General features: G+C 43.3%; 1 protein-coding gene across 1 annotated transcript; it reads left to right on the top strand.

Annotated features, from left to right (window-relative positions):
* Positions 1–26,538: 26,538 nt before the first annotated feature.
* KATNAL1 (katanin catalytic subunit A1 like 1) lies at positions 26,539–61,680 on the top strand. Its single transcript, XM_077341812.1, has 11 exons — positions 26,539–26,791; positions 32,922–33,097; positions 37,619–37,776; positions 39,243–39,408; positions 44,264–44,391; positions 45,758–45,863; positions 51,873–52,031; positions 52,960–53,086; positions 53,389–53,523; positions 56,085–56,211; positions 59,979–61,680. The coding sequence occupies exons 2-11, from the start codon at positions 32,936–32,938 to the stop codon at positions 60,175–60,177; spliced, it is 1,467 nt and encodes a 488-aa protein (XP_077197927.1). The 5' UTR covers positions 26,539–26,791; positions 32,922–32,935; the 3' UTR covers positions 60,178–61,680.
* The last annotated feature ends 10,243 nt before the right edge of the window (positions 61,681–71,923 follow it).

Raw genomic sequence — 71,923 nt, 5'->3', positions numbered from 1 at the left:
GTTTCCTTCTCCACGTTTCAGTGGTGACCATGCAGAAGAGAAGCTATCTGTAACTCACTTGGGCATGTTTGTTAAACACTCTGCAAACAGAATGACTGAAGTTAAGATGCCACAGTTGGAACAGATTCTAGGCCAGGAGGGTCCTGGGCTGCATCTTATTACAGTTGCTTGGATCACTTTCAGCCTATTCTCTCTTGGATACCAGGAAAAATGTTTGCAACAGTGTTCTAACTGGATCCATCCCCTCTCTGTGTGGTTCAGATCTTTGTTGGGAGACTCGGTAGATTGGAGGGGGAGAATTGTTTTGTTGTTGTTTTTTGTTTTGAAGTATACAGTTCTGTAGTCTGAGGTGCAGCATATTTTAAGAAACATTGTTCTGATATGAGGTCATCCATCTGTTATGATCAACAAGTAGGGCCCTGCTGAGACTTCCCTTTTTCATTACATGACATAATGGAAGAGGGGGAACACTGCCACCCCCTTTCAGCTCTTACTGTATGGCATGTGTCTTAGAATCATGCTGTCGATTCTGGAGAACTTCCATATGTTTAAAACTGGTGGTATAAATCTAATTCTAAGGACCATATCATTTATACTTCAGCATTCATATGTAGCAGCTGACTGCCAAGGATGCTTTTTAGATTTTGAGTTGTGTAACCAATTAATAAGTATTTTTAGATTTCTTATGTAGGACAACGCTTGTGCCCATTCTATTTATGCTTGCTTTTTCTAATGGAGAGCCAGCTTGGCATAGTGATTAAGAGCGGAGGACTCTGATCTGGAGAGCTGGGTTTGATTCCCCGCTCCTCCACATGCAGCCAGTTGGGTGACCTTGGGCCAGTCACAGTTCTCTCAGAGCTCTCTCAGTCTCCCTTACCTCACAGGGTGTTCTGTTGTGAGGAGAGGGAAAGCAGGTAATTGTAAGCTGCTTTGAGATTCCTTAAGATAGTAAAAAAGCAGGGTACAGAGAAACTCCAGTTCTTCTATCAACTGCCTAAATAATTGTAAGTTGCTAGGAGGCATACTAGGAAGCAGTAATTAATGTCCTTTGAAATCTTACCACCAGATACTCAGTTCTACCCATTTCAATGCAACTGGGATAGCATATCCAGTTGGCTGTACCTGACTTGCTCCCTAGGACCAGTTGTGAACCTGGGATTTCTGGAAGGTGCTAAGTTGTTGAACGCAGAGCCTGGGAACCAGGTTGTTGTTGTTGTTGTTGTTGTTAGGTGCAAAGTCGTGTCCGACCCATCGCAACCCCATGGACAATGATCCTCCAGGCCTTCCTGTCCTCTACCATTCCCCGGAGTCCATTTAAGTTTGCACCTACTGCTTCAGTGACTCCATCCAGCCACCTCATTCTCTGTCGTCCCCTTCTTCTTTTGCCCTCAATTGCTCCCAGCATTAGGCTCTTCTCCAGGGAGTCCTTCCTTCTCATGAGGTGACCAAAGTATTTGAGTTATATCTTCAGGATCTGGCCTTCTAAGGAGCAATCCGGGCTGATCTCCTCTAGGACTGACCAGTTTGTTCGCCTTGCATTCCAAGGGACTCTCAAGAGTCTTCTCCAGCACCAGAATTCAAAAGCCTCAATTCTTTGACGCTTGGCCTTCTTATGGTCCAACTTTCACAGCCATACATTGCAACTGGGAAGACCATAGTCTTGACTAAATGTACTTTTGTTGGCAGGGTGATGTCTCTGCTTTTTAGGATGCTGTCTAGATTTGCCATAGCTTTCCTCCCCAGGAGCAAGCGTCTTTTACCAGGTACCTGTGGAAACCAGGTACCAGGTACCTATGGAAATGGGAAACAGGTACCTGTGCCTTATTTCATGTGCTTCCATAGCTACAACTAAGGTCCAAAAGAGCAATTTTTGATAATCAAGTTTATGGTCCCCTGACCCAACCCCTTTGGGAATTAATTGCCCAAGTGTTTGGGGCTCCAATGTGAACCAGAACAGTGGTGCAGGGGAAAGAATGGGTTTCAAACTTTCCCCTGTGCCAATTACCTACCCTAAAACAGCTTTGGGTGGTGTGCTATTTGTCCATTTGGGAGCTGTATGTGTAGCCATCAGCACATGTGGAGAATAGCAGCCCATTTACATGGAAAATGAATTCCATCAATGGGAGACCCTGGTATCTTCTGCTAGCTCTTCCTCATTATGCCAAGTGCTTGGAAGCAGCACGGCAGAGAAGGATGAGGAGGTGGAGGTGGGGAAGACCCCTCAGAGCCCTGGCTGGCCCTCAGTGTGTGTGGGGGAGTGCCATTACCCTATTGGTGACATGTCCCTCAGTGAGGACCAATCAGAGGCTCAGAATGTCATGGGAAGGACTGTACGTTTTTTATAGGTTATGATGTCTTGAGCTATTGTATTTTACAATCTGTGTATGCCTGATGAAGCCTATTGCACCAAAACATGTTTGGTCTAGGTTATTTGGTCCTTGTTGGGTATTTTATGAACTGATTTTGTATGTGAGGCTATTGTTGAGGCCTTGCAGTATTTTAAACTTTCTTTGTAATAAATATATGTATTTTCATATATTAAAACATTTATAACTATTTAGGCATTGCATTCATAACATTAGTCTGCATGTTTATATTTCTTTAACCTTCTTAGGTTCCTGATTCTGTACAAGGCAGCTTCATATGCATTTATGTATAATTTCAATCTTCATTGACTATGAACAGATCTTCCCAACATCTTTCAAATGGATAAAGTTGTTGCATAGGGCCTTGTTTCTGACTGGGGTCACAAAGCAAAGGGAGAGAGAGATTTAACTCTTCACCCTTGCCTAAAAGGTAAAGGTATCCCCTGTGCAAGCACCAAGTCACGTCTGACCCTTGGGGTGACGCCCTCCAGCGTTTTCATGGCAGACTCAATACGGGGTGGTTTGCCAGTGCCTTCCCCAGTCATTACCGTTTACCCCCCAGCAAGCTGGGTACTCATTTTACCGACCTCAGAAGGATGGAAGGCTGAGTCAACCTTGAGCCGGCTGCTGGGATTGAACTCCCAGCCTCATGGGCAAAGCTTTCAGACTGCTGCCTTACCACTCTGCGCCACAAGAGGCTCTCCATAAACATTTACCAGTGGGCAATAAAAAAAAACGGTGGTATTTTTCAGGAGGATAAAGCATACTGGAAAAGGGTTTAAGGACCCTCATCTGGGCCTGTTTCCTCTATCAAAAACATTTCCTTGGAAAAAGAGAGTGGCGTATATTTTAACATTATTGTGGAGCTAACTAGGCCTCTGCTTACCACTCATGGGCCACAGGTTTCCAATTTCATGTAACTTTTAGCTGCTGTCAGTACTTGATTTAAAAAAATCCAGCTGTAAAGATACTATCTGCTTCTACTTGGTATTTTAAAGTGTGCCTTGCCCAAAAGAATTAGATTAATTTAATCCTTTATTTGTTAGTCAAAACTTTGGTGAAAGGGAAGGGGCCACAGTTTTATTTTCCACTTGTCTTCCTTCTAAATTCCTTTTGGTGATCAATCCTCCAAACACTTGGATTAAAAGGCACACAAGGTAGTGCCAAAATTCTGTGAAATCTATATCTCTGGCTTTTAAAAAACAATTTCCTAGGCCATATGTCCAATAAGAGTGGTGCACAATTAGAACAGAACCTATCTAGTACCAAGTAGAGCTGTGCTAGATGAAGAATTGCCACCCTTGCATTTTCCCCAGAAACTACATTCCCACCAGTATGGGAGACAAAAAAGCATCTGCAACACTATGTGTTTGGGGAGGGGGGGGGGTTCACCAATTACCTACTTTTCCTTGATCAAAATAATTTTCTCCATTGAGAGGAAAAGACAGTCATCTTTGAAGGAGGGGCTGTGTTTTTCTTCTTCCTGAGATTACAGCGGGGTGAGTTTCAGTTTGTGAAAATGTGCATGGGATGGGAAGAGTTAAACTCCCTGGCCCCTAATTCAAACTTGGACCCTCTCACAAGTGCCATTTCCAGCGAAAGACCACTGGAAGTAACAGTGTCGTGCCTGACTTGGCCCTGAGTTTCATTGAGTTTCTGTTGCAGTGAGGCTTGCTGCCTTGAAGAATCATTCACAAGAATACAAGCACAAAGCATTCTGATACCCTCCCTCAAAACAACCACCACCACCCTAGGCCACATCTCTGGCCAGTTCGTGCCTTGATTCTCTTGCGGACTAAAATAGTTGATACAAAATCGTATTTAATCCCCTTCAGTCTCATGAGCCTCAAATATAAAAGGGCTTTTTCAAATAAAACCCCAAAGCCAACCATAAATATTTAACGACCTCATTTGAAAAGGTAGTCGGAAGCAGTAACGACCAGGCACTTGAAGCACGGTTACCTATGAAACGGGTCTCTGAAGGATGCAGCTTGGAAATCATAAACTTGGCTGCCATAAGGATGTCAAGACAGACCCTTCAGGATAATCTAGGAAGCAGAAGCTTCTTGCGGGCCATTAGCACTAATGTTTCTGAGATGCTACCGTTATCTCTACATGCTGCTTATATAACAACAGAAGGATATAAAGGAGGGAGATGATTGCAGATGCCAAGTTTATTAGGTAGTTAAAGTGAAGCTGTACTATAGTGTCTTAAATGGCTGGTCAGTTGGCGTTTTAATGGGGCAAGTACATTGGCATATATTACTCTGTTTAGTTACTCAACACCAAAGTACAGTTTACATACAACATGGCTACAGGTGCCCACCTAAGTTCTCAATCACGCATTCATGTGGGAACTAGCCTTCAAGCATTTCTCCATTGCTCTGAAGAGCTGCAAAAGCTGTGAGAGGGCAGGAGGGGATTCAGGCTTTCTTCCCATGCTGTTTTCAATGGTGGGAATGGCTGCGGGAGGGGCGGGGTGGGGCAGGGGAGGGAGCTGTACCTTCTTTAGACTCCATATATCTATCCCAGGGCACGTGGAGGCAGAGGCAAACATTTGTTTTCCTCCCTGGTGGCTGTTTCGGTGGGCAAAAATGGTGCAGAAAGGAAGTCTAAAGCCCCTTCATCCCTTGTCACAGTGTTTGGACACAAACAGAGTGACGGTGTTTGAGAGGTTAGTCTCCGCATGAATATGTGACTCAAGTTAGGCTGGAAACCTGTGATCTGGCTTGTGTCACATGTAATGTGAATTCTGGCCCTCAGTCAGAATTCAGAAGTAAGCAGTGCCTGACCTGGGGGACAAGGGGCTGGAGTGCTCACAACTCTCACCACTTGCTCTACTGCCTGCCTGGGCTCTTGGGGCTGAGGGCGGGGTAGTGGCAAGTTCAGGGCCAGGCCCATGTCTGAACAAAATGTTTTTTCAAATGTCTAATTCAGGTGCAGGCTATAAGGACCATCATGCAATTCTGCAGAAGCTAGGTATTTTGCATGTGTCTCTACTCCACCAGTGGTGCATGACCCTGAATTCTAGGGGCCTTTTCGCACGGGGATCTTTGTTGCAAATTGTTTGCGGAATGAAAAATCGCCATTTAAAATAGTGGAATTCGTCGTTATGCATACCTGCCTTTGTAGTGGAATCAGTTGCGTTTTTTAGCATTTCCCACAGGCTTCCGGTCTCGGCAGAAATCGCTAGAAAGGAAGTGCTATTGCCAAGCTCGTCCCGCCCCTGGCCGTCAAGCAGCCAATGGGCAGCCGTTAGCATGCTCCCAAACAGCCCCTTTCCCTTTAAGAAAGGTTTAAAAAAAAAAAAACAGACCCATAGCAACGAATCTAGGTAGATTCGTTGCAACGGAGAGACCCATCCAGCTGCCTAATGTGAGCTGTCGTTTGATTGTATGATCGTTGGCATGCTGCCTTGAGTGATAAACCCCCCCCCCCTCTCACGGGCCCGATTTTCGGCTGAATTTATGTGTAAAAAATAAAGGGACTTTATTTCAGCAAACGGGCTTTTATGTGGTTTGTGCTTAGTGACTAAAGGTGAAGGACTGAAGCCAGGGAAGCCTCTAAACAGAAAGAGGCTCGCTGGTGCGTTTATCCCCGCTCGCTCGGAGAAAAAAAAATGGCGATCGCTTCGCCGGAAGTTTGGAGGACAGGCTCAGGAGGAGGGACTTTGAAGAACCAGCAACAATGGTAACGCACAGGTCTTTAGCGCTACTGTTGCAGATTGGTTGCAGGAGTGTATTGCTATCCGGAGGGTGAATCCACTTTTCTGGATTCCCCTGAAAGCGCTACAACGAAGCGCTTTTTGCGGGTCGGTTTCAGGATTGTTGCAGATTGTCTACGACGTCGTGGGTTATGGCAAATTAGTAGCGTTTCCAATTAGTAACCATTGTGCTATTTTGAAGCCGTGCGAAATGGCCCTAGGAATATACTCTCACCAGGATCTTTAGGTCTTGCAGTGCCCAGCTACAGAATTGCTTGAACACCTGAACACATGAAGCTGCCTTACGCTAAATCAGATCATTAGCCCATTGTAGTAAGTCAGAATTGTCTACTCAGACTGGCAGTAGCTCCCCAGGGTCTCAAGCATAGGTCCTTCCCACCACCTACTGCCTGTTCTTTTTTAAACAGGAGATGTCAGGATTGAACTTGAGACCTTCTGCATGCCATGAAGATGGTCCAATACACCCCCCCCCCCCACTCTATGTGAAAAGATCTGTTCTTGGTTTTCCACCAGTCTCCTTGCATTTTTAAAGCATGCTACTGGTTGAAATGTTCTTTATAAATTTCAGAAATAGTACAATCTGGGTCTTCTCATTAGTCTAATTAATCTCAGTAAGACAGGGAGGTCTTTGATAACCCTTTAAAAGCCTTTAAAATTAAAATAGTTTAAATTAGGGAAATCATCTGAACTTTAGACAGGAGGAGGCTTCAATATTGTGGGGAGAATTCCGTCGTCATCTGCTTCCACAAAAGCCAAAGGGATGGCAATATTGCTTCATAGAAATGTAGAAGAGTACACACAAAACTGTAACTGATCTAGAAGCTAGATTTTTTCACAGCATAGCTTACAAGTAGAGGAAGAGTGCTTGTAGAGGGAGAGTGCTTAGTGCTTGCCAACATATATGGTCCCAGTACCAACATATCCTGATACAGGGTGGATTGTTCTGCAGTTCATACAAGATAAGTTAATGCTTGGAGATTGGAAGGAAATACTAGTAGCCATTCATGGATAGAAGGACATCTATAATCAAACTGAAATCTAAGGTTAGGGAATGTATCCCGGCACAGATGTACAAGGCTTCTCTCTGCAATGTATGGTGGCTATTGTTTCCCAGAGTAAGAGAATATTCCTTTCTTTCCACTGTGCAGAACAACTGCTTCTGCTTAGGCTATTTCCTAGCAGCCAATACTTCAGTACGGGCAAACTGAGGAATGCAAGATTGCCCCCATAGATATATCTGACCACGTACCGGTAAATTGGTGCTGACTTTGTGTGTGTGTGTGGGAACCTTCACATTATCCAACTTGGAAACTGAATGTGTCTGTTCTAAAAGACAAGGTTTTAAAACACGAATGGTAAAGGAAATCAAAGGGTTCTTTGAGATTAACTCGCCCAGAAGCCCTTCAGAAGCAATGTTCTGGGATTCTTTTAAAGTATACATCAGAGGGAGTGTAATTGCATATGAGTCTTATAAAAAGAAAAGTAGAATCCAAAATTTAATTAAATTGAAAGAGAAGAAAACTGAAACCATAAAAGCCTACGTTGCTTTGTCTTTCCCCCAAGCTTCATAGACAATCACCAAGGCAAAAGTTCAACATAAATACAATTTATACAGATAAAGCCAAATTTGCACTAAGGCTAGACACAAAAGTACATAATTTTAGCACTGGGTTCACTCACTGGATTCTGGGCTCTGATTTGCTTTAGGGAAAACCTCTTTGTAGAAAAAGGGGTTGTGCACAATACTGACTGGCTGGCTTCTGTGCCAATCTTTAAGATACCTCCCCTCCCTTCTCAGAGCAGTTTTTAATTTCGAAAGATCTTCTTGTTTTGGTTTTGAAGCAAAACACCAAACAAACATTGTATCAGACAAACATACAAGGCACAGGGGATTGGGAAGCCTGCTTGAAGTATTAGGGTTGGGAAGGAAAAGAAAAGGCATTTGATTCACAGGTTACAAATATGTGAAGAATGAAGACAAATATCACAGTTCCCAATACAGAAGAAATACTTGCCTCCATTCCTGTTTGCCCTGACCTGGATGGTTCAGGCTAGCCTAATCTCATCAGATCTCAGAAGCTAAGCAGGGTCAGCCCTGGTTAGTCCATGGATGGAAGATCTCCAAGAAAGTCTAGCTTTGCTAAACACAGGCAGGGAATGGCAAACTACCTCTCTTCTCATTTGCTTTGAAAACCCTCGGGGTTTGCCATAAGTCAACTGAGACTTGATGGGATTTTCCACCACCACTCCTGTTTACGTATGTCTGCTTTCTGCCCAGATTGCAAAGAAACCACTGTCCCAGGAAGAACCAAATGACGTTTCCTTGCATAAAGTGCAGTTTTGAAGGCTAGTGGAAGCACAAGTGTAGGATTCTCAGCAACCATTGTGAACAGAGGAAGTAGAAAACAGTGGCAAAACTGCCAAAGCCAAGCAATATAAAAACATTTAAAGTACCATTTAAGCAGAGGTACACCCTTCTAAGCCCACTAACTCTGATTGGTTCAGAAGAGTGTAACTCTGCTTACATTGGAGGGGGGGGGGGGATATAAGAAAGAAATTTCTGTGGGTGGTCTTAGTAGCCACCTGCAAGTCATTTCAGGATCATGAACTTTTTTTGGGGGGGAGATCCAGTTTAAGTCACCACAGTGATCCATAAGCCTGTGTATAATGGATTTTATTTGGTATGTGTGTGTAAGAGAGTGAAGTTACCCTAGATGCAGTAGGTGCTAAGAGGAGGGGGAATTCTCTTGGGGCATATAAATTGTCGTCCTCCTTCCCCCAGCTCTCCACTGCTTTTACCCTTAGTGAGATCCCCTGTCTCTTTCTGCTGGTGATGGAGCTGTTGTGGAAAAGTACTTTCCAACAAATAAACACTGTCAAAGAAGACAAATGGGCCCAACTGCAAACTCAGTCATCTGTTACCCTTTAAACTCAACACTGCCTGGAGATAGTGAGAAGAAACTAGAGCTTGGCTCTCCCCTGCCCCTCCAATCCCATTGCTACTAATGCGATCCCTCTATGTCTTTACCTTCACCATACTGTGCAGCCAGCAGGTGAAGGAGGACGAGGGAGAAGATGAAGTACAAGAGAGGAAGTGGGACAATGAAAGGGGAAGGAAGGAATATGAAAGGGAAGAGCAGAAAAGCAGAAAACAGAAGACAAAGAGCAGAATGAGGCTAGGAAATGAAGAAGCATGGAAGGAGTTAGCAGGCCAGAACAGAAGCAAGGGAGTGCCAGGAAACCCATCGCTGAGTATCACACTGAGAATCACTGTTCAGAAATATAAGAACTTTGTTTTAGGACTGCCAGCTTCTAACTTGGAGAAAAACACTGCAGGCTGGGGAGACTTTGTAAAATTTAGCACATTTTATCCAGTCTCTTGGAGGAAAGGCCATTTGGAGGGAAGGCCTGATCTCATGAGATCATAGAAGCTAACCTCGGTTAGTACTTGGATGGGAAACCACCAAGGAAAACTCTGTAGGGAAAGACAATGGCAAACAACCTTTGCTCCTCACTTGCCTTAAAAGCCCTTGTTGGGGACACTATCACTTAAAGCCTTTTGTGACTTTGCACCATATACAGAGGCATCCCACCCTTATTCCAAGAGTTCAAAGTAGCACACAAAAGGTCATCCTAGTTTAACCTCAGAGGACCCTTGTGATACCGAGAACTGGAACGAAGCTGTATTCCAAATCCAATGCTATATTTACAACATAATGGAAATAGATAACCTTCCTTAGGCAGATTAACAAATTCCTGAGCCACTGCATGTAAAATGTTTGGACTCCATGAGGTTGCTTGCATTTCAAGTAACATAACATCAATTATATTGCTAATGGCAAAATAGCCCGTTGTAATTTAAAATACAATGGGCGCTAGCCTTCTCTTCCCCTGCCTCGGGCAGGCCTGCCATGGCCTGGAGAGGCTGTGGCGGGCCTTCTTGGGCTAAGGGGAGCGCTGGTGGGGACTTGCCTTTTCCCTCTCCCCCAGACAGGCCTACTGAGGCCTGGAGAGGCCACAGTGGGCCTTTTTGGGGCAGAGGAGAGTGCTGGCAGGGATCACAGCCTTCCCCACCCCTCCACACACTGGCAAGGTCAGGGCTCAGCTTCTTTCCCTCACAGGCCACGGTACTGGCTGCAGCTTCAGGACTCCCCTTTCCTCCCAGCTCGTGCTTGCTGGCTGCCTCACCTTTAGCAGGCAGTCAAGTGGAGCGGACTAGCAGTGGAAGGGATGTAGCCAGGGGTGAGACAGCTTACCTGATTGACCGTTTGTTGGATGGATGGCCAATCAGGGGTGGGACAGCCTACCAGATTGGCTGTTTATTAGATGGATGGCCAATCAGGTATGTAGTGAGTCCCACCATCCCTGTCCGGCTTTATTTATGGTACAGATATATACAAGTGATCAGAAATATAACCAATTTATAAAATGGCTACGGAGATTTTCTGTGGTAAGATTTTTTAAAAATCTAATAATTCACACTTCCCAGAACATTTAATCTAACATGGTGCACTTGGGAAGAGATCTGGAAGTAACCATGCTGATACCCACTCCAGTCAGGGAAAAGGCATGGCGTGTAGAAAATGTTGATTTTTAATTCTTAAGAACACACCAGTCATGAACTAAAACACTCTCGGAACTCAAACCACTTCTGTACTGAAGTCTACCCAGAATGCCACGTGGTTCAGTCTTAAAGAGGCAGTAGCATATAAACAATCAAACAGAAAAACTTAGTCAACTTTTACTCCATGTCACATGGACACCTAATGCTCGGAGCCTGTTTGAGCCTCAGGGAAGGGCAGTATACAAATATAATAAATAAATAAATGAATGACTAAATGAATATTTGGTTCATAGTTCATGGATTGGGGATGAAGCAAAAAGGGACTCACTGAATGCCATCTGATGCTCTCTTTTTATTTTTCATTAGATTTTCTGATCAATACTTTAATTAAAACATTTAATCCCAAAACAAAATGTAGAAACAATACATTTCAAACGGGGGGGCGGGGAGAATCAAAGAAGGCTTCTTAGGAGTGCTATTTGTTAGCACAGGGAACATCTCTATCAGATTATACATCCTGTACGTTTTTCAAAATTAAACATAGAAAAGTAAAAGACCCTGCAGGCAACACCAACAACTATAGCTTTCTTGTTTAATTTTCTAAGGCAGTGAGTTGCATTGACACGTTACACAGACTTCTTCCAGCAGCTGTAGATATGATCCGTCTGTTTGAAAACAAGTAATAACACCTCCGTCATATGCCCGAGGCACATGGCATGCCATGATGCACAGGAGCAAATGTTAACAGTTTATAACAAATAATCTATGTGAGGGGGAGTTATGACTGAATGCATGGTGCTACCTTTTGTTATGGCTAATTCCAGGGAGAGAAAATTATACTTTCACAAGGATGTCACAACTGATTTCTTCCTTTCTTTAATGCACTCTAGGGGCCTTTTCGCACAGGGATCTTTGTTGCAAATTGTTTGCGGAATGAAAAATCGCCATTTAAAATAGTGGAATTCGTCGTTATGCATACCTGCCTTTGTAGTGGAATCAGTTGCGTTTTTTAGCGTTTCCCACAGGCTTCCGGTCTCGGCAGAAATCGCTAGAAAGGAAGCGCTATTGCCAAGCTCGTCCCGCCCCTGGCCGTCAAGCAGCCAATGGGCAGCCGTTAGCATGCTCCCAAACAGCCCCTTTCCCTTTAAGAAAGGTTTAAAAAAAAAAAAAATGACCCATAGCAACGAATCTAGGTAGATTCGTTGCTACGGAGAGACCCATCCAGCTGCCTAATGTGAGCTTTCGTTTGATTGTATGATCGTTTGCACGCTGCCTCGAGTGATAAACCCCCCCCCTCTCACGGGCCCGATTTTCGGCTGAATTTATTTGTAAAAAATAAAGGGACTTTATTTCAGCAAACGGGCTTTTCAGTGGTTTGTGCTTAGTGACTAAAGGTGAAGGACTGAAGCCAGGGAAGCCTCTAAACAGAAAGAGGCTCGCCGGTGCGTTTATCCCCGCTCGCTCGGAGAAAAAAAAATGGCGATCGCTTCGCCGGAAGTTTGGAGGAGAGAGCCAGGGGGAGGGACTTTGAAGAACCAGCAACAATGGTAACGCACAGGTCTTTAGCGCTACTGTTGCAGATTGGTTGCAGGAGTGTATCGCTATCCGGAGTGTGAATCCACTTTTCTGGATTCCCCTGAAAGCGCCACAACGAAGCGCTTTTTGCTGATTGGTTTCAGGATTGTTGCAGATTGTCTACGACGTCGTGGGTTATGGCAAATTAGTAGCGTTTCCAAATAGCAACCATTCTGCTACTTTGAAGCCGTGCGAAATGGCCCTAGGTATCCTGGCCTGTGTCAGGGCCACAGTTTTGAGAATTTCACAAACTCATTGTCTTACCGCATGATACTATTTGCTATGAAATCCTTGGATCGCTGCCAGAGATGGTGGTTGGCAGCAGACAGCTACTTGGTAAAACTAGGTGTGTGACAAAGGTTTGGGGGTTGAATATTTGGTACTGTTAATAAGGCTCTTTTATGAGAGAGAATGGAGAACAACAGAGGAGTATGTCTGAAGGTTTTTTACACAGGTTTTAGGCATTAACAATCTTAGCAAAATATTGAAATTGCCTCGGAGCATCTGGGCCTGAGCCCCCTTTTATCCATCCAAGGTAGTATTTTGGCTTGCTAGTCCTCAATAATTCCTAGGTCCTTTCCGCACATCTGCCAATGTTACTGGATGTCTGCAGCAGCCTGAAATGCTACAATTTGTAGTGGAATTTTGACATTTTGCACTGTGCAAATTGTAGTGCAATATTCATGCACCCATAGTGCTTTTTTTTTGTAATGCACATATTTCTGGTCTTGCAGTAATTGCAAACAAGGCGCTCTAAATTTGTGGTGCTTCTGCCTGCCTCAGCCCATCAATCAAACTGAAGAGCCGATCAAATGGATCGCACTCGTGGCTCCGAAATGCCCTTTTCACTTTAAATTTTATTTTTAAAAAATCCAAAAACACATGTGGCAACGAATATGTGTTAATTTATTGCTTCTTCACACAGAACTGTATTTCGTTGTAATTTCCCCCCCCCCAAATGGCTTTTTACACAAGGCTAAACCAGGGGGGAGGTATTCATTGGAGATGGAAAAAAGCCTGCTGAGGGAGCTTTCCCAGTTCCTCCATCCACACCAATTAAAACAGCCTGCTGGTGGACATGCGTGTAATTGTTGACACGCGTCTCCAAGAAAAAAACAACAACATACAATGCATGTTAGTGCAGGCAGGGCAATATTTGGGCACACAGTGAGCAGGGGACTCTGTGACGTTATGATGCTCACTTTGAAAGTTTAAAGTTTAAAACCTTCTGTCGAACGAAAAGCGTGCTCACTTGTTCTTTGCTTTATACGGTTTGTAGGGGAAAAAAGGCATTCCCGTCTCCCAGAAGCTTGGGGGCAGGAGTGGAGGAGGGACCTTCTTCCTAATGCTATTTTGAGAACGTACATGTCTTTTGCTGATGTATTGCAGGTTGTTATCAGGAGTCAAGCACTTTTTAAAGGGGGAATCCACTTTTTGCAATTCCCCCCGAAGCGCTGTAAAAAAGTGAATGTTGCAGGAGTGTTTCTAGAGTGCTGTGGTTTGTGTATAATGTCATGCGTAATGTCAAAAATGTAGCGTTTACAAAGTGTTACAATTCAGCTACATTTAAGTTGTGCGGAATGGACCCTAGAGTTTCCTAGAGTGAATGATGAGGCGATTGTGTTATGGCAAATCTGACCTCAGGTGCCTTTAATGGCTGAGGTAAAATCTGCTCAGCAGAGCTCTTAATTTGTAGCAGAGCTCTTAATTTGCCCAGGAATTCTTTACCCTCATGTATATTGCTACTAAGAGCCTCTTGTGGCGCAGAGTGGTAAGGCAGCCGTCTGAAAACTTTGCTCATGAGGCTGGGAGTTCAATCCCAGCAGCCGGCTCAAGGTTGACTCAGCCTTCCATCCTTCCGAGGTCGGTAAAATGAGTACCCAGCTTGCTGGGGGGTAAACGGTCATGACTGGGGAAGGCACTGGCAAACCACCCCGTATTGAGTCTGCCAAGAAAACGCTGGAGGGCGTCACCCCAAGGGTCAGACATGACTCGGTGCTTGCACAGGGGATACCTTTACCTTTACCTTTATATTGCTACTAGAATCTTGTGTACATCTTGTGTACATCCCTCCCATGTTTCTATAGCCCCACTTATATTGTTTGTTGTGTGTTTGGCTAAGGTTGCCAACCTCCAGGTGGTGGTTGAAAATATCCTGGGATTACAACTGATCTCCAGGCAACAATAAATTCCCCTAGAGAAAATGACTGCTTGGGAAGGTAACCTGTGTGGTATTATGCCCTGCTGAAATCCTTCTCTTCTTCATACCCTCCTGCATCCCCAAAATTTCCAGAAATTTCCCAATCCAGAGCCCGTGATTTTCAAACCATTGCAGCAACTACATTGGGTGGCAGTTTTTCCTTTAACCTTGGGCTCAATCAAAATCATGGTTTCCTTGCATTTAGTGTTACTGGAAGAACTGCAAAAGGCTCCGTTATCTACCACACTCCACAATCAGATTAGGTATGATAAGTGCCTACATAGTCAAGAACCCATCTCCGGATTCTTAATAAAACTTTTGTTACAGTTTGTGTGCATCTAAACTGTTAAGACTTTCTGGTCTGTACCTCTGCTCTTGGACCTTTGAATAAGGTTATTTTCTATTTTTCTGTGGTTTGATGTTTTTCCTTTCAGAACTGTAAAATGTTGTTATTTTCATTTGTTTCATGCTTTGATTTTTGTTTTATTTTGTTTGAAAAGCAGGTTATAATAACCAGACATACATTTTACTGACTTTTTTGGGAGTACTCCTAAGCAGATCAGCCCATTTTATTCAGTGGGGCTTACTCCCAAGTGTTCTATGGCAAGGGTAGTCAACCTGTGGTCCTCTAGATGTTCATGGACTACAATTCCCATGAGCATTTGCTGGCAGGGGCTCATGGGAATTGTAGTCAATGAACATCTGGAGGACCACAGGTTGACTACCCCTGTTGTAGCATATTGGCAGGATAGGAAGGAGGAAGGGGCTTCAACACCCGGGAAACAAGCAACCCTTTGGTCCCTTGAAACATCTTCAGTCCATCTGCTGGATATTGGATACATGAAATATGAAGTCCTTTTCTTGAGCGCATTATACCCTACCTAGAGTTAATGTCAGCAACTGAAAATGAATAGTCTTTCTACCTTGCCAGAGAAGGAGCTCTGCATAATTCAAAAGCTTGCATAAATAAAAGTTTGAGTCCAGCAACAAGTGTCGAAAGGACCCCTCTGAAAAATGCTGGGGCAATTGTACCACGAGCTCTTGCTTACTAAGGCATATATTCTCTTTTTTCTAAGCTCTGTTCTAAAATTTAAAAAGCCCACTGCCTCACAGTTCATCTCTCCCCTCTCTCAGAAGGCTCGCTGTCCGCTTTCTTGCTCTGAGGAGATTAGATAGCCTGTCTTGAGGGAAATAAAAACGGCAACCACAGAGTGCTTGCACACTCCTCAAATGCTCAAATGCCCCCCTCCTCTGAGGCCTTAAAGAGAAAAAAAAGGAAGGAAGCTTGAGGCTGGTGGTTTGACAGGTGCAAAGCCTTTTAAAGCAGACATCTGTTTTAGTGGTAGCTTTGGGCCCAGTGCAGGCAAGCAGAAAGTCAGTCCCGCCCATCCCTTCAACTTTTAAAATTTAAAACTCTTCTACAGACGTCCTGTAGAAAACATGCACCCAAGGCGGTCATTTCATTCTGTACGTTCAGACTTTGCTCTGTCATATTTGTACAAGAGGCCTACAGAAGGCAAGGGTTCCTTCCTGTTAGACCAGTAACTGATTCACACAGCTGCCCTTTCGCTGCATAATAGGAAGGCTTGGGCTAATGCCTAAGCAGGCATAAGACCAATAACAAGTAACACCAAATTGGGGGGGGGGGGGAAGGTTTGCAAATTCTTTTTTAAAAAATTACAGGTGCAAGGGAGAAAACTGGCTATTGAAATACAGTTTCTTGTAGGCTACTGTTCCTGAGGATGAGCTAATATAGCTTATGCAAAGTAGGGGCCCAACTTTCATTTTGGAAACTAACGGCAGATTGGGTGACCACGCTGTATGTTGAAAAATGCCACTAATTTTCTGTGTTATCAAAGGCAAAACTGATTTGCATTTACTTCACATCAGAAAGAGATACAATAGATCTTTGCCATTTGCAGGTTTGTGACTCACAACTGGACAGTCTCAAATCAATCCTGTTTTTACTTCCTGTGTTATGTCCCTAAAGTCACCACTCTTTGCTATCATTAAGTTCTGGGTCACTCTTGAAGTTGCATCATCACATTGTGGACAATGATCACGCCTCCGCAGTTTGATGGCAGTTTCCTCCCACTGCCCTGCTGAGCAGTGGTGTCAAGGAACAGGAGGTCTCCCATCATAAGTGGAATCATAGGAAGCCTAAGTGATTATGATAACATTCTTTGCTGGTGGGGGAGACCGGGAGACTGAAATGGCCCTAGAAATGGCCCTGGAAAAATGGCCCTCCTCTTGCAGCTGTGCCCTTCTCCCTGGATGAAAGGACATAGAGAGAAAGAAGGTGATACTGAATTTCTTCTTACCGGTTGCTCCTCTCACAGGCAAAGAGAGGCATCCCCCCTGCTTCTCTCCGGACAAAGGACACCCCAGCGGGCAGAGGCTGAAGCCAGATGCTGCCTTTCCTGTGCTTCTTCTTGCCAGTCTGGGCACAGTAGGGTTGGTGAGGAGCAGAACATGTAATGTCATCCTCCACCTTGCTAGTTGCATCACATCGGTACCAGCAGGATGAAGCCATAAACTGCTGTGCCTCTTGACCAGCTACGCTGCCCCTAGGCCAGCACATGGCAAAGCCAGGCACTCTGGAGTTTGTGGTTGCTGCCCCTGGCGAGGATGAACATAGGCTTCTGGCTTCACCATATGCCATTGGCAACTGCACTCCTTCTCATTGGCCCTGCTGGATGCATGGGGAGGTGTGGAACTAGGTAGTCGTCCACTGGGAATTCCCCCAGAAAAGCAAATGGCCTATCCAACTGTGTTTGCTGAGGTTTGTTGGATGGCTACACGTTCCGGGCTGGAAAGTTCAAAATGGTGGTGGGCAACAGTTTAGCAACTTCCACCTCAAAGCTTTCCTGTAGCATCCCATAGGGCCCCATCCTGCCCCTTCTTCTATTCAAAGTATGTATGACATTGAGGGGCAAGATTATTTGTTGGCATGGTGTTTGGTGCCACAGCTATGCTGCTTGATACTATTATTTTTTTATCTGACTCAAGCTCTGCAGTTCTCTCCCACAGCTGGCAATGATAAGGGGACTGCATGCAGGAGAGGCAAACAAAAATTCTGACAGGACAAAGAAGAGATGTTGGCTAGAATGGGGGCTTGGGACTGTCATCATGGATGTGGATATTGCACAATTAGATGTGTAAGCTGTCCCCCCACGTAATGCTTGTGCATTAGGGCCATGAGAAGACATGTAAAAGTTAAAATTCAGACATTCCTTTCATACTGACTTCCTCAAAATTCGGTATTCTCTAATGAGATCCTTTTGCAGTTGACAATCGTATATGGATTCTTTAGTGATTTCCAGATGATTTCCCTGCAATGACCATGAAACTTTGGGATGCCACACTTCACATATTCCCCTCTTCACCAAAGATTTGTAAACAGGCAAAGACTTTAATTTCAGAGTGCTTTTTGACATTGACCTTCCTTCCTCCCTCCCTCCTCCCTCCCTCCCTAGTCCACCGTGCGAGGCAGCCATTTTCTCCAGGTGAACCGATCTCTGTTGTCTGGAGATCAGTTGTAATTTCATGAGCTAGCCAGGACAACCATAATTGAAGTTTAACTGTTTTGGTTTGATGTGATCTCAGGACTTAGATGAATAGTTGATGCAGTCTGTAATTAATATTGTGGGATGTCCCTGATTAGGGTTTCACATAAAAATTAGTTGTGGTTAAAAAAGAAAAAAATAACTTTTCTCACTCTGTCCTTTGTAATATCTGCAGTGGGTTGTGAGTCAGCTTTTTTTCACGACAGACTGAGTAGACAGCTGATCCAGTGAACAGTTCATCATACCTAACCATTTATACATTTATTTGTATCCCAGCTTGATGCTTAAGAGGTGAATTTCTACCTCATTAAAGCTCTTGGTGTAGTGGTTAAGAGTGGTTGCTTCTGAATTGGTGAGCAGGATTTGATTCCCTACTCCTCCAAGCTAGTCACAGGCCTGATAGTGCTGTTCTCACAGAGCATTCCTGACAGATCTCTCTCACCACTGGGTGTCTGTTGGGGGAGAGGAAGAGAAAGAGATTGTAAGCTGCTTTGAGGCTCCTTCGGGCAGTGAAAAGCTATAAAAAACAACTCTTCTTCACCATACTTTTGTGGACTTGCATGTGAAGTGGAAGGGAACAGAGTGTCATGAAACAAAAGAGGAAAAATGAGCAATTCCCAGAAGCAAATTAAAAATGAAATAAACTGCAAGAAAAAACATCTGGTGCAAATACTCCCCTTCTGAAATGAAAACAGAAACTGATGTTGGAACTTGAGTGCGTACCATAAAAATAAATATTATTTACAAACTGTGTTTCTTGTTAAGGTCACTAGGTGGCATTTGACTCCCCAGTCGAAAGCATGCTTAATGTTTTGTGTCAATTGGATGGCCCTAATAAAAGGTATTACATTGAACAGGTTTTGTTCTTGGTTTAGGATTTTGTGTAGAACAGTATAGCTGTATGACTTAAAGCCAATCCCAATCTTTCACAGGGAAGCCAGTTCCACTGCCAATTTATTTCCAGGTAAGTAGGTTTAGGATATGTAGTCTCCCCCCCTCTCCCTTTCTCAGCTTAACACCTTCCTTCCTTCCTTCCTTCCTTCCTTCCTTCCTTCCTTCCTTCCTTCCTTCCTTCCTTCCTTCCTTCCTTCTTGCCTTTGTCAACAATGTGCTGATTTGGAATATTAAAATAAATGTTTTATCAGGAAAAGATCAAATACAGAAGTGACAAGAAATTAATACTGCTGGAGAGCCTCTAAGGTTTTAAAGGGGAAAAATAATCCCCATTCACTTCTGAGCGTAGTGTGTGGCCATAATATAATGGGAGTTATTGCAAGAACACCCAGCCCATTTTTGTCAATGGAAAAAGTGTGAAGATGCAGGTCTCTACCAGTAACCAAGAACTGCCTACATTTAGAGACTGCATGTTCAGGGATCCTAGCAACTGGACTCATTAGGGAACAGTCAGAAAGGAAACATTAAACTTCCCATTTCCAGCAAGAGCAGACAGCTGTGGACGCATCTGGGTGTAATTGGAGGCAGAACGACCATAAGACGTTTGCTGTTTTCAACACAGAAGCCTTTCTTCGACACAAACTAAGCCTTTCTCTCGATGGGATTCATAATCAACCAAGTTTCCTTATGAAAATATAGGTCATAAAACAAAACTCTGCTCTCATCTGCACGTCCATAAATCATCCACTTCCATGCTGTCCTCCTTTCATTGTTGTTACCTAAGCATTCCAAAATAATTCATTGGGCCCTAAATCACAACCACCACATTTTTGATGGAGGCAGGTAGCTTTGAAACCTTGGGTGGCAGAGTTCTGGTCACAGCGTTGCCATCTCCAGGTCGGGAAATTCCTGGAAGGTTCAGGGTGGAGACTAGGTAGGGGGTGGGGTTTGGGGGAAAAGAGGGACCTTATTAGGGTATAATGCTATAGAGTCCATATTCTAAAGCAGTCATTTTGCCCAGAGGGGCTGATCTCTGTATTCTAGAGATCAGTTGTCATTCTGAGAGGTCTCTACCTGAAGGTTGGCAACTGCAGTTAAGGAGGTAATATATCTTTTTAAAAATTTGTCTGAGCCTCAATATTTTTTCCTTTTTTGCTCAGAACTGTTCTATTAGGTAAATTGAGAGAAAGAAAGAAAGAAAGAAAGAAAGAAAGAAAGAAAGAAAGAAAGAAAGAAAGAAATTTAACAAAATCAGCCTTTCCCACTTCCAGAAGGAAGAAGTCCTACAATTCATATACACAGTTCAAGAAGACAGAAGGGAAGGAAGGCAATTTCCTCACATTCTACTTCAAGTTCTGAATAGTGCTGTGAGGCAGTGAGGGAGATACATGGCCACAATTCTCTATGCTTCTTCCTCATGGTTGTTGGGCATGTTATGATTTGCTCCCGTGGTGCCCAAGCTGTTTTATTCACCCATTTGCAATCTCTTGCAGTACAGTCTTGGAACACTTTTATAATCACATTTGCTCTTTGCACAAACCATAAGAGATTGCAAACTGCAGTTTTGTTTTATTTGTTTGCTGACTACTGATTTTTTGCAGCTACTGCAGATGTGAAATACCTCCCCTGGAGCAGCTTTCTAAGAAAAATCCTTATTAATGTTCAGAAAATTAATAAAATCAAATTTATTATTTCAGTTTTGGAAAACAATTAGTGCTTCTATTATGTATTTATATGTTCAATGATACATGCTTCTAGCAAAGTTGCTTAGTGTTGTAGGCTAAAGAATACTTGAAGAGGCACTCAGAATAAGTAAATATTTTAAAATTTATTGAACTCAGTGGCCAAGCTGGATACTGTTGTTTACAAAATGAAGGTGAAATTGATGAATGATGGACAGTATGACCAAAATCTCCCAGCATTTGCCAAACAGTACTGGCAACCCTAAATGTACCTCAGCATGTTTATCCTAAGCGACTGGAAATGTCCCATTGACATCTGTGGAACATATCCTGTTTCAGTTCTACTCCTTGAAAATGGTTCCCCATAGAGATTTACTAGGAATCTGAAATGTGTGCCAACTTTGGCACATGTATGGTGTGTCCTCCACACACACATCTTCAAAAGTGCTTTAAAAGCACAAGACCCTTAGTGTTAAAGTAGATATGAATGGATGCTCTAAGTGTGTTTATTTATTCGGGTGTCAGCTGGGAATGTCATTTTAAAAAAGTGATTCCCAAGCTGTCAGCAGGGACTTATAAGTGGATCAGGAGGCCAGGGGAAAGTAGGAGGAACAGAGAGAGATGACTCAGCAGCAGGTTTTCTGTAGTCCCTGCTCAGTATGCAAACTGGCCAAGAAATACAGCCTGTTGCTCAGAGATGTTTAAATATTTAACTAAAATAAAAATATTGGTGTTAACTGATGTGAATCCTGAAGTGGATGACTCAGGCTAGCTGGTTCTTGTCAGATCTGGGAAATTAAACAGGGACGGTCCTGGTTTGTATATAGATTGGAGACCATCAGAGTCACCATACAGAGGAAGGCCCTGGCAAATCACCTGTTAGTCTCCTAAAATTCGCTGGCAGGGGCTCATGGGAACTGTAGTCCATGGACATCTGGAGGGCCACAGTTTGACTACCCCTGGCGTAGTGGTTAAAACCAGCAGCTTCTAATCTGGTGAGCTGAGTTCGATTCCCCGCTTCTCCACATGCAGGCAGCTGGGTGACTTTGGTCTAGTCACAGTTCTGTAAGGGCTCTCTCGGCCCCACCTACCTCACAGGATGCCTGTTGTGGGGAGAAGAAGGGAAGGTGATTGTAACCCACTTTGACACCCCTTCAGGCAATGAAAAGCAGAGTATAAAAAGCAACTCTTCTTCTTTAAACAGGTCCTCAAAAATAAAGTAAGCTTAGAACTGGGTCTCATTCTCAATTGGAGCCATTGGTTTAAAACATTTTTTCTCAGCTCTAGTACTCAAATTCTTCGGCCATTGGCATGTAACAAGGTAAGTTGGGGGGGGGGAGTTTTATCTCCCCTCACTTCAGTGCTATTTTATGTAAGAAGTAAGCCATCCTGTCTCTTTAATGTGAATGTTTGATATATTAATGTGGATTTTATCTAACATGGATTTAAGATATATCCCTATGCTGAATAGCAACATGGGCATATATGTCAGCTTTTCTTCAAAGGTAAAACCCCAAGGAGGGCTTTAGGGAAAGATTCTAGAAACAATGGCTGTTCCCTTATTATTTGTTATTATGGTATAATTATGATCAATATATCCAATCTTCAATATGGCCAAATCTTTGGATACCTAAATCCAGACATTGGAGCCACAAACAGGCAAGACAGATCTTTCTAAACACCATATTTGCAGAATGTTGTTGTTGTTGTTAGGTGCAAAGTCGTGTCCAACCCATTGCGACCCCATGGACAATGATCCTCCAGGCCTTCCTGTCCTCTACCATTCCCCGGAGTCCATTTAAGTTTGCACCGACTGCTTCAGGTACTCCATCCAGCCACCTCATTCTCTGTCGTCCCCTTCTTCTTTTGCCCTCGATCGCTCCCAGCATTAGGCTCTTCTCCAAGGAGTCCTTCCTTCTCATGAGGTGGCCAAAGTATTTGAGTTTCATCTTCAGTATTTGGCCTTCTAAGGAGCAGTCAGGGCTGATTTGCAGAATGGTGGGGTATGAAGGAAGGAAGGAAGGAAGGAAGGAAGGAAGGAAGGAAGGAAGGAAGGAAGGAAGGAAGGAAGGAAGGAAGGAAATCTCTGTGCACAGCAGTAAACCTCTGAATCTTAGTACCAGGAGGTAACATCAGGGGAAGGCCTCAGCCTCTATGCCCTTTTATTGAAGCTCCTGAGGTATTGATTGGCCACTGTGTGAGACAGAATACTGGACTAGATGGACCACTTGTCTCATCTAGCAGGGCTCTTCTTATGTTCATATAAAAGTATTTTTTTCAAATTGAGTTTGAGGGTTTTTTTTAAGGTGCTACACCAACATTAAAGTGCCCTTTGCTGTTGTTCATTAAAATCCATGTTTTAATGTTCTGCAAATGTTCAGTCCTGTCCAGCTCAATAACTGGAACTTCTCTCCAGAGAGCCTTAAGCTCTTTAAGCATCTCTAGGTTGTCAGATTTCTTGCATTCACTCTCAGAAGCCAGTTTTGTTTCTAAGCTCGAGATTAGTTTGACTGCATCTTCCATGCATTCCACAGTCCAATAAGATGCTGCCTAATTGCCGCCTTTGCAGAGCCCCATGGGTGACAGTATTTGTCTTTAGACCATCACAGTAGACAATAAACTCTTCTCAGGCTACCGGTAAGCCTTTTTATTATTGAAATCGGAGCTGTGTAAAATTAGTTCTCTAGCAAATAACCTAAGAACATCTTGTGTGGAGGACAATTCCATAGTGCAGGACTGAGCAGACATAAAGAACAGACAATCAATATCATGAATGATGAAAGAAATATTAAATCCCCCCCTTTTTAAAGGAATGCGGATGCTTCTTCAAACAGAGTCATGCTAGATCAGACTCAGATCATTATCAAGATGTGGCCCATTAAGACATATTAAAATTAATTGGGCTTAATTTAAAAACAATTTGTTTGTTCTTTTTGTTACCAATGACATTTGTGTGATTCATTTTAGTTGCTTTGTACCATTTTTGTTATGTAAAATTTCAACATTCTGTCCTTCAGATGAGTTGACAGCATTTAAAATAGTTTATTTATTTATATTCTGCTTCAGCTGCTCAGACCAGTCTTTCTCAACCTTTTGAAGAAGAGGAAGAAGAGTTGGTTCTTATATGCCACTTTTCTCTACCTGAAGGAGGCTCAAAGCAGCTTACAGTCGCCTTCCCTTTCTTCTCCCCACAACCGACACCCTGTGAGATGGGTGAGGCTGAGAGAGCCCTGATATTACTGGTCTTTCAGAACAGCTTTATCAGTGCCGTGGCGAGCCCAGGTTCACCCAGCTGGCTGAATGTAGAGGAGCGCAGATTCGAACCCAGCTTGCCAGATTAGAAGTCCGTACTCCTAACCACTACACGAAGCTGGTTTTGACCCTGGAGGCACATCTGAAAATTTTTTTAGGCTTTGAGGCATACCAGAAGTGTCAGCTGGCCATGTCTCCCTGCCACGCCCCTTGGAAGTGACATGGCACCCATAATTCACACACCCACACAAATCTTGGTGAACTCTAAACTCTTTTTAAAAGAGCACTTGAAAAAAGCATCTCTGAGCCAGGCCCATGTCTCCACTACCCAAAGCCTGGAGCTAACCTGGCCTTGGGTGGGCACTAGGCCTCAGAAACCCAAGGCCTGGAGCTCACAAATGGTCCTCCTAGCATAAGGCACACTCAAGCCCAAGGGAGGACTCATCTCACACAGTTCCAGCTGCCCCTAATGACACAGGTCAACGAAGTAGTAGGAGTCTCAGCTAGCCATAGTTGAATGGCCAGGGCCCCTCCCCACCCCCTCCAGGCCCATCATTGGCCACTTTGGGAGGGGACAGCACAACTTGTCTATAGATGGGAGTTTACATTATTTTTTTTTAATCCCAATATGCCACAGGGTACCTCAGGTGCACCAACAGCACACCAGTCTGCTACAATACATCGGCTGAGAATCCCTGCCTCTGACTGAAAGTAGCACACGAAGCAGCAAGCACAAGATAGAAACGATACATAATTAAAAACACAAAGTGAAAATGGACAAATCTGTTCAAACAGTCTGCCTTCCAGAAAGTAAAAAACAATGAGTATATCATAAATAAAATGAAATGATGAAAACAACAATGAAAGTATTATCAATAATCAAACAAAACATAAAAACCAGGGGCATCAAAACAGCCTAAAACAACATTCAACAGCTCAAAATGGTATGTATAAAAGTCTTTAGGCTAGTCTAATATGAGATATCTGAAGAAGTGTGCTTGCACATGAACGCTTGTATCTTGAAAAAGCTTGGTTGGTTCTAAAGGTGCTACTGGACTCAAAACTTTGTTCTGTTTCTGCAGGCCAACACGGCTACCCACCTGAATCGGTTTTTACGCTAAATTTCACTGCATCTGACCAAAGTCCAGAAATACTCCTGTTATAATAAATGAATCAATTTTAAGGTGCGGAAGGACTCTTCTGTTTATTAGGAGCTGTCCTGATAGTTTGTGTCATGTATGAGGTTTAGTGGACCCGCAGATTGCGAACTGTGATTCAAACATTGGGGACAGTGTGCAGGATCCATTGGGGACTGCTGCTGGATTGTTTAAATCAGTGGTTCTTAACCTTCCTAATACTGCGACCCTTTAATACAGTTCCTCATGTTGTGGTGACCCCCAACCATAAAATTATGTAAGTGCTCTTTCACGGAAATTAAACCAAAACTGACCAATGGCGTGAAGATCCATTGTTCATGATTGTATATAAATTGTTTTTTTTCTGGGGTTTCTCAGTTCAGTTCTGCCTCTTGTCCCAGCATGCCCATCTTGCTCTTTTCCGCTGCTCCAGACAGATGAACTCTCTGTCTCGATCTACCCAACAAGGCTGTTGTATGCACAGCACTCCCCGGCCAAGCTGCTTGCCCTGCTGCGACCCCTGTGAAAAGGTCGTTCGACCCCCAGGTTGAGAATCACTGGCTTAAGTGGTCCAATAATTTTGAAGTTGAGGACCTTGCACAGGGCCAATCACAGGCTTTGGCAGGAACCCGGCATTGTATATAGGTTTGGGTGGTGGACTGTTTAGATTAGTTGGTGTGATCTTAAAAAAGAGCTGATGTGTCAGTATAAGAGCCACTCTGCACCATATTGAATCCACTATTCAATAGTTTGAAAGTTGGATTATGAATTCTAACCCCTCCCCTCCTCCAAGACTCTGTGTGTGACTATAAGTGCCATCATTTCCAATTTATGGTGACAGTAGGAATTAATGTCCTCCCAAATGACCTGTTGTTAAGAGCTTTGCAAGCTGGGGGCAATTTCATGTTGGGTCTTTCTTCCCCCCTCCCACTCCCCCTTTACCTTTATCTATTTTGACCATGAACGTTTAAACTATTTTGTCAACTGCCTTCCTGCCGAGAGGGGTGGTCTATAATTTGTCTTTTGGTCTGTAAAACTCCTGATTTCAACCCCACATTTCAACTTTCTTCTTCAACAAATGTAGAGTCCAGTGGCACCTTTAAGACCAACGAAATTTGATACCTGAGGAATGAATGAATGAAGGGAATCTCTGGGTTCAGAGGAAGAGTGCTTGCACACGAAAGCTCATCCCTGGAATAAAACTTTGTTGGTCTTAAAGGTGCCCCTGGACTCCGACTTTGTTCTGTGACTTTCCTCCTGCCAGCTTTCTTCGCTGTGCAGTTTTCACCGCCACACATAGTGCTGCGGCGCATTTGGCACGGGTTACCCCGCTCTCGGGCGCCAGCGCCACAAGCAAGCGTGTCGCGTGTTCTGTGTTCACATCTGGAAGCCTCTTGCTCGGATGAGGGCGCGGTGGGGATGCCGGTGGTGGCAGGAGCCTGAGGCTCGCCCCCGATCCCGCTCAGGCTCCACGAGAGCGCGAGGGATTCCCGGGCCGCCCGAGAGCATTCGAGTCTCCCACCTAAAGGGGGAGGAGCGACAGGCTCGCCCAACGCACCCTCCCCCTTCGCCTCCATGGCAACCAATCGCCGCCGCTGCCCCGCGCGCACGCCAACGGGCCGCGGGAGCCGAAGGGTCGCGCCCCCTCCCCTCCGTTTCGCCTCGCGCGCGCCCGGCCGCCCGCCCGCCGCCGAAGGACACCGCCCCGCCCTCTCGTTGGTTCGACACTTTCATTCATCCACGACTGATTGTTTAAGGGCCAGGATGCGAAACCAAGCTGGCCGGTTAGGAACCCCGAGCAGTTGCATCGCCTGAGAGACGCTCCTATTGAGGTAAGGAAGGGGACCAGAGAGAAAGGATTTACCCCCCCCACACACCACTTCGCTAAGCATGATGGGAGTTGTAGTGTGGCCTACCGCTTTTTCTAGCGGCCAGAAGGAGACACGGCTCTCAAAGAACTACAAATCCCAGCGAGCTTTTGTGGGGCATCCTATTAGTTTTACCTCTTTGTCACTCTCCCCTGCCCGGAGGGGGGGGCACTAAGAGGGAGCATCTGAGAGAAAGGGGAGCGAGCAGGGGTGGGAAGAACGGGGGCTGTCGGTGGAGGCGCCCAGATAACGTTTCAGGCAGGCCCCTCCCTTGATCCCCTGCCTGTTTAGCTATCCTGAGGCCTTATCACGGGGGAGGGGTGAGTTTGGGGTTGTTGGAGAATAATCTTATGGGTGTGAGGGATAAGAAAGAATTGGGAAAAGCTTTATGGCTGCGAAATTAACATAAATAGGAGCCACTGGAGGGGATGGGGTGCTCAGGAGCTATTATGCCTGCTCTATAGATTTCTTTGGTGTCTTACAGCACAAGAAAAATAAAACTGTGGAACTATTGCATTTTTATTGAAGAGTTTTACTATCTTCCTACTAGTTCTCCCCCAGCTGATCGTTTTATATTATAAGAATGGAAGTTCTCATGCATTTTTTTTTCATTTAGAAATTGCTGTTTTTGCTATTCAGCTTGAATAGATTTATTTGGTATTAACTAGCATCACTTGCAGAACTCTGGAGTTCATTGCATCTTAAAGACAATTCTTTTCTGCTGCCCTTGAGGTGTAGGGTGAAAAGAGGTACCTATGCTGCTCCTTTCTGGGACTGCACCCTTTCAGAGTTCTTAAGTGCTCTCATTTCTGTAAGTATGAGGAGATTTTTTTAAAAATATGACTGCCATGGCTAGAGATGTCTGGCATGTGTAAAACATCTACCACTCATTGAGCACCATAAACAAACATAGAAATTACATCCAGCACCCTACTTCTCAACAGAAGCATTTTTGAATGTTCATCTAAGTCACTGTGTGAAGAAGAACTAAATGGGGTCAGTCAACCCACATTCAACTGAAGATGACGTTAGCTTTCTTGAAAAACTGGGATTTCTTTGTTTCCATGGAGGACCATGATGACCTGGCAGGATTTTGATGTGCATGACTGTGCAGCTTATACTTGGTGAACACTTTAGGTTCATGTGTGTGATACTAGCTATGATGCTTAGGCTTGCATTCCTATGTGCACAGTCATAGGTGCCTGTGAGGAGGAAAACAAAACATGGTAACTGTATCATGCACAATATCATTTTGCATTCCAGGGAAGTGAGATAGTCACTGGTTGTGAGCATGGACTAAGATGAGTGGTGAGGTTGTGCTTCACAGATGACCTGTGACAAGAGGGTTGTCATAAAATACAAGAAGCAAAAACACCCTGCTTAAAGTGCAGCATAAAACATGTTACTTGTCTTAAGCCTCCCCTAATACTTTTCCATGTTTCAATCCATTTTTAGTATGTTAATTATAGTAGCTTTGCTCTTTCCTCCTTCTTTCCTTGCCTGCAGTGTCTCTCAATCAGTCTGGAGTCTTATGGCACCTTTCAAGATTTAATACATTTTTATTCCAACATAAACTTCCTTGTGACATTATGGTACATCACATTGTAGACATTTTTTGTTTGCGTTATTTCCAATTTCTGTAATCTTAGCCCCACTGCATTGTTTTAGTTATTACTAGAGTTTGGTGCTGTTGAATTGTTTTCTTATTTTGTAATTTGTGCTGAGTCTTAGTGAGAAAAATGGGCAATAAATGAAGAAGGTGATAATGTTCCTGTGGAAATGGGTGCTAGTCCACCAAAACATGCTCTGGAATCAAATATCAATCTGTAAGACACACCACAAGACTCCTGTTTTGCTTTTGTTGCATTGTTTTGAAAGTGCCTAGGCACCTGGAATTAGCTCTTATTGTGCCGCATATATATGGATAGCCCCCAGAGTCTTGCTACTTTATGGCAGCAGGTTATATTCAGGTGCATTGGTGATCATAAGTTGATATCAGAAGCCAGATGAAAGCAAGATGCAGGGCTACAAATGGGTTGGAATTTGCACATGAGATTCAAATGTACTGCTTTTGGATGGCCAAGTGACTGAAAACATTTTGAGGCAATCGTTCTGCTTACTATCCCTGTTAGTATGTAGTAGAGATAGAGATAAAAGATTGGTTAAACTTGGGGCAAACTGTTGGCTGGAATGATAGTACTGGAAAGAGTATTGACAGACCTCTGAATACAAGCTCTACTTCAGAAAAATTCTTTAAATATAGGGACCTATGTATTTTATTTAGAAAAATTATGTCATATGCATAAAAGTGGCTTATGAAATAAAAATAAGATCAGAGCATCAAAAATGTTTCATATTTAGTTGGTTTCAAGAAGATAAGGCTTTTAGACTGCATTAGATCAACAATGTTTATCTCTTAGTGGAGAGAACTTCTTTCTAATCTCCAAGATCAGCTCAGTTTATGCTGTGAAGAATGAAGGTTGTTATCTTTTTTGACATCCTTAGCTTATCTAATGCAAGGTTTTTTTAAACTATCGATTGGAACAGTAGCTCTTTGCCATGCATAGCTATAAAATAAATTTTTATCTATGGATACTCTGAGGAGTAATCATTATTTCAGAAAAGCCTCAGTTGCTGATAAAATATTGCAAATGGTGTGGAAATACAGAATAAGATCCTTTATCCAGGGATTATTGTGAGTTGACAGCCAGAATTCTACAACCTGGAGATCCCAGTTATTTAAGCAGAATGCATTTTATGGTAAACTTTCTGCATGAGAACTGTGGAAAGTGCCCTGACAAGAGTAGGAGCTTTTGTTTGCAGTTGTAGTCACATCCCCAGTCTGTGTGGCTCTGGGAATATGTTCAGTGAGGTATGGAAGACTATTCCAGGCTGACATCATCCTGGATCTTAAAACGGAGGTTTCTAGCTATTTTTCTAGTTACACGTCTAAGGGTCTGGCAAGCTAGAACAGTGCTGGATGGCTGAATCAAAAGCTCGACCTAGAGACTGTAACTCTGGGTCAGAACTTGAAAGTACAGAAACGGAAAAAGCTTTGACAAAGGTAGCTCCAGGTGGCCACTGAGAGAAGAGATAATGAGCCAAATGAACAATTACCTACCGAGCAAACCAATTCCTCTTGAGATTTGTTCTTGTGATTTGTGGATTCTTTGGACCTTGAACAGCTTATGCCTGTCCTTTAAGAACAGCTTCCTGTGAAGATTGTCATTACTAGGATGTCGTAGGTGAGGTAATGGCAAATTGTGTCTTCTGTGTGCCAAAAATAACTGGGTGACGTCACCCTTTCTCCTACTGGGTTCTGTAAAGCGTTCTGGGAGACTTTACTACATCTCAAGTGGATTAATTTGTTTGGATGATCATCCTGGAAAGAAGCCAGCTCCAAGTCATTAACAATTCTTTACAGTCAAGCAGAAACTCATTGCAAGGCCAATACCATAGATTTGATTGCCATATATCGTTTCAGCAAGGTACCTTATGTAGGGCATGGAATCCACAGAAACAGATGCAGTGAACTGACTGGCCTGTAGGGGTGTGCTTGTGTTGTTGAAAGAGCAAGAACTTGTGTAATAGGTAGAATTAGAAGAGTTTGGAAAAAGTTGTACTGATCGAGTAGATTCTCTACTCTCTGATTGTGTGGATTCTCTATCAGTTCTACTGGCACCTTTCCATGTATGGATGCTGCAGCTGACCTCTGTTGCTGCAGGAAGTTGCTCTGTTGCTCTCAAGGCTTATTCACATGTTGTATTTACTTAACCAGTTAAATGTGTAAAAAATGCTTTCAGTGTTATGGGGTACACTTATCAGAGTGCTAGAAGTGGTTTGTCAAGTATACTCTCAGTCTGAAAATCAGGATTGTTGCCTAGAGATGCGAAAGACTAGAAAACCTGGAAACAAATGGGGGAAAAGCAGCTTTTTTCCTCCAAGGCCTTTTTCCACCCTCAGTTTTTTGGGGTGGAAGAAAAACTGGAAAGGGAGGTGTTACAGAAAAAATTCCTATGAAATATTTTTTCTTTTAGAATAAGTGGAATGCTTTTAAAGACAAGATGGTCATGCTGTGAAATACAACATACATTACTGCACTTAGGATGCATTTCTGCACCTTCATAAGGGGAGCTTGCAAGGCCTTCATTGCTTCTGTTGTTCTTTGAATCTGACTCTACCCTTGTGGTTGACTTTTTCACCTGTCCCTTATCACTGTGAGACATAAACCTGCAGATTAGGTAGCAAGTAGCTTATTACCCTACTTTGCAGGTGGTAAAAAATTAGCAAGAATCAGATTTTTGCGCGTTATGTAGAAACACATTCCGTGTAATGGCCATGGCGGCAGCTGGCCAAGGCCGGTGCGGAGCCCCGCGCACTCTGCTGCAGCTACTGCCCAGCTTTGTTTTTGTCAGTTGCCCTAGCCTGTGGCCACACCCGGCCCGCTCGCTCAGCTCTTCAATGCCCAGCCCCCGTTGCCTCTCTGCCTGTTATACTTTGCTTGGGGGGGGTGGGACGAATGAATGTCACATGCATTTGCATTTCTGTTTCACTGAGTATGGTATAAGATGTGTTTCCACATCATAAAACTCACAAGGAGGTGAGGCAGAAATTGCATAAATCCTCAGAAGAAAACTATGAATGTTTCCTTGGGAACTAAACTCTCTCTAACCAATAGCCACAGAAAGAAGACAGCAACCAACTGGAACTACATCTAGTTGTGCAGATATTATCGTCTCTGCAACCTTTTTCTGACCAAGTTATATAGTTGGTGCTATTTACCATCAAGCTGGTGTTTTCTATTTTAACTCCTCTTTTTTCTATTCTCAGATAGCAGTAATTAAGGTAGCATTAGGGGGCATCAGCTTGCAATTTTCTTTCAGGTAGTTGGGTATATTTGCGGATTTGGTTGCAGAAAATGAAGGCATTTGTAAGTTTTAAATTCCATAGCTATTTCCAATATTATAATTTCATATGCTAATAAGTTATAAATAATGAATTTTTGTTTGTAAAGCACTAACTTTTTTCAGTTTGATAGGACAGAAATATTGCATATATTTCCCCACAAATTTTCATTTTCTGGGGGAAAAACAAAAAGGTTATTTTCTGTGGCTTAAAAATTTCTGAAAATTTTACATCGTTTACATATTGTTTCCCCATAACAGCATCGTTCTTAAGTATGCTGAAATTCCGTGGAAGTGCAGCTTCCTAAAGCCCCCATGGTCCATTACATTCTTGAATAAATAGATCTTTTCTAGTCTTTTCTTGCTGACCAGTAGCAGAAATTGTGGGACTGTCCTTAGAAACCACTGTGAAAAGACAAATGCCAATCCATTAACTGTAACAGCAAGATTTTTCATTGAGTTGTGCTTCCTTCTCTGTGTCCTGGAGGCTTAGTGGGCAGTACTACTGAATAAGATGGGCTTTCTCCAACAAACCACAGCCAAGAAGCCTAGCATGAACTATGGTTTAAAATCCCAGCTGGGTACCCATCAACAGTTTTGGGAGCAGCCTGCATTCTGACATTAAACTAAATGCGAGTTAATCATATTGGGGTTTGTAAACTCTGGTTAATTTGGCATTTGAATGTGACCAGAGAGATCACTAGACAAAACATCCCTTGGCAGTAGGTTCTGTGACTAGAAATAGAAGAGTTATGCACAGTGTGAAACTTAAAAAATAAAGAATTAGTGAAATATGCATAACATATCCAGACTACAGAATGCAGCTTTTCTTTATATAGACTTTAGATTTTCAGGGTGCAATTTAAATTTTTAGCAAGGAACACATATCCGAGACCACAGGGAACAAACACAGGATGCCTAATAATTATACATTCAAGCATTTCACAGGCATCTGCAAGAAAGTTTTTTTTAGTTACCATGGCTAGGGAGAAAAAGGAGGGTTGTTTTTATACCCCACTCAGTTAAAAGTTTAGCTACTAAAATATGGCATTTCATCCAGCTTAGGGAGGTGAGTATCAATGTCGAGTTTGGGAAATATAAAGATTCCATAAATCTCAGTTGCAGAGTTAAGTTACTCTTACATATATTGAGTTACAACATATAAAATCATGTTCTTATTGATACACTAGATTTCTCAAAGAAGATGAATTTGGCTGAGATTTGTGATAATGCTAAAAAAGGAAGGGAATACGCACTTCTTGGAAACTACGACTCTTCGATGGTTTATTACCAGGGTGTCATCCAGCAAATTCAAAGACATTGTCAGTCAATAAGAGATCCTGCGCTGAAGAGCAAGTGGCAACAGGTATGATAAAGTGGCACTTTTTTACGTCAAGCATGGCAAAATGATTGTATTTACTCTAAACCATGCATGTCACTGACCAAACATGGTGTCCATGTACAGCTCTTGCTAAATTGATGGGACACTGAGTTGAGGTTTACAAGCTAGTGGTTTCTTTCCTTTTAAAATGCTTTACTTTTAAAGGATTTCCCCCCTCTTTCCCCCCTGCTTCTATACATTTAAAATTTAAAATCATATAAAAGCATGTATATGCATTATATTATTTGGGCAAAATGGAAGTGGAAAGTGACATCAGGTCAAAGCTGACCTAAGGTGACCCTAGAGTGTTTTCAAGGCAAAGGACATTCGTTCAAAGGTGATTTGTTATTGCCTGCCTCCATTTCACAACCCTAGTATTGTCTGGAGGTCTCTCATCTAAATACTAACAAGGGCTGACCCTACTTTGCTCCTGAGATCTGATTAAATTGGGCTAGCCTGGGCTATCTAGGTCAGGCCTGTGGGCAAAGTATTATGGTGTATTTAGCTTTGCAGACAGATTTTATAGAGTCGTGTGTACTCAATCATCTTTAGACTTAGCAGAGCAGGACTTCCTGTTTCCTCATTCTGCTGCAGACTACTGAGCCTTGTTCTTAGGGCTCAGTGGACCTTCAAGGACATTGTAGGGAGCCAAGTGGAGATTTCTTGAAGTGGAATTTGTGGAAACTGCTGTCCTGTTTTCCACAAGTGGAAATGCCTTTGTGTAGGAACTGTGGGTGGGATACATGCCAAAACAAGGGAAAATCAAAACGTATTGGTACCCAATCACAGAAACCCTTATTAAACAAAAATATCAAAATGTTTCTGTTTTGTTTCTTGACATATCCTCCATCTATGTCTATACACTTTTGAAGGTGATGGTTCCATCTCTCTAATCCCTGAAGAATTCCATGCTCTTCGATTTACATCACGTCAAAACAGCAGTTTTGGTATCCTTGGGGGACTCAAATCATGTTTCTTTTAAATGTTCCTTAAGTTTGGGGAACAAAAAGAACTCTGAAGAGGCAAGATCAGGGCTATAAGTTGGATGGGGTAAGGTTTTCTCAACTAAATTCTCACAGTTCTAGATGCCCTTGAAAAACGAGCAGGTGCATTGTGATGGGGAAAAGATTTCTCAGTGCAACTTTCCTGACCCTTTTCTCACCAATGCAGCTTTGGGTTTTCTTAAAACTTCTTCATAGTAAGTTCTTGTAATCTTCCTGTGTTCTTTGAGAAAATAATTTTGTTTAGAATAAATGTTTTGTTTGGAATAAACCTGTGCATTGATGAACTACTGGAACCCTAGTAGCAGTATTTTTTGATTTACCCTCGTATATCTTTCAGGCCAGGCTGAATTCTAGAGATTTTTGGTGTGGGGAGGATCACTTGGGCATGAAATTGGGGTCACTATGGGTAGGCAGGTTGTTGTGAGTTCCTGCATTGTGCAGGGGGTTGGACTAGATGACCCTGGAGGTCCCTTCCAACTCTATGATTCTTTGATTCTATTCTATGATTCTATATCTGTGCCACTGCTGCTTTATTTCTTAGTGAGCTAAAATGAGTAATACCACTTGGCTTACAACATTAAAATACAATAAAATGAAAAGCCTATAATATTATTAATATGCAAACCCATAGTGTAATATTCCAGCAGAGTCAAATAATAGTAACTATAATAGATGGCCAAATTGTACGTTCCATTAACCCTTAACTGCGTTTAATGGTATATCCTTTAACTAGCAAAAAATAGGCTTTAGAATAGGTGAGAGTTACAGCTTTATTTTATCTTTGAAAAATGTATTGTGTGTCATATCGTGGACACCAGATCAGGGTTCGCAAACTCACTCCAGCTCCACGTCTTTTTCCAACAGTATTTGGCCCATTTTCAGGGAGACATCGAAACAGAACAACTTTTAAAATTGTGCTTAGATAGTGCTGGCAGTGTACGTGGTGCTTTTCATAGAAAGTGATTAAAAGTTGAGTTTTTTAGTCCACTATATATTTCTGCTTATTAAGCAGAAGTGCACAGGATCTTGTAACAGTTAAGGTGTAACTGCTTAGTTTTAAGTGGTCTCTTATATACTCTGACTTCAGAACATAAAAATTGCCAAGCTGGATCAGGCCAAAGATCTTACAGTTCATTTGCAAGAATCCTAGAAGTCAGCAAGCATTTTGGGGATTTACTAGGATCTGGCTAAGTCCCTAGCTATCTTTGGCCTACTGCCACTTTAAGCAACTTTTAATATCCCTGTATCTTATTCTGGCTATTTTACTGCTTCTGTAAGATAAATAAATATGATAGAATTCCTGTGATCTGTTTGATTGGGTCAGTATGTGTTCATGTCAGGAGATAGATTGTGTTTCTAGATACTTTCAGTGACTTTGCCATGGGGCAGATGGTCACTGAACCTACTGGGGGGAGGGGGAGGAGATCCTGGACTTGGTCCTAAGTAATGCCCAACGCCTACTGAGAGATGTAAATGTGATAACATTGGTTGGCCATAATGCTATTAAGTTTAATTTTGATGCAAATAGTTATGCATTTAAAAGTTATGCATTTAACTTTAGAAGGGGTAAAGGTAAAGGTATCCCCTGTGCAAGCACCGAGTCATGTCTGACCCTTGGGGTGACGCCCTCCAGCGTTTTCATGGCAGACTCAATACAGGGTGGTTTGCCAGTGCCTTCCCCAGTCATCACCATTTACCCCCCAGCAAGCAAGCTGGGTACTCATTTTACCGACCTCGGAAGGATGGAAGGCTGAGTCAACCTTGAGCCGGCTGCTGGGATTGAACTCCCAGCCTCATGGGCAAAGCTTTCAGACAGCTGCCTTACCACTCTGCGCCACAAGAGGCTCTTTTTTAGAAGGGGTACCTTCTCTCAAATGAAGGGACCTGTGAAGAAGAAATTTAAAGGAAAGGTAAGGAGGGTCAAATCCCTTCAGGAACCTTGGAGATTATTTAAACCTACAAACCTAGAAGCTCAGATAAAATGTGTACTGCGGGTTAGGAAAGTTAGACCTATTAAAAAAGGCCTGCGTAGTTTACGAAAAAATAATGGAAGCAGTAAAAAGTAAGGAGGATTCCTTTAAGAAGTGGAAGGCTAGTCTGAGGAAGCTAAATAAAAGGGAGTGCAGGCAAATAAAATGCAAATCAGTAATCAGACAGGCAAAAAGGGACTATGAAGAACATACTTCAAAAAACATAAAGACCAATAATAAAAATCTCTTCAAATATGTTAGTAGCAGGAAACCAGCCAGGGATGCAGTGGGACCTTGGATGACGAAAGGGTAAAATGATTACTAAAGAGTAACAGGGAAATGGCAGAGAAGCTAAATGCTTTTTCTTTTTGGCCTGTTTTCACTGGTGAAGAAGGTAGTTATTTGCCTACTCTAGGACTGTTGGTTTTGGGAGGAGTATTGAAAAACCTGAGTAGGATTGAGATAATGTGAGGTGGACCTACAACAAATTAAAAACTGTCAAATCACCAAGCCAGGATGGTATACATCCATAACTACTGAAAGAACTCAAATGTGGATCTACTGACAAAAAGATGCAATCTATCACTAAAATCTGCTTCCATTCCTGAGGACTGGAAGGTAGCTAATATAACCCCCAACTTTTAAAAAATGTTCCAGAGGAGACCTGGGAAATTACAGGCTAGTCAGTCGAACGTTGATTCCAGGTAAATTCCTTCCCAGGAATCCATGCACCTGACTTGAACAACCATGAACTTGTTTGATTGTTATTCTGTTAAATTGTTATTCACTTGTTATTATCGTCATTACCACTGTCATTATTTCTGTTCAATATAAAAAACTGAGTTTGAGGGGTAGTTCCTTTACGTTTCATGTGACCCGCTCTGAGCCTCAGGGGAGGGCGATATACAAATGTAATGAATAAATATGTTTAGGGCTCTTTAGCTTGGAGAAATGATGACTGAGGGATGACATGATAAAGGCTCACAAGAGTATGCATGGGATAGAGAAGGTAGAGAGAGAAGCACTTTTCTCCCTCCCTCACATTACAAGAACTTGTGATCACTCAATGAAATTTATGAGCAGAAGGTTTAGAACAGATAAAAGGAAGTATATCTTCACCCAAATTCACTCCCACAGAATTGACTCCCGCTGGATGTGGCGGCAGCTACAAGCACAGACATCTTCAAGAAGGGATGGGATAAACGTACGGAGCAGAAGTCCATCAGTGGCTATTAGCCACAAGGTATAGAGCAGGGGTAGTCAAACTGCGGCCCTCCATATGTCCATGGACTACAGTTCCCATGAGCCCCTCCCAGCTGGTATAGATAGAACACTGTGTCTTGGGCAGTGATGGTTGGTATTCTTGGCGCTTGGGGGGCCACAGTGGGAAGGCTTCTGGAGTTCTGGCCCCACTGTTGGACCTCCTGATGACACCTAGGTGTTGGTCACTGTGTGTCACAGAGTGTTGGACTGGATGGGCCATTGTCCTGATCCAACACAGCTTCTCTTATGTTCTTATGTTTATTTTCAAGGTTCGGCAAGAATTATTGGAAGAATACGAGCAAGTGAAAAGCATTGTCAATACTTTAGAGAGTTTTAAAGCAGATAGACCTACAGATATTCCAGTATATCAGGATGAACCATTTAGGGATCCATCTGTTTGGCCACCTCCTGTTCCAGCTGAGCACAGGTAATTGGGTTTAAAGTATGACTTCAGAGGTAATCAGTTCAATTGTATATTCATCAACCCAAGCTTGAGTGAGAGTGTGAGGCAATGGTTGAAGTATCAAACTGGGACCAGGGAGACCGGCGTTCAAATCCCTGCTCTGCCATGAATTTTCTTTGCTGACCTTTGACCTGTCAGACTTGATCTTTTGTTGTGAAGATAAAATAGCTATCTTCTCTTTCATTGTTATTGTAAATGGTGTAGTATGACACTGAGCGTTTTTCCAGCCAGATACCAATTGCTGCTCCCCAGCCTCCTGGGATATATTTGCTTACCTTGACTTATGGTTAATTAGAATATGAAGTTAAAACATTGATTATACTAACTATAGTTTAAGACCCAAACCATGGCTGGTTTACAACGGTCTCTTCTGCTTTGATCTTTTCATCTGCCAAGCAACCCTGTTTCTCTGGGATGGCAGCTGTAACTATGACTTTTCAGCTGAGGCCTTGCACCAAAATATATTTAGCGCAAACTAATTTCATACACGTTTCTGTCTTTGATGTGCTGGCTGATTACAAACCATGATTTGTTGCCTGGGTGAGTTTTCCCCCTATCCCAACTGCTGGCTGCTGAGGGGAAGGAAGAACAGACCTTGTGGTTCCCACCCTTGAAGTGCCACCATATCAGTTTTGCATCATTGGTTTCAAGCTGGAAAGAGCACATGCTAAGTGCTTCTGGGATGGGAAAGATACCTGAGATCTCATAAGAAACCAGGAGTGGGTAAAGTAACATGGATGATGTGACTGCTTTAAAACAGGCTAGAAAGCAGCTGAGAAGGACATGACCAGCTGCCCCTTCCAGGCAATGTAAGATGGAAGCTGTGGAGGAAGTTTTGTGTGTGTGTGTGTGTGTGTGTATGCTCACAACCCCCCCTCCTGAATGTGTGTGTTCCCACAACCCCCTTCCTAAAATGAAGCTAGGAGAACAAGAAATGGGGTAGCATCATCCTGTAGAGGTCAGAATTGCAAACAAATAATTCCCGCAGTTGTCAGTTGCTTAAACTTGACACCAGGTCTGAATTCCATTTAATTGTACTAGCTTTCTGGGGTTTGGATCTTGCATAAGGACAGTCTGAGGACTTATATCTTATAGCCATATACTTGTATACTTCTTGTTGTTACCTACCCTGAGCCAGCAGGGATGGGCAGGCTATAAAAATAATAATAATTATTATAAGCCATGGTTTCTAATATTTCCAGTCCTTATAAATCTGTGGTTTTCGTGGATCTTCTAAAAAATTGCCTTAGGACAGACACTTCATAGATAGCATTTGGTAAGGGCTGAAAGGATAGCTAGCCTTTCCCATCAGTACCTCCCACCCCAGATGACCCTGCACAGTTTGTTCATCTGGGTTTTTACTCTCAAAAACAATTGAATGGAAAAACCCAGCAAAGCATTTTGCCTAACACAATTCCTTTGCATGACAGAGCCCCACCTCAGATAAAACGACCCAACCGAGAAGTGAAACCCTTGAGAAGAGAATCGCCAGGGTTGCAGCGGGGCCCTATAGGCAGAGCTCAGCCAATTTCCAAGAATGAGAAACCTGCAAGCAGCCGAGAGAGGGAAGCGAAGGCTAAAGGAAAAGACGAAAAGGTAAGCGGCCTGAGGGTCAGATGGAAGCAGGGAGGCATTTTTACCTTGGATTTAAATGCTGGCACCCAGTAGCACAGGAGTAGTTTCTGTTTGGGGGCTGCTTTATATAAAACTTTTTCCTACAGGGATAGCGATTTTTGGATAGCATAAGAGGATGTACGCAATGTGTTTTCATTGCTGTATTGTGTGCAAACTTGTAAAAAATTATCCTTTTCTTCCAGAATAGATCACTAGCTCAACTGCTGAGACCAGTTTTTAAAGGATAAACTTGAATCCTAACCTCCTTTCACTTCTGCATGTGGATTATTTTTGTGATCTCCCCCCCCCCCACAAACACATAGTGTTGCAGATGCTTTTTTGTCTCCCATGCTGGTGGGAATGTAGTTTCTGGGGAAAATGCAAGGGTGGCAATTCTTCATCTAGCACAGCTCTACTTGGTACTAGATAGGTTCTGTTCTAATTGTGCACCACTCTTATTGGACATATGGCCTAGGAAATTGTTTTTTAAAAGCCAGAGATATAGATTTCACAGAATTTTGGCACTACCTTGTGTGCCTTTTAATCCAAGTGCTTGGAGGATTGATCACCAAAAGGAATTTAGAAGGAAGACAAATGGAAAATAAAAAATGGCCCCTTCCCTTTCACCAAAATTTTGACCAACAAATAAAGGATTAAATTAATCTAATTCTTTTGGGCAAGGCACCCTTCAAAATATCAGGTAGAAGCAGATAGTATCTTTACAGCTGGATGTTTTTTTATCAAGTACTGACAGCAGCTAAAAGTTACATGAAATTGGAAACCTGTGGCCCATGAGTGGTAAGCAGAGGCCTAGTTAGCTCCACAATAATGTTAAAATATACGCCACTTTCTTTTTCCAAGGAAATGTTTTTTGATAGAGGAAACAGGCCCAGATGAGGGTCCTTAAACCCTTTCCCAGTATGCTTTATCCTCCTGAAAAATACCACAGTTTTTTTAATTGCCCACTGGTAAATGTTTATGGGTACATAATGTTGACTGCGTTGTGATTTTAGATGATAGACAGCTTTTGGGATAAGCTTCTAGAAGAGGAAATAATATTTAATTATCTGTGTTTTTGTTTTAACTGTGTTCTTAGCACTTATTTTTGCCATTAAAATGGTTTTCAAGTTGTATTGATATACAGTTTAAACAGCTATTCCCAGTGCAGTGTAGTGATTAGTGTTATCCTTAGATCCACGGCTAGTGTGTTTGCTGACCTTTCCTGTCAGGGATGGCACGAAGGAAGCATATGCACAAACCTTGGGGGTGAATTCAAGGGATGTTAATGATGTCATGCCCCAGAGATGTAAAGTAGATTAGAAGGTACCCAGAGGTTTCTGATGGCCGCTTGTGTTTGCAAGGAAGAGAGTCATAAAATGCATCAAAAGGTCATACAGAACAGAGATGTATTTCCACAGGCTCTGCCTGCCAGGGAGGGCAACATGAATAGTTGCTGTAAAACATGATCCTGGTAATGAGATGTGTAGGTTGACTGGGAGATTAGGGTTCATGTTTCCACATGGGAGAGAGTTCCCTAAATCTGGATTGGATGACAGGCTTCCTGTTAGCAAAGGCAGGAAGGGTTAAAAGTCTGGTAACATCCATTAGTCTTTGTGCAGATGCTGCAGGTCAGATCCCCCTGCATGGAGCAGAATGAGGGGTGTTGCTGTTGGAGGTAAATGATCTGTATTGCTAAAGTAACTTAGTGTTATATTTTCCTGTTCTTTTCATTAGACCTGTACCCTGGTAGGCATGATAGTATTTTCCCAGTTCTTGTGCTTTAGCTTAATCCATAGCAATAAAGTATTTTCCTGTTGAAGAGAGCAGACTGTGATGCAGAGTCCTCCTCATGTACCCTAGATTAGCGATCCTCAACCTGTGGGCCTCGGACCATGTGTGGTCTGTCGACTAATTGGAGGTGGGCCCCAAAGGACGTCTTCTCCCCCCCCCCCCCGGCCATTTACTTCATCCCCCCGGCCCTTTACAACACACTTCGGGTGTCATTGTCTCCCATCACTCCCAGATGGGACTATCTCATTGCAGAGAAACAAGCTCAGGGTTCCCATTGATTTGTCATTGTCATGAGTTAAAATTTCCATGAAAATAAAATGTTCCTTATGTTCATTGTTGTGGTGTGTCTGTACCTTATTTCGAAGGGATGTTTAAACATTACCATAGCGACCAGAGTCAGAGAGCATTAGGGCAGTGGTTGAGAGTAGAGGAGTAAACTACCCCCCCCCCCCATCGGGCCTCAGTAAAATTGTCAAGCGTTGAGTGGTCCCCGGTGATAAAAAGGTTGGGGACCACTGCCCTAGATCACTCGCTCATGCTCAAATACACACACTCTGTCTTTTGTACTTGCTGAGAGGCAGCCTTTACTAGAGTCCCTCAAGTCACTGGTAACATGAGTGTCTATGACAGATGACACCCCCCCACACACAAACATGGCTGAGATAAGCACACAATTTCTCTGCAACAACTGGGAGCCTCTTCTACTCTGCATTTCTGTGGGCAGAAATACTGGTAGTGTGCATGCAGAAAACAAGGCTTACTAAGAGCCAAGTGATGTGTGACAGCAGCAGGTCCGTTTGCTTAAGCCTAGGGCTTCTCCCATCATGTTTAAAGTAGGGATTGGGTGAGTCTCATTTTAATGGCCAAAGTGATACTTGGATGGCTGGATTGAGGAATGCTAAAGCCTCTCTTCATTTGCTCACCACCTTCTCAGCACAGCCTGTCACCCAAGCTGGGTTTCTTCTCAGCTGAATTCCAGTCCTACTGAGTGTCATTCCCTGGTGTCTGTCTGTTTGCTGACAGCTGGAGTTATGCTTGTCCTGCTGGGCCCAGAGAAGGTGAATGTTTAAGCCAGGATCAACCACACTTTGGAGCCATTTTTGGATAAGGACTTGCCTCTGACAGTCTCTACCTTTTTAGGGGAATTCATCCTAGAAAAAGAAGTCCTTCTGGCACCACAGGGTTTCCATCTGATCCTGGGAGTCCAGGAAAAGTATGGAGGCTGTTAAGGGAATTCCAGGTTGGGTTCTCGCATCGCAGCAAGGTGTTATCCATTAGAAGGATATAGATTGTTCTCAAATCTGTATTTGTAACAATTTTATACTAAGTATTTTCTGCCACTTGGTAAGGTGTATTATGGAATCGGGTTAAGCCTGTGCTGAAATTACAGAGAAAAGCTGCTGTCTCTGGGAATAATGCTGCTAGTAATCCTAAAGCAGGGTCAGCCTAGGAAGGATTTTTTACTTACCTTCATTCAGAGCTGCTGTTCCAAAAATTTGGTCACTAGGTGGCAGAAAGAAAATAGCTTATGGTTGCCATTGCAAAATGGAGTGAGAATTCTGTTTCAAAACCTCTCTGAGAATCCACATGCCGAGTAATTGTGCATGAATACTCTGGAGAGTGGCATCTCGCACAGTGTGTCCAGCCCACTGAGGTGCTGCAGGCACTGGCTTTGTGAGTTGCCCAGGTGAGAAGGCTGCCCTGCACAAGTTGGAACATTCTCTTCCTGTTTCCTTGTATTGTGAAATGTTGGCATCCTTTTGGTAACCTTTTCCTGCTCTGAAGTTTTCTCTTTAAAGAAAAGATAGATCATATTTCTGAACACTGAATTTTGGTCAAGGTGGAGTTGAGAAGAGCACCATTATTATTTAGAGACCTTCCTATTGCCCTCTCCTGGACTTCTCACAACCTCCCAATCTCTGTTTTGTATTTCTCCCCTTTCCTCATTTACCACCTCTTCCCTTTCTAATTTGAAAGCGGTACACAGAGAGCAAATTGCTTCTGAATTCTGCATAGTTTGGATGAAAAGAACCACAGGTGTATTTCATTATCACTTAGTAGGGATGGACACGACCTGGAGAATGAACTAAAAAAATATCCCAGGTCATGGCTCACGAACAGAGGGTCATATGGATTCACCTGCAACAACCCTTACCATATTTCCAGGTTCAGCAGTTTGTGCTGGGGCTGGGCATGTCTACTGTGCCAGTAGTGTGTGCCGAGCTGGGTGCATGCAGGTCCCCCCCCCCTCCAAAGGGAGGGAAGTGAACCAGCATGCCAGACTGGCTATAACAGGAGCCGGTCCCAGCCCAAGAGGTGGTGAGCTGTCAGGCTTTGCTTCCTGGGCCAATCCCAGGCTGGCTCCCCCTGCAGACTCCAAGCTGATACGGCTTTCTGTAGGATCAGCTGTTTGGTGGGGTCTGTTGACTGGCTGTTTGGTGGGTCTGCTGGGGATCAGCTGTTCTATGGGGACCTGGGAACCGAAGCCTCCTAGGAGCCTGGACTGAATGGGCAGGAAGACATCTCTCCCTCCCCTCAGGTTCCAGAGACTGCTTGCTTCACTGAGTCAGTATGGATGCTGTGTTGTGGACCAGCTGAAGTTTTTGAAGTCCAGTAGTGTAGCCTGGATGTTACCAGTGCATGACTACCCAGTGGTAAGATCATTCTTACCCAGGAGGGTGTGAAGCAGACATATCAAAATTGGTAAAATGATATTCTGACCTACAGATGCCACTTTTGTGTCCTGTAAACACTGTGAGATCTAGCAACATTTTACAAATGTCCCATTCAAGGGAGGAGATGCAGTGAATCCTGGGAATTGTAATTTGGTAAGGTTGCTGACAGTTCTCAGTTAGTAATGCCTAATCCCTCATGGTATAGTTCCTAGGGTTTAAATTATTGTGTTGAACCGTGCATTTTGAACTAATGCTTATGACTCTCCTCTATATTTCTTCTATGTCTTTTTAAATCTTTCTGGCTCCATGTCTTAACTTGGGGTATGATGATGATGATGATTTTGCTTTCTTTTGACATGTTTGAAACATAGGGAAAGAAGATTTTGCAGGATGGTGCTGGTGATAGCGATATTCAGAAATTTGATGGTGGAGGATATGACAAAGATCTGGTTGAAGCTCTTGAAAGAGACATTGTGTCAAGGAATCTAAGTATACACTGGTATGTTCCATATTTTGCAAAACACATGATACTGGAGTTCATACTTACTTGAAAGCCAAGCTTGCTTGATCTAGGAAGGGAAGCTTTCCTATCCCTTCCCCCTGCCAATGTGTTAATTGCTGTTGTATCGAGAGAGGGTTGATTTTAATGGTTTTATTTATTTTTACATTTATACCCTGCCTTTCTCCAGAGGCTCAGGGCGGCTTACAGAAAATTTAAATACATGATAATTCAATTAAGTTTTAAAATTCTAAAATTCATAGTTAAAATTAAAATCGACCCCATTTATTCAACTGACGGCCATCACCTCTTTACGAGAAACTTAGTTGATTGCTTAACTGAGGGGGCCTATATGGATTCTTAGAGAATTTGCTTAGGGGTGGACTTTCATGCAGGGAGGTCAGCATCTTATTTCTAGGCCTCAACCATAGGCCTGGCGGAACCACTGTTTTACAGGCCCCTGTGGAACAATTTATGTCCTGTGTTTTACAATGTGATTTTGTATGTTCTAAATTGGTAGCTGCCTTGGTGGTTCTTTTGAGGGTAAAATGTACAGTCTGTTTGTTGCCTGTTTGTTGCCTGTTTGTTGCCTGTTTGTTGCCTGTTTGTTGCCTGTTTGTTTATTTGCTGTTTGTTTATTTATTTATTTATTTGTTTATTATTTATTTAGATTTTTATACCGCCCTTCCCTATGGCTCTGGGCGATTTACATAAAATATTTTGGAACATTTATATAAAACACTATCAAAATCAATATAACAATATAACAATAACATACCAACTAGAACAACTAGAACAGTATTTCAACCATAACTTTGACACTCCCTCAGTATGTTCGAACCCTCAGTCTGGGGGAGGGGGGGGGCTTGTAGATGTTATGGGTCAGTCGGCCTCACCAAATTTTGTAAATATTTATTTATTTATACTTTGATTTGTATGCCAGCCCTCTCAAGATGGTCTCTGGGAGGCTTATGTGTACCAGCACGTCCCTCCCTATTTATCTGGATTTAATTCTGTGTGCTGTTCAGCCAGGCAAGCAAGATTTTAATTCTTAGACAGTACCATGAGCAAAAGGTTCATTAGACACATATTAAAATGTGCAACAACACTCAGGAGCATCTTAAAGTGTTGCTTTGATAATCATGTTTTCAGGGAAACTATTTTTTTAATTGAGCAGCCTGTGGTAGGGTGAGTTGAAAGTCATAACCCCTCCCTCTGTGCCTTTTACATTTCAAGAGCAATGGCTTATACAAGTAGCTGTCTCAGTTTATAGGAGAAGAGGAAATTAATCTGGTAAGCTTGCATTAAAAAGCAAAAGGGTTTTTTTGTTACGTATGTATTCTAAATCAGTGTTCATCTTACATAGGGATGACATAGCAGATTTGGAAGAAGCCAAGAAATTATTAAGGGAAGCTGTTGTTCTTCCCATGTGGATGCCAGATTTTTTCAAGGGGATCAGGCGACCTTGGAAGGTGAGAATCTATGGCTTTTTTCCTGTGTGGATGCATATGTGCACTTATAATTGCAACCTGTACCTGTGTCTCACCTATTAGATTTTTTAATATTTGCTGCCATTCTCTTTCAGGATAGTATCCTGTGCCTAGGATGGGAGAGGATATTGGTATAGCCCAATTTAATCAGATCTCAAAATCTAAGGATGGTTGGTATTTGGAAGGGGGACCACCAAGGTAGACTCTGCTAAGCAAGACAATGGCAAATCATCTCTGCCTCTCTCTTGTCTTAAAAGCTCCTTGCTGGTCGGCATAAGTAGGCTGTGACTTGATGGTGCTTTACACACAAGCACAGAGGATGGCTTGCCACCATTGGCTCAAGCAACTGGATTGCATCAATCCCTAGGTGCCATGCCACTGCCCGTTAGCTTGATTAACACGTGGAGTTGCAGGCTAAGTTTGGCTATCTAAATGTTGTTTTCAGACACTGTATTCCATGGTATTGCTCTGGTTCACCAACGACCTGAAGCAGATTGCCAGAAAAATACAGGGACTTTCAGCTGAAGCCAACAGATTGTGGATCGGGAGATCTCCTGGAATTACTGCTCATCTCCAGACTGCAGAGTTCACTTCCCCTGGAGAAAATGGATGCTTTAGGAGGTGACCTGTATGGCTTTTTACCCCACCAAGGTCCTCCCTAGGTTGCACTCCAAAATCTCCAAGAGTTTTCCATCCTAGAGGTGACAAGCATAGAGTAGGCCAGGGTTTGGGGAGAGACTTAGATGGGATATAATGCCCATATAAAGTGCCCATTTTTTTCAGGTGAATTGATGTCTGTCATCTGAAGATGAGTTGTAATGGCAGGAAATCTCCAGCCATTACCTGGAGGCTGTTGGTACAAGCAGAGACGACCTGTCAGCCGAAGATGAATAAACAGAAAGAAATTTCTAAGCTGGAGATGGCAAAAAGCTTTATTCAGAACGAGTTCCTAAGTGTAAAACCTCGTTTTCGTATTTTACTTCCTCAGTAAACTTATTTTTGAATTGTTTTTTCTTTCCAGGGATACAAACAAAGTCTTCATTTATAAGATAGTTACCTTTATGGACCTTTGATACTAATAGACCCAAATGATATTAAATATAAAATATAAGGTATATAAAATATAAGGATTAGGTAGTGGGTTGAAGACTTTGTTTGTATCCCTGGAAATTCAGAAATAAGTTTACTGAGGAAGTAAAATACGAAATCGAGGTTTTACACCTAGGAACTCGTTCTGAATAAAGCTTTTTGCCATCGCCAGCTTGGAAATTTCTTTCCGTTTATTACCTGGAGGCTGGCAACCCCAGTGCTCAGGGAGCTGTCAAGCAAAATGCTCATAATCCCCAAATTGGAGAAGATGAAAATAGTGTGAGTATTTTCTGGTCTTGATTTCTGATTGTGCTGCAGGTGTGACAAATTTCCTTGTTATCGGAACTGCAGAAATAAAGCAGGTTTAGGTCCCTGCCATTAATGTTAACAGTTCAAATAGAAACAAGACAGTTCCATGCTTGTATGTTCAAGCTTCACTAAGCAATTCTCATGACAACTGCATTGATTTCCAAAGTAGACACTGTGTACAAAAAGGAACCTGCTTGCCAGGTAAATATAGGATTGAGTAGACACATTTGGACCTATCGTTTTCAGGACATCAGAGAGTTGCCTGCTTGGCTCCCTTTGAAGTGTTCTTTAAGCCAAGAAGGGCCAAGCTCCAGTTATGCTTCCTACTGTTCAACTAGCAATTCTGAACAGCAGCAAGCAATAATCCTGCTGCGGTTCCATCAAAACAGCTGCCCCCCTGCCGCGCAATTGAGCCTCTGAATGGAAGACTGTAGATTTGACAGAGCCAAGGAGAAGAAGGCGATTTCTTGTGAAGCACGTTAATCTGCCGTCCGGGTTGGGACGGAAAGTTCTTTTAGCGAAATGTTGCACAAACTCACTTTCTGAAGCCACAAAAAATTAGACCAGTTCTAAGTGTTATGGACTGGATTGGGATACAGGTTAGCATCAGGGTTTCTGCGCAGTTTTTACTAGAAAGGTCAAATATTTTATTAGGCTGGACATTTTAGCCACCATGTGAACTCTTTCAGTGTCTTACAATGTGAGGATTCCAGAAGGGAGCTGTGCCATCCTGTTTAAGCAGAACAACCAGTGGCGTACTTTGTGGCTCTTGAACGTGGGGTGGGGGTGGGTGGGGTGATGTAAGCTGTTGGAGGCTAGAGCCCACTGTCAGATGAACTTCTTCGCTATAGCTGTAATCTCGCAGAAGACAAATCCATTTATCTCCTGTGGTTTTTACCTTCAATTTTAGGAGAACTTTAGCAACATTAAAAGTACCATTTAGATACCAGATGTGGAGAATGGATATAAATGAATGTGATTCATTTATCCATACATGCACATTGGGGCTTGCATTCGAAAAGTCCTTAAATAGCTACGGTGGTAGTAAGAGTTAATGAGAAATGCAGGCACAATGAGTCCATTATGCCCAAAGAATTGAGGGGGAACACAATTCTTGAATAATTGCATTTTCGGATGATTTGGTTTTATAAGTCTTTCCCTGTGTCATTCATTCAAAGTAATTCCTCCCTCCCTCCCTCCCTCCCTCCCTCCAGAACAGGGCAAACTTAATTTGCAGTGTAGATAGCTTTTAACTGTTTTTTTTAAAATCCCAGTGGCAATTTATGTACGATATTAATTGCATAAAGTCCATTGTGATGTGCAATTCTAATTTCAGCTAATTTGCTTACCCTCAAAATACCATGTGTCTTCAGGAAGCTGTTGTTAGCATGTAATCTGATCTTATGTTTGCAGTGGAATGAAAGAAATGCAGTAACAGCAGAATCTTTGATGATAAGAGTAAGATGGCAAATATGCTGTGGAAGAGAGATTTTAAATTTAGGTCTGTGCTTTGTGAGGGGAATATGATTCTCACAGTCTCAAAGGCTGCAGTCTTCCTCAGATCTGACCAGGTGATATTCATGAGCTATATGTGGTTCTTGAACAAGTCTATCAGCAGTTCAGCAGTCTGAGAATGAGAAATAAGGAACACTTGGGACTAACTTGTCTTTCATCAGACTCCTTATACTTCTACCTTCCCCGTATCCCAGGTAGATGTTGGGAAAGAAAGATGGATACAAACATTAGCTCTTCATCTGTAGACAGTCAAACTAGGGACACTTTGAAGAGGCTATATAGGGCAGAATTATTGTTCCAGAAGAAGTGGGGGATTGGGAGAGAAGTGACAGTGGGATAATGGATAGTAGATGGCATCATTTTCTTCCGTGGCTCTGGGAAATACAAAGATTTGTTTTTATGAAGGAGAAGAGTTGGTTTTTATATCCCACATTTCACTACCCAAAGGAGCCTCAAAGTGGCTTACAACTGGCTTCCAAAGCGGCTTACAACTGGCTTCCCCACAATAGACACCCTGTGAGGTAGGTGGAGCTGCGAGAGCTCTGACAGGACTGCTTTGTGAGAACAGCACTAGAACAGGACTGTGACTAGCTCAAAGTTACCCAGCTGGCTGTATGTGGAGGAGGAGTAGGGAATCAAACCTGGCTCACAGGGTTAAAAGCTGTCGTTCCTAACTACTACACCAAGCTGACTTTATATACAGCATTTAGATTTTGACCTTAGGGAAGGGCCATGAGTCTGTGGTAAAGCATCAGCTTGTCATGCAGAAGGTCCCAGGTTCAATACCCAGCATTTTTAGGGACCGTAGTAGGTAGTATGAAAGACCCTTTCTTGAGACACCTGGGAAGGGCCCTTGCCAGCTAGTGTAAACTATATTGGCCTTGGTGGACCAGTAATATTCTTTTTATTAAAACATTTCTTAGCTACCCTTCTTCCATGTGGAACTCAGGGAATCTTATTGTATAAATAAAACATTATAAAAACAACAATTATTAAACCAATAAAAGTTACAGTTTAAATACTGCAGTTAAGACTGCCAGTAATAAAAGCTAAATTGATCAAAATGCAATCCTAACTAAAACTGTCTTCAGAGGGCCCTCTCTATTAAACCCACCAAATGAGCGTCTTTAATAGGTGGGACAGTCAGGAGAGCATCTCCCTGGCTGAATCAGGGGGTCTAACTCAGTATAAGTCTTCTGGTTCTTTATGCCTAGGATTTAAAGAGCTGGCTCAACTTCCTTTTAAAAATTTAATAGTAGCCATTAAATGCCAGTGAAGATGCTGTTAGCTCCTTTGTGTGTTTGTGTATGTGTTTCTCCTTACAGGCCTAATATCAGCTTCAAGAAAACTGATTGGAGAAAGTGTTAAATTCACTCTCATGAAGCATTGCTGCTCCAATCTAAATCAGCCCCTCCCCCAATAATAATAAGATTTGATTCTTATATTCCTCTTTTCTCTACCCGAAGGAGGCTCACAGTCACCTTCCCTTTCCCGTCCCTACAACAGACACCCTGTGAGATGGGTGAGGCTGAGAGAGCCCGGATATTACTGAAGAAAAAGAGTTGGTTATTATATGCCATTTTTCTCTACCCGAAGGAGTCTCAAAGCAATCCCCTTCCCTTTCCTCTCCCCACAAGAGACACCCTGTGAGGTAGGTGAGGCTGAGAGAGCCCTGATATCACTGCTTGGTCAGAACAGCTTTATCAGTGCCGTGGTGAGACCAAGGTCACCCAGCTGGCTGCATGTGGGGGAGTGCAGAATCGAACCCGGCATGCCAGATTAGAAGTCCGCACTCCTAACCACTACACCAAACTGACTCTACACCAAATTGGCACATTTGCTTCCATGCTGCTTCTGTGTTGATCTTTTCCTTCAGGAAAGTGAAGCTGCTTACAACCTCCCTCTGTAGGGATGTCTGAAATCTCAGAGGTTATTTTCAAAGTCATTAACAGGGAAATTGTTTTATTGCTCTTAAAAAGAGGCTAAAAATTTCAGTTGCTGCCATTGTTATTCAGCTACCTGTACTCCAGGTAACTTCTTACCTAAAGAATACTTTTATGGAACTTGAAAGCTTGCTGTCCTTTCAGAATACGTCTATTTTTAAAAATCTATCAGTTGAAGCATTTTTATTCCATGTGTACTTACTGCAAATATTAAGAAACCATGCTCTGTATATACTAAAAGGTCAGCTTCATGAATATAGGAAAACCGCTTGATAATATATACGAGCATTTGTTTTGATCCATAGAATTTAGATTTTGTCATAATGGAGCAAATACTTTCCCAGTGTGTGTAGCAGCTAAATTCTGTGCACTGTAGAACATGCACATGAAGGCAGAACCCCCCCTCATTTCAGTTTGCCCTGCACGGTCATTTGAAGAGGCTGTAATTTGTAAGAAGGCCTTGTTGTTTGCACTGTAGAAAAATCATCTTAACTGGAGCTGGTCTGTGACAGGTCATTCGTGCTACACAACCAGTCATTTGATGCAAGAAGTGTTTTGTCAAGCGCAAATGAGACATGAAAATAAGAAGGCACAAATGCTGGGATCATAGATTAAATATTCTTTCAGCCATAGTTAAAGGAGTGAAGAACTAGAGGTGGCAACAGTCCCCTTCCCTTCCAGCGCCAGTTAGCTGTGTCCTAGTGCAGGGGTAGTCAACCTGTGGCCCTCCAGATCAGGGGTAGTCAACCTGTGGTCCTCCAGATGTTCATGGACTACAATTCCCTTGAGCCCCTGCTAGCAAACGGGAATTGCAGTCCATGAACATCTGGAGGACCACAGGTTTGACTACACCTGTTCCAGATGTCAATGGACTACAATTCCCAAATGCTGGCAGGGGCTCATGGGAATTGTAGTCCATGAACATCTGGAGGACCACAGGTTGACTACCCCTGTGGAATGAGTGCCTTCATCCTGCAGCCCATGTGACTTAGGCTCTTGAATACTGTAGCACAAATGCCTTTGAGCAGTTAAAACCCACAATTTAGGCTATGCTCGCACTTGATTGATTCAATTTGACTAGATTGCTTTCATGAGGGCTGCTTTTGGTTATTCAGTTGTCTGAATTTAATTTCAGGGAGTGCTGATGGTAGGTCCTCCAGGGACTGGGAAAACTATGCTAGCCAAGGCTGTTGCCACAGAATGTGGGACAACCTTCTTCAACGTATCTTCCTCCACCCTGACTTCTAAGTACCGAGGTGAATCTGAAAAGTTAGTCCGCTTGTTATTTGAAATGGTAAGTCTCATGCTTTACTACCGCAGGGTCGCAAGCAGGCATCAAAACTCTTGCAGCTCTTAGAAGCAAATTGGGTTGAACAGTCTCTGGAGTTAGGCTAAAGCTCTGGAACATTTGACCTGTATCTCACCCTGCTGTTTGGAAAACTGAAGGGTAATCAGAAGAGTGATTTCCAGCAATTTCTGCATTGTTGCCCATTGTGCCTTTCCCCATGGACCCTCAGCGGGGTCAGTGGACCCTCAGGAACACAGGCTGAGGTGTGCACCAGAGGGGGGGGGATTGGAAATTGTCAGAAATCATGCATGTAGTACCATTTCTCTTTACCTTTCAGTTATCCACACAGGTATGTACTCTACTTGCATGCCGTTTACATATCAGGAAACAGTGAAACAGTCACATAATGAAACAGTTGGTCAGCACTGCAGAGTGCTGCAGAGAGTGCACTCTTGGCTGCAGAAAGGAACAACACAAGCCCCATGTCTTGTGTACAGACTTAAAAAAAAACAAACAAACTGTAAAGTAGTAGAGTTTTGCTAAGTAATGCATAACATCTCCGCTTCTCAACCCATGACTAGCCAAAGTCCTGACAGTTATTGTGACCTCAAAATCTGTTGTCTGTCTTTCTCTCTGGTTTTGTTTCCTTTGGTTTATCTGATCTGAGGGGAGAACGGACAAAACGCTTTTTCTTGCACGTTCTGTGCTTCAGCTGGATGAGTCATTTAAAACTGTGTGGCCTTAATAAGTTTCCCAAAAGATTGTCAGAACAAGCTTTGGTCTAGAAAATAAATATATCAATAGTGCTGGTAAGAGGTTGTCCCAAGGCAGCACATCATGTTTGGCCAACATGGCTGTTGCTCTTAAGGATCTTGCATATGGTTTAAGCTCATGAATTCTTCTTGTATGTAAGTAACTGTTGTCCTTGTTCAAGGCCAGATTTTATGCACCCACCACCATTTTCATTGATGAAATAGACTCTATCTGCAGCCGCAGAGGCACCTCTGATGAACATGAAGCAAGTCGCAGAGTCAAGTCTGAGCTGCTTGTTCAAATGGATGGTAAGCGGGGTTGTTTGACATTTGCAATGAGCCTCGTAAATTATTGCTTCCAAAAAGCATGAAGAGCCCATTTAGAAACAGCACCTTTTCCATTTTAATTCTGACAACTTTTTCTTTAGCCTATGTTTCAAAATAAAAGAAAAAATCACAGTACTCCTATGCTTATTTTGCCACTTACAAGGCAATTCCCTCCCCCCCTCCATCAACAGCATTAATCCCCCACTTAATCATATGCGAAATACATACTTGAAAGTGAACAAGAGAGAAATGCCTTGTTACAGCTGCAGCATTTGTTCATGCAGGAGTAGGTGGAGCTCTCGAGAACGACGACCCTTCCAGAATGGTGATGGTGTTGGCTGCCACCAATTTCCCCTGGGACATCGACGAAGCCTTGAGAAGGAGGCTGGAGAAAAGGATTTATATCCCATTGCCGACAGGTGGGTCTGCCAAAACCGCTTTCCTCTTAAATGTGTTTTTTCTTGCGCTTGTTGTTGAAAACTTCCCCAGGGGACTCTTAAAGAATCCGCTGACATTTCTTTTACAAGTATTGTGTTTTCAGGGGTTAATAACTTGTCTTCTTTTTAAAAACAAAATGCTTAAGATTGCAGATTGAACCAGCTGCAGTATTTCACAGCATGCCCAGTGAAGAGGATCTTAGGTTTGGAAGCTCAGTTTGTTTTAACTAGCTTGGAATTATTTTGAATGTTTAAGAGGCAATGTTTGAGCGGGCATCAGAGGCAGCCTTTGGATGTCTTAGAGAAATACCCGTAATCCACTTCCGTTCCCTTGTTGACCAGAACAGAAAAGTGGATCCGTGGGTTTTTGCTTCCAGGCTCACTGTGCTGTAAATCAGCTCTTGCCTGACCCTTGCGGATAGATTTTCATCCATTTGGATCAGAGCCTGCTGATTATTTCTCTGCCTTACGTTACCTCACTGTACATTGGCTTCCCTAGCCACTGGTTGGATGTGCAATTAAGGATTCATTATTATTTTAAGGTCGCGTAGCAGTAACTCTCTTAAAATAGGAGTAGGACTTATTTTCCTGCTTATTTCGTGATAACAGAATACATGTGCAAAGTAAGAGCAGCTGTTGTTTGGCAGCTTGTAAATGAAGGGGTGTGTTTTGTGTGAGTTTCTGTCATTAATGGCATCCTCAAGTCAAGTTTAGGTGTTTGATGTCTAGTATTACTTCTTGTTGTGATGATATCACATTTGAGCTTCTCTAACTCTGTACCAGAGTCTCTTGTGGCGCAGAGTGGTAAGCGGCAGAAGTGCTGTCTGAGGCTGTCTGCCCATGAGGCTGGGAGTTTGATCCCAGCAACCGACTCAATGTCGACTCAGCCTTCCATCCTTCTGAGGTCGGTAAAATGTGTACCCAGCTTGCTTGCTGGGGGGTAAACGGTAATGACTGGGGAAGGCACTGGCAAACCACCCCGTATTGAGTCTGCCATGAAAACGCTGGAGGGCGTCACCCCAAGGGTCAGACATGACTCAGTGCTTGCACAGGGGATACCTTTACCTTTATCTTTAACCCTGTACTACATCACTGGTTGTGACTGGCAAAACTTGTGTGATGTTTCCTGGGGGTGTACAAGCCCCTGATTGTCAGAGGTAGTCCTGTTTCATACGGAATGTATAGTTTTATCTACTTGTGTGAGAAATCTTGCATTTATGGCTGATAAAGAGCATTTTCTCATGTGAGGTTTCAGTTGCCTTTGTCATGCTGTTTACCTGGATGTCTGCTTATTTAACATGAAAGAGATGTTGGAAGGCAGCGGATGTGGTGCAAATGAGCATTCTGGCTAATGTAGGCTGAGTATTTGTGTTACAAATCAATCAAAGTGAGAACTGTTTAATTCTCATGCGAGAATGCGCTCTGTTTGAAGTTGTGTCACTTGCTGCTGATTTCCACTTAAATTAGTTTTTTTGAGGAAGGTGCTTGCTGTTGTTGATCTAACAGAGATGCAATATAGGCAGGATGGAACTATTACTGTCATTACTCTTTCTGGTAGTGTAAAACTTTCTGAATTATGCAGAACTGTTACCTGAACAGAAGGTAAAGCAGCAAAAGCTTTGCAGAGATTACATATCTCAAGCAGTGAGCCCACCTTGGGCCCTCACTCTTGCTTTAAAGCTGTGGTATTTTAACTCTGGAAAAATCCTTCTGGTTCCAGACTCTACAAACTAACAATTGTCACAAGTGTCAGCCAATCAAAAAGGCTGTGCTGCATGGAATTTTTTAAAAGTCTTTGAAAACCTTCCGAGTTTATGTTTCTTTTTACTGTATTTGCCTTGTCCCTGGGGAACGGAAATGGGGCAGGACTGCCCTTGAAATGGTCTGTTCCTTTGCTGCAGGAGGGAATAGTCTGTTACTAAACAAAATCTAATGGAGCAGATGTTTTGCAAGCAGAAGATTGAGTCTGCAGAAGCTCCATTTAAAAGTGTTTCTGTCCATAGAGCAGGGAAAGATATCTGAGATCCTGGTGGTGACCCACTGCCAGTCAGATAACAGGCTACTAGACTAGAGGGACTAGGGATGAGTCAGAATAAGGTGGCTTCATGTGTTCATGAAGGACCTTGGCTGGCAAGTGAGGGAAGACCCTTCATCAAGGATCTGACAGGAAGTAAGTGAATCTCTCACTTCACAGAATTATCTCTTTGCCTGCATCTGAATTTTTCTTTTAGATAAAGAAAAGAAAATATTGTTTAGGTGCTTCAGCCTTTCTGATATTGTTGACTTCAATGGAATCAGAAGGGTGTAACTCCATTCAGGCACTATGAATTTCTGGGGCTTTTTCATCCTAAGGAAACCAAATCCTGTCCCTGGAGCCTGTTGATTTAGGCCAACCCAATATATTGGGGTTTTTTTTTTTTAATTGAGAGGCTTGCATTTACTAAAGGTGCACATGGTTTTCTTGACGTTTAAATTAGAATGTTAAGCTTTTCATAAATGTTCAGCATTTGGAAGCTGCTTTAATTAGATCTTCATTATTATAGCAAAAGGCAGAGCAGAGTTGCTGAAGATTAATCTTCGGGAAGTAGATCTGGATCCTGACATCAACTTGGAAGAAATTGCTGAGAAGATTGAAGGCTATTCTGGTGCTGACATTACTAATGTTTGCAGGTATCCAATCTGCTGTATATCCTAGCTTTTTTAAAAAATCTTAACTACTAAACTAAAAGTTTGAGACTCCTAGCTTCAGTTTCTGATGAATTATGCCTGCTGCAGATGGATCTTTTTTTATTATTCTAGGTTTACAAGCAGGAGACTTACAAGGACTTGTGCATCTTATTTTTCCAGCCCTTTTCTTATTCACTTTCACTGGAAGCACCAATAGCCTTTTTCCTTTTTGTGTCTTCTGTCCTCCTCATACATCAGCCAGCCAACCTTTTCTGCTCCCATCCTTTTCTCCACTGGCAGTCCCTCCCCAGGGAAGCTCTGTGTGGTGCTGGCTGCTGGCCCCAGTTGCACAATGGAGAAATCTACAGATTCTTGTGGAAAGCACCTTGCATTCCCCTCTATGCTCCTCTCCATACTAATTCCTCTCTGTCCCCTACTGCAACTCATATCCAACCTTTTCCCTGCTTCCTGTTCATTAAACCTACCTTTTATCTGCCCCCTCCCGATCCTCAGCTATATTCATTACATATTTGCTTTATTTATAGCCTACCTTTCTCCCCAGTAGGACCCACAGCAGCTAACATCATACTTCTTCTCCATTTTATTCTCACAGCAATCCTTTGAGGTAGGTTAGGCTGAGAATGTGTAACTGGCCCAGCATCACCCAGTGAGCTACTGTGGCAGAATGGTGATTTGAACAAAGGGCTCCGAGATCCTAGCTTGCAACTCTAACCACTACACTACAGGGACTTTTGTGGGTGGATTCTGTTGACAAATAGTAAGCAGCCTTTCCTGGATGAGTCATGCTAGTCATGTGGTATCAAGTCAGATGGTGATTGTTGCCAGGCCAATGAGACCTCCCTCAAAGGCCAAAGCAGCCCTTGAATGGGCCCTGCCTCTCTCTGGCCTTTTACTGAGAGAAGCCAAGGCTTGAAGGCAGGAAATACCTGTTGTGGTTGCCTGGCAACCCCTCACTATATCCACTGAGAAGGAATTTATTCCTCAAAATCACAACTGCTGTTTCTGTTCATTTGTTTGGGGGGGGGGGGGAGGGGTTGCAAGTTTTTAAAAAAAATTAGATTTCATACTTTCCTGCTAACCTGGGGCCTCCTTCAGATTTGTAGAAAGATCTGCCTTGTTCATAGTTGCAGCCTCTGGATTTAAAAATCCACAGGATTGGCTATTTAGTTACATTTATATGCTACTTTTATATTAAAAATAGGTAGCTCCCTTTCTGAATCCAGAAGCTCTTGTGCCCATTTCTTGGCATCTTCACCTAAAGGGTTTCACGTAGCAAATGCTGGGAAAGTTTGCTCTGACTCAGAGACCTTCTACAGCAGCGGCCTGCAATCTTTTTGCGGTTGCGGACCGCTACGAGGGGGTGAGGGGAGAGGGCGGCCTGGGGCACCGCGCATGTGTGGCAGCCCTGTGCATACGCATGCACGAAACTGTCGTGCGCGTGTGTTTGTGCCCCCGGCGGGGTGCAAACACGCACATGAGACAGTTTCATGCAAACGCGCACACGTGGAAGTTCTGCGCATGCGTGAAACTGCCATGTGCGTGCGTCTGCATCCCCAGCAGGCGGCCATGCCTCCCTCTTCCCCCCTTCCCGCAGCGAGAAGCTCACCGAGCTGCGAGCTAATCGGCTGCTTCGGCGGCCAATTTGCTTGCTGCCTGGCGAGCTTCTTGCTGCGGGGGAGGGGGGAGGCGGGGAGAGGGAGGCGCGGCCCCCGCGGCCCACTGCCGAGGCTTTTGCGGCCTGGGGGTTGATGAACCCCGTTGTACAGAATGAACTATATTGGGCTAGATCAGGGGTAATCAAACTGCGGCCCTCCAGATGTCCATGGACTACAATTCCCAGGAGCCCCTGTCAGCGAATGCTGGCAGGGGCTTCTGGGAATTGTAGTCCATGGACATCTGGAGGGCTGCAGTTTGACTACCCCTGGGCTAGATTAACCAGTGGTCTGACTTAGTGTTATATGGCTTGACATGACTCTAGAAAGTGTTGGACATACGCTTGTTCACATTGGCTGGTGCCTCACTGCAGGGTAAGCTCAGGAGTGGTGGACAAGCTATCTGTTAGTGAAGCAAGCCTGTCATTACTCATCTTCTTAACTGAGTGGCACCTGACAAGTTTCTGAGGCAACTGAGGCCTCTCTGGAGCACAGCTAGAAATCTTCTACCTCAGCCAGCCACAGTTTTTAACATGCAGCTAAATCTTAATGACCTTTAATCCTCTGTAACATTCTGTATAATGATTTATTAAACAAATAAATAATGAAATGAATAATGTATGTATGTGTGCAGAGTAGCTTATTGTAACCCACTTAGAGCTTTTGGAAATTGGGGCAGCTGAAAATCCAAAATTAATAATGGCACCGTTATAATACAATAATATAATTGAGAAGATATTTATAAATTAATTTGCTTCTCAGCTTCTGTTCAGATGTCACAAACAAACCAGAGTTTGTGACGAGTGTAAATTGGTTGGGTGTTGGGCTGCCATGCACCCTTCTACCTGAGTTCAGGGGCATACGGAGGCTGAAGATGGGAGTCACTAACTACCATTATTTGTGATGTTCAAATGTGGCCAGCTTAATAATCTGGGGGTGGTTTATGTCCCAGTAACTTGGGGCTCCTTGTCTTCAGTATCAGCAATGCCATGCTGAGGGAGGGAGGACATGTGTGGGCCCAGCACGTAGTGCCTGTCACAGCTGAACAGGGACTGGCTTGTTTGACATATGAAATGCGTCTTGGTAAAGACCAAGTGAAAACTGGGGCTATTTTTCCCTTGGTGTGGCAAAAACCATCCTTCAGACAAGAGAGAGCAACCATCCCAGAACACAACGAAAGCAGAACTGTCAACCAGAAGGCTTAAACCCAAAGTCACAAAACCATCTGCCCCCTCAAAATCCACACAGAAGAAAATAATTCTGGCTTGCCTCAGAAAACCTTGGAAAACCTTGGCAAATGATAGCAGGTTTTCTGAGGCGAATGCAGGCAGGGGCTCATGGGAATTGTAGTCCATGGACAGCTGGAGGGCCGCAGTTGGACTCCCCCTGCATTTGAGGAGCTAGTTAGGCGGATGTTAGGCAGTGGACTGAAGCCAAGGTCAAAGATGGAGAGATTGCCCCCAAACCATAAAGAATGTCTCCAGTATCAGCATGCAGGCAAGCTTGAAACTGAAACTTCTTTGCTTTGATTTCTGTATCTTGTATTATCTTGGCACAATTCATAACACACCCCAGTGGCGTCTCAGGCTTACCTAGGCAGAAAAGCATGCAGTAGCCAGAAAAGGCAAGTTTCTGCTCCTCCTTAACTCCCTGTCCATTCCTGCATTGGATTTGTAATGCCACTTGGGATCTCCTTCCACAGCCTAGGGGATAGATCCAGAGGGTTTGAAGGAACTATAGTGACAGAACAGCATTCTTTTTCGCGAGCGGAACGATTAGCTCTGCATCTCCATAAATCATTGTAAAAGGGTTGTGTCAGGTGGGGGTAGAATTGGTTTTATGGGTTTAATTATCTCTGAACATTGATTTCAATGCCTTAGTGAGCTCCAGCTTCATCGTGTCCTTTACATTATATTAATGCTGAGGATACTGGAGTTGCAGAAGCCAGAATTTCCAAGGGGGACAGGAAGTCAGCTAAGAGGAAATGTTTTATGTTCTCCTGCTAGGGGGCTGCAACATACAGTGTAATCAAAATCTTAATGGTTCCCAGCCTACGCTATTAGTAATTAGTTTCTGTGCGTTTTCCTTTGTTTCTAGGGATGCCTCTTTGATGGCAATGAGGCGGCGTATTAACGGTTTAAGCCCTGAAGAGATTCGTGCACTCTCTAAAGAAGAGCTCCAGATGCCTGTTACCAAGGGAGACTTTGACCTGGCACTGAAGAAAATCTCCAAGTCCGTTTCGGCAGCAGACTTAGAGAAATATGAAAAGTGGATGTCAGAGTTCGGATCTGCTTAACCTTGGAATGTGTCTTCCCAGAGGATTGTGGCTTTCCCATTTTAGAATGTTAAAAAGGCATAGAAGTCTTGCGTTTTACCTATGGACAAGATATCCCTTTTAAACTTTTTAATTATTTTTTTTTTTGCACTTTAAAGGGAACAAAATAAAAATGTTACACAGTGAGATCATGGTATTTTATGGATGACTACTAAAACCTGTAAATGTAGCAAGGGAAAACTGCATTTGTGGCTGCCTGCACTTTAACTGTAAACACCAGTGTCCTGATTTTCACATGCTGATCCTTCATGGCTGTTATCTACCAACCAGATATGGGATTGTACAGGAAAAAGCTATCAGCCTCTTTGTGATATATGCCTGTGATGCTAGGGTATATTGTATGCCTAGTTATAACTGGATTTCATACCGCTTGAATGTAAAGCACAAGTTTTTGTTCTGCACTTCTGCCTCCATTAGGGAGCTCTTCAGTGTGATCGAAGATAAAAATACCAAGGTTCACTTTTCACTGCAGTCATGTTGCCATGGCTACACTGATATTTGCTGGAACACAATTAAACAGCATATTGTAAAAAGGAGACTTGTGTCTCTAAATGTGCAATATACATGTATACATTGCTGCAACCAGCTGCACTTCTTTGACGCATTTTGTTGCTAAGTGTCTAGAAATTTATGTTTCCACCTTATACTTTATCTGTTTCCCGCAGCCAGTGTGGGTTTAACATGGCCATCGTAATTGCTGTGAAAAATGTGAAGCAGTAGTGGTGATATTTTAAAAAAATTAAAAAGCAGGTAATGATGAAAAAAAATCTCAGGGCTGATTTTCCTTTCATCCATTTTATATTCCATTGTGTTAAATACATTGCTTTTATATGGAATATAATGCCATGCTTTGAATTGTAACTTATTACAGCGTGCTAAAGCAAGATGGAAGAATAGCTAGCAATATTTTGGCTAGTTAGTGGCCTGCTTCACTCTGGAGGTTACAGTGGTTTACCTACAAGTCCTAAATTAAACCAGAGCAGATCTTGTACTGGGAATCCAACTACCTTTTGCTTAAGAATACCTTTTCTTTTTTAGCTGCACCTGTGTTACAGTATGAGATACTGAAGTGTGACACAGTGGAATCTAGAGGTATCAGTTTTGGTATCTAAAATACTCTGTTCCCCACCACTTAGTACATCTAGCGCTCACTAATATTTTTGTGTGTTTCCATACATTTTAGCAGTTTCTTCCTCAAGTTGGTATTTCAGCAGAAACTTTCTAATATCTGGCGTATATGAAAGGGTTGCCCTAATCATAATTGGGCCTTCAGAAGTATAATGCACAGTTGACTTGAATCGATTGTGTTTGGGCACATGTGGGTACGGAAGTGGTTATCCACATAGTTTTTCTAGTGAAAAATCCACAGTCTTACTGGTGGGTCGTGTTCTTAGATTCAGTTCCAGAAAAACTGTGGATCGCCAAATCTAAGCTAACCTTTTTACTAGAATAAGTGATCTAAATCCCAGGAGTCCTGATTTTTAGGTTAACATTTAGATCTGTCTACCTTGTGACTGACCAGTAGTTGTTTCTTTTCATTTTTGGAAGCTTAGCACTTAAAATAATGTGTGTTTCAAAAGCTCTCTTTTAGAGGTAGACAGGGTTTTTCAAGTATCTAACACGCTGACTGAGGATTTGTGTCATCGATAAACCACAGAGGAATTTTCCTAGTCCAAGAAGTAGACCAAGGACTAGCATGATCTCTGTGGGCGATCCAGTCGCTTGGTATGTGGGCAGTTACACAGATGGTGTTTACAATTGTTTTGTCTTGGACTCTTTACTTGTTGCTATTTTATTTTATTTTTGACACAGGAGGCATCTTGGGTTGAGACTGTGAATAGTACATTGTGTTTCCAACAAATGGCAGCTGTACCTTGAAAGGAAGAAATCACAATAAATGTCCTAATGATGACACATGTTTCTTTTATGTAGTACTCTTTGTTCTGCACACAGATTTTGGGATTCTGCTGTACTCCTGCAGTGGCTGAGTTGGATATGATGCTCTGGAAGCATGAGGAACACACCACCTCATGGAGTATTTTTTGCAGACACTTGCTTTGCAGTAGTCAAGGAATCTAAAGACTTCCACCAGACAGAGAATGGCTATTGAGCCCAATGCTGGCTTTGGACAGAGTTGTTATAATTTGTAGCAACAGTAATTTCTGTACTTGAAAAATCCACAATCTCTCAAACAGGCCCACAGAGAATTTCTGTTAACTTTGCTTTGTTGGGTATTCAAGTTCTTCCAGGAAAGATTGTGTTGTTGTTACTCTCAGTGTGTAGATCAGGGATTCTCAACCATTGGGAGCCCTTGAGGGATTTTTTATTTTATTTAAGATTTCCCTCCCCTTATATTGGTGGGTTGACTCACCTTCCCAAAGTGGCCAATGATGGGCCTGAAAGGGGTAGGGAAGAGAGGGGCCCCAGCCATTCAAACTTTTGCTAGTCAAGGGCCCTCTTGCTTTGATTCAAACCATGTTGGTGGTGGCTCAACGAGGGAGGTGTTTTTGATTTTAACTGGAGGGGGTGGGGGATGGTAGAGTGTCTGGCTCAGCCTAGCACCTGGCTGTGGCAGAGGGATATGCCTTGAAGCCTGGACATCTGGTGTGCCTCAGCTATAGGGCCAGAATGTTGAAAAAGGCTGGTGTAACTTATTCTTCATACTACAAAAGAAGAAAGCTTCTTCCCCAAATAGCCTGTGGTTTAAATTTAGCATGGGAGACTGGGATGGAAGGAACAGAAAGTGGAATCCAAAAATGCTTTGCTATTTGGAAGAGATGGGAAATAAGGAGCTGTGCTCAAATTGGACTTGAAGGGAGTGAGAGAGGTGGCATCAAGCAAGTAGTGTGGCAGGCAGGTCTCAACAGAAGAGATTGCAAGAGACAGATGATGCGGGGCTTTTTGTTCTGGAAGGCCGGAATCCTCCTGACAGCTGGAGGGAAGGGCTGCATGAAAGCAGCAAGACAAGATGTCTTGGTTTAAATTGAAGCCAAATGGGCAAAGGAAACTTGAAATTGTGAGGCCTAAAATCTTCATGTAAATACACAAAACCCTAAATAGCAAAAGTTCCAGTAATCCAAAGTAAGTCAGGCAAGAAAACTTCTGGATGAAGCAAAGAGAAAAGTTTATTTTGTGCAAAACAGGGAGATTAAAACAGCACAGAAAAGATGGCTGAAACACTGATTGCTGCCCTCTCAGGGCAGGAGAAGGTTTTAATCCCGTCCTTTTATAAGAGAAACTGCTTGGACTGAATATGGGGGTTTGCAACCCCAAAGCACTCAGAAAAGTAAGGATGTATAAGTTTTAATTTTTGTTATTTGTTTGTTATGAAAAATGTACTAGGGGCCAAGACTGTTGCGTTCAGGAATACAATGGACGCTAGATTGGAGGGAGGGGTGGAAGAACTCTGCGGATGGCCTCTCCCTCCTCTCAGGACCTGGAAAGGCTGCAGGCAATTGTTAAGGACCTCACCAGCAGGGGCAGGTCTTATGTGGCATGGATCTGCAGCCTCCAAGCCTCAGAGGGAAGTGGAAGGAGGAGGGAGTGGTCAGGGGTGGGGGATGGAAGGGAAGCTGGCTGGCCACTGGACAGACAGGCAAGCTGGTTGGAGGAGGAGCCACTTAGGGGTGGGACAGCAGCCCTGAGTGGGTGTTAAGCACTGAGTGGCGCTGAAGCCATGAGACATGCTCCTCCTCCAAGCCCTTATCAGAAATATATTATGTGGAACAGATACTGGAGTCATTCTTAACCTGTTGCCGTTCTAAAGATCATTATTATACTTTGCTTGCTCTTTGCAATATGTTCTTATAAGGCCTCCAAGAAGAATGGCCCCAAGTATCGTCTGCTACTTTTGTCTTCTGTGGCTGCAGCCCAACAAAGCAGGGGGAAATGTCCTCAACAGCAGGTGCTCAAAAGTTCCCTTTGCAACACCTTCTCCTTCTCCTTTCTAGCTTACATTTCAGACCTAAAAGAAATAGGTTGCTGCTTCAACATGCGGTAAAACTTTAAAGAAACATCCATCGCATCTCTCGTCACTGCAATCTTGGGAACCTCCTGAAAGTGTATCAGAAATCATTGCTGGTGTTCAGAACACAGTGTAAGCATGATTTCTGTAACATTCGTAGTAGAAGTGAAGGATAATTGGACAGAGCTCTGAAACGTCCAAACGCCATGTTCTTTCAAAAGCAACAAATATCCGATTTCTAGAAACATAATGATTCTCTGTTGAGTGGCTCATGACTCGGGACTCGGTGCTTCTGCTTGTGGATCAATAGTCTCTGTTCCGGTCTTACATAAGTAGGTAGTGCCCGTTGCCAGAGGAAAACGCTCTGCAGACAAGGACAAGAAAAGCATGAGTTCAAAGCCTGTATTAATAATTTATACAGCACTTTAATATTAAGAATTCTCTTCAGTCCCATTGTTTTCCTTCCAACATTTTACCGTGACGAAAGGACACTGCAGACAATAATGGCTTGACCTCCTGGCTTTCCTGTCAAAAGCTGGCGTTTCTTCACTTTCTGCTCATCTAAATGAACAGGCCAATGTGTTCATTCAGGATATCGTTTGAGTTGACCATTCTTTAAGCATCTCGTCACATCTGTTTCTCCTCACACCTATTGGCTCAAAGGAGATGTATCATTTGGCTTAGCTGAAGGTGGCTGCATTGTCTAAGGCAGGGGTAGTCAACCTGTGGTCCTCCAGAGGTCCATGGACTACAATTCCCATGAGTAAAGTACATTTGCTGGCAGGGGCTGATGGGAATTGTAGTCCATGGCCCTCTGGAGGACCACAGGTTGACTACCCCTGGTCTAAGGCACAGTTTATAGCTGAAGAGATGATTGCATGTAGGATCTTAGTGAAGTCTTTGCGGGGATGAAGGTGAGAGGAAATGAGTGGAACACCAAAGGGGAGGCATGCAATAGGAACCATAGCAACTCCGTGAAAGGTTTATTAATATAACAAAAGTGAAGTGAATAAACCAAAGGACTTGCTGACAACACTCTGCATGCAATCTGTGTGGAGAACAATAGGGCCATGCATTGCACACACATCAGTGCCGGGCAGAAGACGCTGGGCTAGGAAGTGATGTTATATAGAGCTAGAAGAAAAGATCACCAGCCATGAGCTGCAAGGTCCCTTAGTGATTTGAATTAGCATACTTGACATTATAATTCATTCTCAGCTAAGGTCACTATCACAATAAGCTACACGCACTCTGCAAAACTCCATGCGCAGCTGCAGCTTAAGTTGGTGTGGATGACACAGTGGCGCAACCCTTTGTTTCCAAGGTAACAATGTCTTGTCTCTTGAGCAGTGGGAGCCGTTGGAGCAAGGAGAGCAAACTAAGTTTTCGCTGCGCCTATGTCTTTCTCTCAAGGCTTGCCATTCTCCCATGGGAAGGAGGGAATCCCCTGTCCCCCAGACGGTTCTTCCCAGTCACTGCTCAGCTTGGGAAGAAATGGGGGGGGGGGGTGGCAGTCTCCTAGCATGCTGGTGTCACTCCCTATGTGCCTAGAAAGGATGTCAGTGTTTCAGCAGCTCCATCATTACGTCACCAGCAAGGGGTTCTGCCCCCGGGGAAGTCCCGCTGCTGGTTATCTGGCCCTGCCCAGCCTAGAAACCCAATTCCTTTTGCATAGGTATGTCTCACCTCTTTGTTATCATTGTATCCACGGGAGGCAGTTCATGCTCATGGGAACTGACAACACAATCAATTTCCTAGCTTTTTAGCTCTCCCAAGTGATGAAGAGTGCTTTGACTCTCAAAATCTTACACCTCCCAAAAATCTTGTTGGTCTCTAAGGGGCTATTGGACTTAAGCCTAGCTCTTCTACTGCAGACCAATATAGCCGCCTTCTGAAACTACCTCCCACAGCAATTTAGACTGGCAAAAATTACAAGAGGGGGGAAGCTTAAACATTCCCAGCACCAACTCTTGCTTGAAATCTACTTTGAACTGGTAGAAACCCAGAGGATACTTTGATCCCAGGTCTCCCCTCTTAGGCCTACTTTTGGGGAGGGCCAAGGCTCAGTGGCAGAGCATCTGTTTGCCTGCAGACGTTCCCTGGTTCAGTCCCCGACATCTCCAGTTGAAAAACTCACCTGTAAAGGTAAAGGTATCCCCTGTGCAAGCACCAAGTCATGTCTGACCCTTGGGGTGACGCCCTCTAGCATTTTCTTGGCAGACTCAATACAGGGTGGTTTGCCATTCCCTTCCCCAGTCATTACCGTTTACCCCCCAGCAAGCTGGCTACTCATTTTACCGACCTTGAGTCAACCTTGAGCCGGCTGCTGGGATTGAACTCCCAGCCTCATGGGCAGAGCTTCAGACAGCATGTCGGCTGCCTTACCACCCTGCACCACAGGAGGATCATGTAGGTCCTGTAGGACAGTGGTCCCCAATGTTTTTATCACCGGGGACTGGTCAACACTTGACAATTTCACTGAGGCCCAGGGGCGGGGGTAGACTTTTGCTGAGGGATGTCGCCGCTGCCGCCTGAGCCCCTGCTCCGCTTGCTTCCCCACCGGTGCCCCTGAGTTCCCGCCGCCCACTGGGTGGCGCTGCCAGCAACAGCTGCGCAGTGCCATGCTGAGGGGAGTCCCAGCCATGGCAGCCACCAGAGAGCACCAAAGGTGAGCCGGCAGTAGAGTGGCAGGGCAGCCCCCGAGGCAGCAGCCAGGGAGGAGGACGAGGAGGAGCTGCAGCCCGGTACCAACTGATCCACAGACCGGTACCGGGGGTTGGGGACCACTGCTGTAGGAGACCTTAATCTGAGCCGGTGCCAGTCAAGAGTAGACAATGCTGGTCGTTGCCATTAGATCAGCTGGCTCAGGACAAGGCAGCTCCATGTTTCCAGTCAATTTACTCGAATGGCCTGTTCTATGCATTTTCTCAGCTGCTTACAATGGTAAGTTGAACCAGGAACCAATATAATGGCTGCTACCCAATTAATCCTGTGAATAAGAGCCAAATTAGACATGACGTGTGACACAAACTGGGAAATCGGTACCGGACTGACTTACTGTCACATGCAATTCATATGAAATAGGTTAACTCCAGAGTTCTGGGAGAAGCAACTTTTGCCATCCCTCCTACACGGTTTTCACCATTTGAAATAGTTGCCGGGGGGGGGGGGGGGGGAGGAGTACACAGCCCACCTGACCATTTCCACTGCCCAAAATGATGCAGAAGTGAAACCCATCCTTTCAGCAATCTGGAACCCAACGGAGTAATTTGAAGGTGAGCCAACCCACTTCACATAAGTTAAGCATGACAATGAGTCGGGTCCCAGCTTATGTCACACATAATGTCTACTTTGGCCCTAAGTAGACCTACCCGGTCAGTCTCTGGGGATCTGAAGTCCCAGGACTTTAACTTTCCCACAGTCTCTGGGGAAAGAATGAAATATTAGGGCACAACGCCAGAGCTAAAAAGTGCTTTTTTAATTGGCAGTACAGTCATCCTTATAAATTAGCCTTTTAATAATATATAAATGTGAGGCATGTGAAATTAAGTACACTAAGAATAAAGCTGAGGACGGGAGAACCATGAAAACTCCCTTGAGCTCCCTGGAGAAAGAGTGAGATGAAAACATAATTGGCAGGTGGGAGCATATAGATAATTTGTGGCTTGTTGCATAAAGATTTAAACTTCAATAGTATTTCTGATATGTGAGGGAAGGGAAGCGATGGAAATGAAGTGTCTTAACAAGCCTTGGGCATCAGTCGCAGCAGCCCGTGCCATGGCAACCTGAACAAACAGTAATAGTAGAATGAATGGAACACTGGTACAACCAGTCTTGTCATTTAACAAAGGGGCCAAATAATCTTGGCATCATATCCTTGGATTCAATTTCACAACTTAAAACAACAACAACACATACATCAAAGGTGAGTAGCTGCGTTAGTCTATCTTTGGCAGTAGAAAAGAGAGAGAGTCTAGTAGCACTTTAAAGACTAACAAAATTTGTGGCAGGGAATGAGCTTACATGAGTTCCAGGCGTCCACTTCTTCAGATACTTTTAAAACATGCTCAGCTCCGTCTATGTGCATCTGGGTGTTGTATGCTGTCGAGGATTGCCAGTTTCTTCTGTTTCTTCCCCTTTGCCGTTATGCATTTCGAGATGTTCGGGAATTCAGCAGGTGAAGCATTTCCTGAAAGGCAAATATAGTGAACTAAAAAAGTAGTGCCTCCTGATTTGTGCCTGTTTCCTTGTCTTCCCAAACAATAAGAGGGAAAGTCACCTTTTTTCAGGATGTCTAAACCAGGCTTTCGTGAAACTCTGTGGTTTCTTGACGACCCTGGAAGGGTTTTCTGAATGGGAGTTCATTAATTTTTAATATATTTTAATTTTTTGTTATCATTGGGTGATATGACCATATATCAGGGGTAGTCAAACTGCGGCCCTACAGATGCCCATGGACTACAATTCCTATGAGCCCCTGCCAGCAAATGCTCATGTTGACCTGCCCCCTCCCACCCAAAATGGCCAATGATGGAGGAAGGGGAGGGGCTCTGGGTGGGTGTGTCCACAGCTATGCTTCACAACCATATTATGCATGATTGCGCCATTTCTGTGGTTTCTCGAAGACTGAAGAAAGTTTCAGTGGTTTCTCAACAGTAAAAAAGTTGAGAAAAGCTGGCGTAAATTCAAAAATCAGGCAATGAAAGTTGCCAGCTTTGTTTCTTTAAAGTATAATCCGTTTTCTCTTCCAGTTTACCAGAGACAGTTCCAGTGTACTGTCTTGTTTTACTAATTGTGGTTAGTCTCAAAAGTTGTCGTATTTTGTAATCTACTTGCTGACTGACTGAATAGCTTTGTTTTATTATGCATCTTGGATGTTAGATTCAAATATTATTATCATTCAAATAAGCATTTTGTAATATGCTTACTGATTGACTGAATAGTTCTATTGTGCTTGTAATCTGCCTTGGCAAGGCAGGATGCCTGCTTTCATTCTGGATACAACTGATTAGTTTGATTCTCTGTATCATTCACAGGTGTTGGCCCTTAACAATAGGTGCCTTCCATCTATTCTGGACTTGGTTGGCTTTCTGTTTCCCCTGTATGTATGGCTAGTTCTAAAGTTATTTCTTTGGCAGGGAATATACTTTCCAAAATGGAGGAATGAACCAAGAGGCCATTTCCCCTTGTCTAATACATCAGAGGTACACAAAGTTGCCAGGCAACCAAAAAGAGGGCTGTGGGCAGGGATATGGGTGGAGGGTGTAGTGCTGGCTGTGGTGACACATTACTTTAGGTAAAAAATAACACAAGACAGAGGTAGCTCTAGGAATTTCCGGGAATCAATGGTGGAATTTCTAGCAATCCCTGGAGCAGCCTTTCTCAGCTTTTTTACTATTGAGAAACCCCCGAAACATTCTTAAGGCTTCAAGAAAGGTAAATTAACTAACTCCCACCCATTCAGGAAACCCTTCCAGGGCCATCAAAGAAATAGTCTGTTGTTAGATGTTCCTTTTCTTCAATCCAGGCAAAGCTGTCAACAATTTCTTCCTCATAGAATTTCTGTTTCTGCACTCTCACATTGATCAATGTCCTTCCTCCAAGAAGATCATGACAACAAGACATAATTTTGCCTTCTTCCATCTTATTCTCTGTGAGGTAGTTTAAAGTGTCCCGCATAGTGCAGGGGGTTGGACTAGATGACCCATGAGGTCCCTTCCAACTTTATTATTCTATGATTCTATGAAAGTGAGAAACAATGAGTAGTTCAAACCAACACAGTTATGCTAGGGAATGCGATCCTAAATCTATAAGCATAAATCTGCTGTTCTATATGTTTTATGTAAGCTGCCCAGTGCTGTAGGTAAGGGCGGCATAAAAATCCTAATAAGTAAGTAAGTAACTAAGTTAAGTAAGTAAGTAAATTCTAGCCTGATTCTAACCATTATAGTCTGCATTTCTCCTTAGGTTTTTAGGTATTTTCTTCTAACTTAAAATAATTGCTGCTCCTAAAATTTGGCCCATCTTTTCCCCTACCATTCTTCAATGTAAACTGTTTTCATCTTTAGTCCTTTTTTCAGTTTTTTGTCTTCCCCTTTCGCAGTTCATAAGGTTATTAATTGTCTTCTGTGGACTACTGCCTGTTTTATACAACTTTGTGGCTGTTCTTCCCTCAGTTTTATAAGGCTGCATGTGGTTCAGTATAAAACCATCTTTTCTCTCACAAACCCTACCACATTTCTGAGCTATTTGCTTCAGGTTTTGAACTGTCATTTTTGGTTGTCAATCAACTACAATTCTGCACCCTGTTCCCTCTCTACCACCATTCCCCAGTGTTCTAAAATGTTTCTGAAGTCTGACTCATTTGGGAAGGCTCCAGGGGACTTTAAAATATTTAAAATATGCTTTTCTGAATACCGAAGAAATCCTTTGAGTCTACAGAAATCCCTGCACACTCAAAGCCAGCTTGGTGTAGTGGTTAGGAATGCGGACCTCTAATCTGATGAGGTGGGTTTGATTCACGCTCCCCCACATGCAGCCAGCTGGGTGACCTTGGGCTCCCCACGGCACTGATAAAGCTGTTCTGACTGAGCAGGAATATCAGGGCTCTCTCAGCCTCACCCACCTCACAGGGTGTCTGTCGTGGGGAGAGGAAAAGGAAGGCGATTATAAGCTACTTTGAGACTCCTTTGGGTAACGAAAAGTGGCATATAAGAACCAACTCTTCTCCTCTTCTATATCATCTGTGGATAATCATTATCAATATCCTACACAATGGCACGAGCTACTGCATTTGAGAACTGAAAAGGAATCACAAGAGTTTGGAGATCCTATGACATCCGCCCACCCCCTCCACAAAAACCTACCCTTCAGAATTCTCTCTGCTCTCAAGATCTTGAACAGGCTGGTTTCCCCTCTCCCTTTCAACTGGAAACCATTCTCAGCACTGTGTCCCCAATGAAGTGTTCCCAGTTCTCATCAGACCGGTATTCAAGTTCCTTTTTTCCTTTTGGTCCCTTTACAAAGTCTATTGCTTTGCATACATGGGGAGTCCCAGAAGGAGGGAGAGGCCCTTGCTTGCCTGTGGGTGGCCCAGTTCTGCTGATTTCATCATCCACAAGGAGCCAGTCTCTTCACTATCAGGGTGATATGTAATACCTGCCACCAGGCCCTTCAGAGAAAACCAAATTGCAAAAACCGTTCTTTTCTATATGAGATGCAGTTGTCTAGAAGTGGTAATAGGAAGGCCCCCAGGCACTGAGAAACCATGTCTCCCCTCTAAGTAATACATCATAGCAGAAGTATTTGAACATCGGGGCTGCTGTACTTGAATGTATAGCATCCTTCTCTTCTTTATTTAATAATGGAGATAAGGGAGCTGGCAGCTTTCTATATACTTGTGGATTCTCCATGCCCCTTTCATACCTGTGTGCTTTTTACATTTTTGGGGAGAGCCAGTTTGGTGTAGTGGTTAGGAGTGCAGACTTCTAATCTGGCATGCCGGGTTCGATTCTGCACTCTCCCACATGCAGCCAGGTGGGTGACCTTGGGCTTGCCATGGCACTGATAAAACTGTTCTGACCGAGCAGTGATATCAGGGCTCTCTCAGCCTCACCCACTTCACAGGGTGTCTGTTGTGGGGAGAGGAAAGGGAATGCGAATGTAAGCCGCCTTGAGACTCCTTCAGGTAATGAAAAGTGGCATATAAGAACCAACTCTTCTTCTTCTTTTAATATGAGGATT

This window comes from Paroedura picta, chromosome 6 (assembly GCF_049243985.1).
Source record: "Paroedura picta isolate Pp20150507F chromosome 6, Ppicta_v3.0, whole genome shotgun sequence".
Classification (NCBI taxonomy): domain Eukaryota; kingdom Metazoa; phylum Chordata; class Lepidosauria; order Squamata; family Gekkonidae; genus Paroedura; species Paroedura picta.
Note: the sequence above shows the minus strand (reverse complement) of the source record. Positions and strands in the feature narration are given on the sequence as shown.

Excerpts from the sequence above, each read along its gene's own strand:
- KATNAL1 (XM_077341812.1), top strand. The coding sequence starts at position 32,936 with ATGAATTTGGCTGAGATTTGTGATAATGCTAAAAAAGGAAGGGAATAC. Across the intron at positions 39,409-44,263 it reads CTAAAGGAAAAGACGAAAAG|GGAAAGAAGATTTTGCAGGA; the intron begins GTAAGCGGCCTG and ends TTTGAAACATAG. Across the intron at positions 53,524-56,084 it reads TTATATCCCATTGCCGACAG|CAAAAGGCAGAGCAGAGTTG; the intron begins GTGGGTCTGCCA and ends TCATTATTATAG.